Below are 72,089 nucleotides of genomic sequence, written 5' to 3' on the forward strand. Positions count from 1 at the left end.
CTGTAAACAACCTGTCACTGCCAGTCGGTTCTTTAGATAGGCTTATCAATGCCAGAGCTTAAAGCTAAGAGCAATATGAGTAATGTTTATTGCGGTCACGGCCGTAAACAATTCTAGCGGAACACTCCATTACTGTAACTATTCAACCGTCCATTTATACATATCGTTCATTAAAGAACCATGCACATCATATTAAGTTGCTCTTTTCTACTCCCAAATGATTTACTATAGAATTAGAATACGTGGATCGCTGCTTCGGTTTCAACATTCTTGCACGATGGATATGGCGTGCACTTCATGCATACGGTACGGCACGTGAGGTACAAAGAGCTCTAATTGCCGAACAGGCGGACCTGACGTCCTGTCCCATTTCGCCTGAAAGTGCGCGCCGTCATCGAGCGCTTCGCGAGCAATATATTTCGGACGATATGGTTGCCTCATACCGGCCGTCAATGTTTTGTACATTGTGTCCCGCGTGCACGTTGTTTACTTTGCAGTGACAGGGACACAGTGCACACACGGCTGATGTGCCTTTTTGCTTGTATTGTTATTTTCCCCCGCCCTCGAAGCGCGTCTGCGAAATCGCTCTCCTATTGTCGCCGCTTTCTGATAACGCCCTCACCTGAAGGCACGTGCTCAGAAGGGGGGCGTCGATTAAGAAAATTTTGAAAAGGGGCTCACTTGCGCTGTTCACGGCTTTCAATTCCTCAATATGATATTAACCATCATAAAAGTGGAGGTTCATTATGACTTAATTATAGCCTAGTCATCAAGCAGCATCACGCACATGTCTGCCCCACTGTAAAATTCGCTTGCACAGACGGCACGAACAGTTTTCAAAACTTCGTCTGTACATCTGAGAACAAAAAACTGCTCTTAACTCTTAACAAAATCCAAAAACTGTGTGAACATGACTTCCTGCGCGCAGAAGAGAGGCTGTCCGAAATATATGTACAATGCCGGGCGCATAGTATCTGGTTACTAATTGATTGCGGCGCGCTGCACAGTCAAACAACTGCGCAAATGGCTGCCTGCAGTGTTCTGTCACGTGTTGGTGGCATACACACCTGTTACGCACGGCTCCTCTATTTTCGGCGCAAATGCTATTCATATCGCAGCCAGCAAATGAGTCCACGCACTTGCTTGCATGTAACCCGGACGAAAATTCGCTTAGTTCTTGAAGTCATGCTTCGCGCAGTTGTTTCGAGGAGAATAAGGAAAGAGAACATTTGGGACTGGTAGGAGATTATATAGAACCAATTATGAAGCAATGGCATGCTGCGAAGATATATACTCACGGTTAAGATGACGGCGTTCACTGAGTCTGATAATGCCGATGGTATCCCGCCGTTGCTGTAATCCGTACTCCGGCGACATTTCATAGCTCAGCTATTCACTGATATGTAGCCAGCACCAACCGGAGCACATGGACATGTATAGGCGCAAGAGAAAATTATGCACAGCACAATGAAAAAGAAAATTAATGAGGGCAGAATTAAAGAAAGGTTTAAGAAGCTATCACAAGTCTTGTAGCGTCTCCAACAAGCTCTGAAATGAACGCTTCGGGAGGAGGCCGCACAGCAGCGCAGCTGGGGATGCTGTCTGTTGTGTCTTGCACGTAGACGCGTAGGCGAGGGGGAACAACGACCCGCTCAACCAGCGCGTGATTCCCGCCGCGGTGTTGTGTTCGCAAGGGCTGCGCGTGGGAACGAAGGACCAACGACCCTCTCAACATTCCGTTCCTCCTTTACCCAGCCCTCTTCTGCTTGCACCGGCCAGCCGTGACTTCGGACCGTGCCGATGAGCGGCCGCCGCGCGCACCGCTCGAGTCGAGTTCTAATAAATAGTTTTGTTTTGTGTGTTCGCAAACGCATTGTTTCTTCAAGCCAACCACGGACAAACATTTTCTAAAAAAATAGAAAGCCTCCCCATCTACCATTCACATTCTTGCGTAAATCCATACAGCTGGTGCATCGACAAATGCGCGCGTCCCCTCCCTTTCGCCACCTATAATCGAACAAAGGATGGTCGTTCGACCTTTTATATTTACTTCAAAATATTATATACTGTTGCATGATGACTGATTAATAATGTCAAAGAGGCGGAGTTCCGAGCTTCTCTTCTATTCTGGCCAACTTTGGTTATAGATTATACAAATTATGCTCAAGTTAGCTAGCTGAAAATTATCCGACTAAATATATACATGTTTTTATTTGTATTCAGTTAATGTTCGCTTTTCGGGTATGAGTAGATGTTTTTATAAAAATTCTAAACATCGGCCCAGGAAACGAAAATTTTCCTAATTTGCAGGCCTTTATTTCAGAAAAGGTTCATGGTAGAGCAGCAATAATTCCACAATATGTTCTCAGCATAATTATCCGCAAACAGCTAAAGCTGATATTTTTATGACATTTGGATACAGAGATACGACCGCGCTAATTTACAGAAAACAGCGAACATTGAAAATATTTAGGAAAACAAAAACAGTTTTCACATTGTTTAAACTTTTTCCACCTATTCCTCCACCTATTTTCCACTACCTCAGCTTTCAAAACCATTAAAACACCTTGCATAATTTTGTTGCGCAAGTAATTATGGCCACATCGATAAAGCCTTTGTCCAATTATAGCGCACCGCGCTGTTCTGAAAATTCTACGGAATTTGTGAATTGTTCAAGGTTTTTAAATTTTGGCATATAATTTTGTAACAGGGAGAAATATATTTAAAAAAGAGGATTAAAGATATATACATTGAGGAACAGCCAAGGAGCCAGGCTACCAGGGCCGCCCATTCGACGCACTTCTTTTTCTTAATCTTCCACAAACGAGCGCGCCACTTCGTCCTCATCATTCTCCAGCTGTAACAATATTTCTTCGCTCATGTTTTGTCTCGACTTCGCAAATCGACGGTGACAGACACAGCAATGAATGATTCAGAATCAATTTTGTGCGCGTCGAGGTCCTGAAGCGCTGTGGCATCAGGCAATACACAGACGTTTTTCGCAATCACCTTCACCTTAACGCGGATTGCACAAAAAGACGATAACGTTCAGTGAGAAAGCAACGTATTCCAAATCATTTCAGTAGAATGAAAGAATTGGAAAGGGCATGGAAAACTGCCTCATTAAAACAGTGTTTGTAGGCTGCATTCGTTTCTTCGAATGACTCGACAGCGCACATTATTTTCATTCCTGTACAGTTTTTTTTTATTCCTTTGCCACCGCCTAGCGCGGTTTGAATGGTCAAACTCTAAACTAATAGGCGGAAAAAACTATTTTTTTTTTATTGGCGATATATATGTTGTGCGCCATATAAATGTACCGGGGCCTTCATGCTCGCAGTCTGCACGAAAAACTGTCATTTTTTTTACCACCGTGTGAATGCCCAAAACTAAAAGGGTAACCTCGCGAGTCTTCCGGCTTTTCATTTTCCAGTGATTGCGTCTAGAAAGTACACACATCGTATTCGGTCCTTTCTCCAGGTAAACAGACGATGCTGCGCGTAGTTCCTTATGGATAATACAAAAGCACTAGAACAAAAACATCGCTGAGAAAATGGTCATTTGTTCCTTCAACTTGAGGCAACGTTTTCCTTCTCGGCAATGAAAAAGCTACCTTCTAATCACTAATTTAATGTCACATGAACATGCTCGACACGATTTCGTTTTTATGCGCGTTCTCACTGACAAATGGATTTGTACTATAGGTTAAGTATAGATGCAGGAATGTAATCGGCGTCCAATACAGGCATATTGGGTCGTGAGTGCTAGCCGGTCTGGGGTATACATATGTGGTCGCACGGTCGTGCTATCATTAGATATAATTGTGCGACAAACGTATGCGCCTGCGACGAAATCTGCATGCATGCCAATAGGCTAAAACCATAAACACATATAGCTGACCCCCAAAGGTGCGCCGCATATATGAGCGCACCGAAAAGACGAATCCAGACAGTTGCAGCGGTACGTGCTTGAATGCGTTATAGTAATTGTCGTCCCGTACGTGGTACTTGGTGAGGTCCGAACGATCGGCTGAAATGTTGTCGGAATTAAATGCCGCGGTTTGGCGTCCAGCGCACGTGTATTAAACCATAAAAATGGAGAATTTGTTTTGATTGAATGGTCAACGGAAAATATTCACTTCGGCAGCCCATTAAAGCTGCGTTTTTAGGATGGCAATGACATTTGCGAGATCAGGGGAAAAAGTGGTCCATCGTGGGCAGTTTTCATACAGGGATAGCTAATACTGGAAAAACACAAGACAAATTGCAATGGTCCATTACAGCCAGTTTAAAACAACGGAACGGTCAACGTCGGAAGAACACAGGACACCTTGGTGCATTGTAGCCAGTTTTAAAAACTGAACGGGCAACGCCGGAAGAACACTGGACAATATGGTCCATTGTAGCCAGTTTTAAAAAAGGAACGGCCAACGACGGCGGAACACAGGACAACTTGGCCCATTGTACCCATCTTTAAAAAACTGAACATCCAATACTGGAAGAACAGAGGATAACATTGTCCATTTTAGCCATGTTTAAAAACCGGAACATCCAATGCCGGAAGAACACAGGACAACTTGGTCCATTGTAGCCAGTTTTAAAAAACGGAAAACCCAATGACGGAGGAAGGCAGGACAGCTTGGCCCATTATAGCCAGTTTTAAAACCAGTGCGACCATTATTGGAGGAACAACGGCAATCTCGGTCCAACATAAACATTCTGTATGTACGGCAGTGGCAATATCGGGAACTCACTGTACATCTTGGCCCAAGCTAGCCAGTGTTGGCTACTGGCAGCGCCAACACTGGGAGAGCACTGGCTAGACTGGGCCATTGTTGGACATTGTGTTGACTGGCATGTCCTATGTTGGGAGCATGCTGGTTAGGCTGGCCCAATGTAGGGCCACTGCTTGCCGTCGTACTTACAACATTGGCCCAATGCTTTGTGCTGCCTGGGAGCTGTGCAATTGACGTGGCTGCGTTTCTTCTTCACGACGTCATCCTGCTCCATGGTGCTCACTGAACGTGGCCGTTGCTTTCTTGCTTGAGTAGTCGAAGAAATTCTCCGGTACTGCTCCATAAAGCACTATTTCACCACCGCTTACCATCCACGAACGAACGGCCTCACCGAACGCCTCAACCACACGCTCACGGGCATGCTGTCAATGTATGTCTCGGGTGATCACCGTGACTGGGATATTAATTTGCGGTTTGTAACGTTCGCGTACGAGTCTTCTAGTCACGACATAATGGGCTACTCACCGTTTTATCTTCTATACGGCCGCGACCCTCCGCTTCTTTTTTACTGCGTATTGCCTCCCGCCGCTAACGCCAGTTGCTGCGTCGTGACGCCATCTCCCGAGCTGACGCCGCCCGTGTGATTGCTCGCCGCCGACTGGCCTTCTCCCAGAATTATCAAAAACGGCGCCATGATTCTCGCCACCGGGATGTCCACTACTCTCCGGGCTCTCTCGTCTTGCTCTGGACTCCCGCTCGTAAAGTTGGGCTGCGTGAGAAGCTTTTGCCACGCTACGCAGGACCCTACCGTGTTTTACGGCCAGTCACTCCTGTGACATACGAGGTCGCCCCTGTACTTTCGCCGCGACAGTCCTCTATGCCACGCACCGAGATTGTTCATGTCGCCACAATGAAGCCGTACTACCCCACCAGTAGTTCGTCCTAGTGCGCACCGGGACTGTGCTGTTCGGGGGAGGGGGGGGGGGGGATTATGTGACATATATGCCCTGCATCGCTGTACGTTAAAAAAGAGAACGATCAGCAACAGTGACACAGAAGATGACAAAGTGGTAGCAACGTTTAGTGCTAGAAGACGACTGACACTGCTGTGCTTCCGTGCTTTGTGTGCTGTGTCATCCTGGACTAACCTTTGTGCACTAACCTTGTCAAGTATCAATATATATATATATATATATATATATATATATATATATATATATATATATATATATATATATATATATATATATATATAATATATATATATATATATATATATATATATATTGCCACCTGACGGTTTGAGGTAGCGCTTGAAAGACAAAGAAGTTGGAGACTCTCGCGCGCTTCGGCTAGCTAGGACTGTGGACTCTTGAGCTTGTGTCTTTGTGTTACCGTTTCCCGGGAAACTCTGTCTTGACTGTGTGTATCTGCCCCTGTTGCCGATTCCCATAAATTTTTGTGTTAGTGACAGTTTTGGTGGAGCCGCTGGGTAATTGTCCTCTCAATGTTGCACACCCCTCCGCGAACCAACGACACCGAGCTTCTGCCTGTGGACACGCCAGTTCATCGCGTCAGCCGGAGGAACCTGGGCCTTCCTCCCGAACACGGGCCCTTGGAGTCAACTTCAACAACGAGCCTCCGGCCAGCCACGCAAAGCACTACGTCGGTCATACAAGATACTCTTGTTTACTTTCAAAACCCCCGAGTGCCGAAATCGTTCCATGGCACTGCGCATGAAGACGTTCAGGATTGGCTAACTAAGTTCGAACGACTCGCATCCTTTAATCAGTGGGATGACAACTTAAATCTACGGAACGCCATTTTCTGCCTGGAAAACCATGCTTTGACATGGTATGAGAACAAAGAAGGCACATTAACTCCATGGCCTCAGTTCCACCGTCTTATCATAGAGGCGTATATCAGCCTGGATAGGCGCGAACGAGCAGAACGTGCTCTACAATCTCGGAAACAGATGCCAAACGAGTCCGTCATGATGTATGTTGAGGACATGACGAAACTATTTCGACGTGCGGATCCCAACATGTCTGAAGACAGAAAGCTGCGCCACCTGAAGATTTCCCAGTCGAAAAAAACTACAGAACTGTGTCAAAAATACGACAAAATATCCTGTAGTTCTGTCGTAACCATCAGATTTTTCTGTAGTTCTGTAGTTTTTCTGTAGTAAATTTCTGTTGTCTGTAGTTCTGTATTACTTTTCTGTTGTAACAACATAAATTTTTGATGTTTCAACAGAATGTTCTGTTGTCACAACAGGTTTCCTGTCAAAAACCGCACAGAAATTCTGTCGTAACATCAGAAAATTTTCTGTAGTTTTTTCCGACTGGGTGGGGTTAAAGAACTGCTTTTTGCTGGTCTTGTACGTAGCCCAACAACTACAGTTACCTCATTTTTAAAAGCGGCGGTCACCATGGAAAAGATCCTACACCAGCGCCGCTCGGCGGTCTAAGACAGCCCAATCCTCGCTACGACTGCTGCCGAGACTCTTACAGCTGCTGTAAGCAATACTGAACACCTCTGGGATCTTATTTGTGCAATTGTACGCTAGGAACTGCAGAACGTTTGTGGAACGTTCCACCCCAGGGGTGATTCTCTCGCACATATGATCCGCAAATAGATTCAGCAAGTCACGCAGCCATCTCTGCATGTTGCTGAAGCTTAAAGTACTCCTGTTCCTGATTATTCTCGTCCGACTTACGCTGACATTCTCCGACGTCCAGTTCCCGTCCAAGCTCCGTTGTCTACGTTACCACCAACCTAGTGCATGCCCGTCCAGCAGCCAACGCAATACATTCCTGCACAGCAGCCAACGCGGTACGTGTGCCCACCGCGGTCAAACATTCGACGAACGGACGTCTGGCGGGCCCCTCGGAGTCGCCGCCTTTGCTACCACTGTGGGGAACCTGGTCACATTTTCCGGTGGTGCCCTTATCGGAAACTCGTACCGGAGGGTTTTTACACCAACACACCTAGACTCACGTTCGGTCAACTACCACGGGACATTGCAGACAATCTCGCACAAGAGAGTCTCCGGATGGCGCGCCGACAATCTAGGTCTCCATCCACACGTCGGCTATCCCCTTCAACAACTGGTGACTTCCCGTGAGCACCGCCTGGTCGCTCGCCAAGCCCCCACCGGAAAAACTGAGTAGAGCGACCTCCGGGGGCGGGGCCGCTAAATATCAGCACAAAGAAGTTCCCCCAATGAGAACGGATATCGATTTTGGAGCAGAAACGACAGCATTTGGTTCACGAGACCGGCTATCGCTGGACACCCCTGTGTGCATCGATGGTCGTAACGTCAGCGCTTTAGCGGATACCGGAGCAGACTTTTAGATTTTGAGTGGGAAACTGGCAGCACACCTTATGAAGGTTATGACACCATGGTGTAGCACGCAGATACTCACGTCTGGGGGGCATGTAATTACTCCAATTGACAGTGCACGGCTAGAATCCAGATTCGTACGTCAACGTTCGTTGTCAGCTGCGTCGTTCTCCGGGAGTGTTCTCGTCATTTGATTCTCAGTGTGGATTTCGTGCGGGAATGTGGCGCCATCATCGGTCTCCGACAGCGAACGGTCTCGTTCTCAATGGAGAAAGCGGCTACCAGCCCCACCGATGGCCAACGTGCGTGCGCCCTATGTGTTTCAGCCGAGTGTGTTTCAGTGCCTCCCCGCTCCAGTGTGTTTGTGAGTGTTGTGTGCGATGGGCTTCGTGACGGGCCGATTATAGCTGAAGGCAACCGTTCGCTTTTATTTTCTCATGGCATCTACGCAGCTCGAAGCTTAATTATTCTCAGCAATGGTCACTCTGAGCTTCTCGACACGAACTTCACGAATGAATTTCGTCACCTCTATCGCTCTACTGTCATCGCTTTCGGCGAACTGTTAAAGGAAGTTTCTGAATGATTTGCGTCTGGCATTATTGATACTCCTAGTGTTCTAGACCACATCGATGTTAGCAGTGACCTTTCTGTCTGTCAACAACGCGACCTGCGTGCCTTACTGCTGGAGTACGCCCCGTGCTTTGCCTCATCATCGAACGTCCGGCAAACTTCCATCACCAAGCATCGCATCTTAACGTCTGACGATGCCCCACCTATTCGACAGCAGCCGTACCGTATTTCGGCCAAATAACGTGAGGCAATTTGGACACAAGTCCAGGAAATGCTTAATGATGATGTTATTCAGCCGTCTAAAAGACCGTGGTAGCCGCCAGTCATGTTGGTTAAGAAAAAGGATGGCACGCTGCGTTTTTGCGTTGATTACAGGAAACTGAATGACATCACAAAAAAAGATGTATATCCGTTGCCCCGTATCGACGATTCACTTGATCGACTTCGCAACGCCAAGTTCTTTTCCTCCATTGATTTAAAAAGTGGTTATTGGCAGATAGAAGTGGATGAGCGCGATCGGGAAAAGACTGCCTTTGTGACACCCGATGGCTTATATGAATTTGAAGTATTGCCTTCCAGTCTGTGTTCAGCGCCAGCGACGTTCCAGAGAATGATGGACACCGTACTTGCTGGTCCTAAATGGCAAACCTGTTTGGTTTATTTGGACGACGTCATCGTTTTTTCAGAAGCGTTTGACTAACATCTTAAGCGGCTGCGAACGGTATTGGACGCTCTTCGCTCGGCCGATTTAACACTCAAACCGGTAAAATGTCACTTTGGATATCAGCAGCTGAAATTTCTCGGCCATGTGGTTAGCGCCGACGGCGTCCGGCCTGATCCTGGTAAAACAGCCGCTGTAGCCAATTTTCCCATCCCTACCACAACGAAAGCAGTCCGACGTTTCTTGGGCCTGTGCGCGTACTATCGCCGTTTCATTGCCGATTTTGCCAAGATTGCAGAACCTTTGACGCGCCTAACACGTGATGACGTCCCGTATGTCTGATCTTCCGAACAGCAGGAGGCATTCACAGTGCTGCGCCAACGCCTGCACAACCCTCCCGTTCTTGTACACTTCGAGGAGGATGCGGCCACCGAAATTCACACCGACGCCAGCAACGTCGGTCTGGGTGCTGTTCTGGTCCAGCACCAGCAAGGCGAGGAAAAAGTGATCGCTTATGCCAGCCGCACCCTTTCTCGGGCAGAATCAAACTATTCAACTTCTGAAAAGGAGTGTCTCGCCGTCGTTTGGGCCACAATGAAATTCCGACCTTACCTCTACGGCCGTAAATTTAAAGTTGTGGCAGACCATCATCCTTTGTGTTGGATGGCTAGTCTTCGAGATCCATCAGGACGTCTTGCACGGTGGAGCCTTCGTATGCAGGAATTTGATTACTCTATCGTTTATAAATTCGGACGTAAACATGAAGATGCTGACCCACTGTCTCGATCACACGTGGAGTTGGCCCATGACAGTACGCATGAAGACGCCCATTTTCTTGGCATTATCAGTTCATCTGATTTAAAGGCCAGGCAACGGGCTGATCCAGACCTCAAAACTGTGATCGATCATCTGGAGGGTTTCGATTCTACAGTATCTCGACTGTTTGCAAAGAACTTGTCATCCTTCTGTACGCGCGACGGAATCCTCTACAAGAAAAGCGCCAGCAACGGTGACCGAGCCTATCTTCTAGACATCCCTGCAGATCTCCGCGATGAAATCCTTCATGCTTGCCATGATGAACCCACCGCTGGACACTTGAGCTTTGCACGCACTCTTACCAGAGTGCGCCAGGCCTACTACTGGCCCAAACTTAGCGCCACCGTTCATCGATATGTTAGAGGTTGCCGCGAGTTCCAGCGAGGCAAGACACCGCCATTGAAGCCAGCGGGTTTCCTGCAGCCTAATCCCCCACCGCTAATACCATTCGACCAAATTGGTATGGACTTTCTTGGCCCTTTTCCTCTGTTGTCAGCTGGCAATAAGTGGATTATCGTGGCTACAGATCATCTGACACGTTACGCGGAGACTATGGCGACGCTGCGTGCAACATACTCTGAAGTGCCAGAATTTCTCATGACGCAGATTGTCCTCCGCCATGGCGCCCCTTCATACGTCATCACTGATCGTGGCAAGGCATTTACAGCGCGTCTTCTTGAAGAAGTTTTCGAACTAAGCCAGACACATCACCGAAAGACTACTGCTTACCATCCTCAGTCTAGTGACCTTACTGAGCGACTAAACAAAACAATAGCGGACATGCTCGCCATGTATGTGGATGTCCGGCATAAAACAAGGGACGATATATTGCCTTATGTCACGTTTGCATATAACATGGCCATCCAAGAAACAACTCGATTCACTCCGTTTTGCCTAGTATATGGACGCGATGTACAGACCATGCTCGACGCTATGCTGCCATGTGCGGCTGACGACCAGCTGCTTACCGCTGACGCAGAAGAATTCACCAACTACGCTGAGGAAGCTCGCCAACCCGCCCGTAATCACATTACAAAACAGCAAGCAACAGATGCACGCCGATATAACGACCGACTTCGCTATGTAGTGTTCCAGCCTGTTGACAAAGTCTGGGTGTGGACACCCGTCCGGCGCCTAGGCCTGTCAGAAAAACTTCTCAATCGTTACTTCTGACCCTACAGAGTGTTGCGTCGCCTCTCAGAAGTTACGCACGAGGTTATTCCAGAGGGACCTGCACCGAGTTCTAGTCGTCGGTGCTCGTCTGACCTAGTGCATGTGCTTCGCATGAAGCCGTATTTTACCCGCTGAAAGTTGTATTTGTCATCCGGGTAAGTTTTTTCTGTGAGCTTGCGGTTTTTTTTTTTTTTTTCGAGAGGGGTGGAATAATGCCACCTGACGGTTCGAGCTAGCGCTTGAAAGACGAAGAAGTTGGAGACTCTCGCGCGCTTCGGCTAGCTAGCACTGTGGACTCTTGAGCTTGTGTCTTTGTGTTACCGTTTCCCGGGAACCTCTGTCTTGACTGTGTGTATCTGCCCCTGTTGCCGATTCCCATAAATCCCTGTCTTCGTGACAATATATATGTATATATATATATATATATATATATATATATATATATATATACATATATATATATATATATATATATATATATATATATATATATATATATATATATATATATATATATATTGTGAGCGCGGTCCCAGAACATTCACCACTCTCACCTGTACATACGCAGCATCGTCACCATTCAGCGGTGTTCGCAAAATCCCGCGCAGCATTCCAGAGTGTGCCTGGAATAAAGACGTTTATTCGAGCGCTGGCTTAAAAGTGGCCCTTTGTGGCCACCGTTGGCTCCACGGAGAGGAAGACCGATGTACGGAGTTAATACTTTGCGGAGACGATAACACAAGTTGCTATTAATGACGGAATAAGCGGCACCCGTATTAATGAGGGCATCAACGTATACCTTCGATCAGTACTTTCAGCATGTTAGACGGGTGTCCGGGAGGAATTTCAAAGTTCGTTTGTGAAGCAGCTTTCCCTCCAAAAACTGCTTCTGTTAGTTTTCCGCGCATGGAAGGAACTATTGGGAGAGCAGTCGAAGTGGCGACAGGCGGCGAAAAGGCGATGGGGAGCGGAGTCGGGTAGAACGAGAGGGTCGGGAGTTATGCTGGGAATCCTGCGGCGAAGGAGAACGACGGAAGGAATCGGAGTTTGGGATCGTAGAAGCTTCAGGCTGGCGCAGGCGGGCATTCTCGAATTCAGCATAACCACGCTGTTTGCCTTGCTGGCGCCGGCGACCGACGCGGGAGATGCGACCGCGGATTCCGCAGTAATAGCAGGCTGCGCGGGTAGGGCACCAGGATTGTCGATAACGGGGCGGTTGAGAGCATGGAGCTACTGGAGCCACATGACCACATACAGGAGCAGGACAAGGAGAATGGACTGGACAGGTGGTTTCGAAGCCATTTCAGCGAACGTGGGGTCGACGTGGCTGGTGCCACGGCGCAAGTGAAGGCGGCCTGTTTGTCCTTGACGACGCTGCGCAAATATGAAGTGGCTGGGGAGAGGTTTCAGATTCCAGGAACTAAGATTGCTTGATTGGCGAGCTCCTCTAGTATAATGGCACGGATAATGGTGCGTAGGTTGTCGTCAACAAGAACGCCGTCATTGATGTTGTCTTGGTGCAGGCGGCACGACTGAATTTCATCCAGGCGTTGGCAGGTTTTGGTTATGTCCGACACAGTGGAGGGATTCTGAACCAGCAAGGAACGTAAACGTATGTAAAGCGCACCAGAGACACCACAATCAGACAAGAGAGACAGGACAGAGCTCTACTTGCAACTGATTTATTCGGTACAACGAGGACGCCTTAAATACTGAAAGATTGAGACACAATGAAATCAGAAGCACGTGCACGGGCAAGAATTCATATCAAAGAGGCACTGGAATCTCATCTCGCTTTCTTACATATCAAGAAAAACAATATCTTTATTATAAATTGCCACGGATGGCGTACTGACACAATCATTCCCACATCTCATGATTTGATATGCCTCGACCAGCTCCCACGCAAGCGTGTCAGAGCTTCTACGCAAGACACTAGTGCCTTGGAGACTGGCATCGCACTTAAGCAATTTCTTTTTTCCACATTCGGTAATGTGAGCCGGTAGGTGAGAGCCAATACCAGTACGTAATGACAAATTACGCTCTCATAGTCGGTCGTTGATACAACGGCCCGACTGTCCAATGTAAACCTTCCCGAATTTCAAAGGAATACTGTGCACTACCCCTTTTTCGCACTTCACAAACCTGTTACGATGCTTAATAGAGCCGCTCCTCTTGTCTAGTCGCTTGACACCAACCGACATAAAGGCCGGAATACATGGACCGTTTAGCCGCGTCAAACCAGCGTTTTACGCCCGATTGCGCGCACTCGACGCCCTGCGTCAGAAAAAGCGCGCGCCGCCACCGATCTGGCCCTGCCAGATATTTGACTGGCGGGCGGCGCGGCGTCCTCTCGAACCGGAAACTACTGTCGTCGCGAGCCAATAGGAGCGCGGAAAGCTGGCATTTCCGGATTGAGCGGCCGCTGTCAACATGGCCGCCATGGCTGACGAGGTATGGGGCGGTTTGGCCGCAGAAATTTGTTTATCGTAAAAATAAACGCTTAATCAAGCACAGAATGTCGCTTTTTTGTGAGTATACGACCTACTGTCGGATCGTTGTGTTTGTTTGCTCCCTGGAGTGAAATTTATAAAAATAAAAAAAGCCGTGCCGCTGGTATCCGAGCGGGCATTCCGAAGTATCTTCGTTCATTCGACCGAGCCAAATCCTTGCGCACCTATGTACGCTTTCTACATTTAGCACAATAGCACTAGAATGAGCACTTTCGGGATTTCACCACAAGGGACAGCGTCGCTTCTCTCACGTACCTGGCTCTGCGGTTATTTCCACTCGCTTATGCATTTGCTTTCGCATCGAGGGATCCACGGCGGCGCTCGCGCCGCTTCGTTGTTCCATCTCGAGCTGGGCGTCGCGTCGGCGCGGCAGCTTTTGACGCGCGAAAATCGTGGAAAAAAACGCCGCCTGTATTCCGGCCTTAAGGAAGAAAGTTTCCGAGGGGCAGAAAAACCTACAGACACGTTGTACTTTTTTTGCCACGCGCTTAAGTTTGTGCGCCACTATATGCTGATAAGGGATGGCAACAGGTTTTACTTTCTTAGTAGGTTACCAGCATTTCATCGAAAGATTAAGAGTATACCCAGAAGAATGGAATCTGTATCGGATCGTGCGTCGCTCCAGTCTTGTGCAATAATTATCTCGCTGCTGTTGACAGGGCTTTTTCACAAGTGCGTACTGCAAGTGATTCGCTTAGTGCGTTTAGATTTGTGGACGATTTTTTTATTGTTTTGAAAAAACAGTCACCGTCCACCTATCCGCAAATCGTGACGGATATAAATACTAATTTCAGACAACTGGCCAAGGAACTTCATTTTACTTTCGAACTTGCTAAGGACAATAATTTGCAATTTTTAGACCTTGAAAATACTCTTAGGAACGATGGCTTTTGCTGGGAAGATGAAGCTAACCCTTTAAGAAGCTCGCCTTAGTCATAGCGTGTTTCTAGACTTCTTTTGCGATTCCTAACTCCAGAAGACCCATTTCATAGACAGTTTCACTCTGGGAATAAACTGTCCATATTATCGAGGTGTGACCGCATTTTTTAGAACAGGCAACAAAAAATTCGTCATTTTAATTTATGGGACAACGTGATGACATACTCTCTATATAAGGAGTTTTCTCTGCAATAAACTATTTCACGTGCTCTTTTAAAATGTGTCCTGTGTTCAGTTGACTAGTCGCTTCACAACTTTCCAGAAACTTCACATATAGCGATTTAGCGAGCAAAAATTCAACACCAATGATACCGTAAGCGTCTTCACGCTTACTCAAACAAGAGATCAGTTCAGTTCAGTCGTTCAGTCGTGTCCGATTTTTCGTGACCCTATGAACCATATCACGCCACGCTTTCCGGTCTCTCACCATCTTCCTAACATCACATACCTTCATCTGCAGCGCCTCCAGGATGCCATCTAACCATCGCGTTCGCTGCCTACTCCTTCTCCGGTCAAGTACACGCAAACACCTCTGGTCATTCCCAACAGCAGAAAGAACATAGTAAGCCCATTTGAGGTAACGACTGTTTTGTCTCGTGTTTTCTGCACAATTTTCCTTGTGTCATCGTATTATACGTTGCCGATTCCTCACCATATATAGCTGAAAACGCATGACTGCTACTCTCTCTTAATGTCCTAGAACTACTGGTAATACATCCAAAGGGAAGAAAAATTCTATATCAGAATTTCCTCGCCGCGCCTTCGGAGGATGCACGAAATCGTTTTCAGAAAAAAAAAAAGCAATTCCGAAAACCGCTTTTCATCTTCACATTCCCTGTATTCTGTACTCATGCGTTCCTCTAATGGTACTTTTTACTCTAGGAAATCAACCTCGCACTAATTACTTTTGGCACAATATATATGGTCTTGACTTGAGCAAGGACATTCAGTTATAAAGCGTGATCTCCAAAAGCTAATCCGGGATAGTTTACCTCTCGCGCCAGCTTCACCATTCAAACCTGGTGGCGTGGGCATGATGTTTAGGTTACATAAAGTCATGATTTAGGCAGGCAGAGATCGCAAATGGGGGGGGGGGGGGGCTTTAATATTAACAGTTAGGTTAGCTTCGTAATAGTGTACGAATGTTAGAGTTATTGACGATTTTTTCGTTTATTTATTATACCCTCTCGGCCGTTACGCTTATATAGAAGTGAGTGGGTACAAAACATACAAAAATGTTTACCAACTGGATTTATTGAAGCAGAAGAAAAAAGAATGGCTGCTTAGTATATATTGTCACGTAATGGTGACGAGGTCGACGACACAAATGAGGGGTCGATGATTGCACTAAAGAAACTCTTTATTTGGGATGACTTGCGCCCGCAAAAGAACTAAGCAACTCGACGGCGGCGATAGAAACAAGTGTGCTCGTCGATCGTCGAACAAAGAATGCCCTTCACACTTGGCAACGCTCAATTTAAAGGCTGTACAGAACAATCTAGATAACGTCGCAAACAGCTACCAGTACGGGCTGGAACATTGTGGAAAGCCACCCGAGTTGGCGGAACCTTCGAGACAGATGTCGGTGCATCTTGCGCTACAACAAAACTGATAAAAGTGCGACTCGCGACATCGAGCATTAATAAACAAAGATTACGGAACTGATACACGGTAAAGAACCAGAGTGATAAGCCTGTATGCCGGCGGCTGTTAAAAAACAACAAATACTGTTTTGAAGGTTTCGCGGCAATATTGTTAGCTTTTACGGGCAAGAAAGAAAGAACAATATGAAGAATGTCTAACAGTTACACAGGATTAGCTATGACGTTCTTGAACAATTGGTGGTCAGTGAAGATGGCCGTCAATGAAGGAAGGGGATTCCACTCATTCGATGTGCGCGGTACAAACGACCGAAAGAAAGCGTTTGTTCTGCAGAACGGGATGCCAACCTTATGAATATGGTGAAGTCTTAGAGTAACATACGAGGGAGGTGAGGTAAGTTCGGCACTAAACTGTGGGCCAGGAAATAAGTTATGAAAAAAACACAGAGGGAACATTTTGCGACGTGAGGACAAGGATAAGGTAAGGCTAGATATCACAGCAGTGATACTCGCAGTTCTGTTGTAGGCTGAAAGAATAAAACTAGTAGAGTTACTCTGGGCATTTCCAGTGTCTGCGTTAAGTTTAATTGGCCTGGATCCCATATTGGCGCGGCGTATTCGAGATTGGGCCATATTAGAGTTTTATAAAAGACAACTTTTAAGGAAGAAGGTCTTCAGAAAATTTGCGTCGTAAGTTCCCAGCATCCGATTTGCATTGGAGACTATATGCGTGACGTGAACGTTCCCAGTTAAAACAGAGGTAACATGAAGGCCAAGATACCTGTAAGTAGTACCGGATCTAAGGGTACGTTATTGAGAAAGTACAAAGGTTGTTTCTTAGTATTTATTGATGCCAAGATACTTGTAAGTAGTACCGGATCTAAGGGTACGTTATTGAGAAAGTACAAAGGCTGTTTCTTAGTATTTATTGATACACGCATGAATTTACATTTGTTAACATTCAGTTCCATTAACCATAAATTACACCATGTAGAAACAGCGTTAAGATCTGATTGAAGCCTGGTTACATCATCATCACAGCTTATTTCGGTGAAAAGTACACCGTCGTCAGCGAAGACGTTAATGTAGGGCGAAGCACTGGGAGGTAAGCTGTTGATGTAAATTAGAAAAAGAAGAGGTTCGAGCACAGAGCCCTGTGGTACTCCCAAGTGAACTGAACTTTGTTTCGAGGTTACATCGTTAACTGAGACGAACTGTGAACGGTTAGTTAGGAAAACTGCAAGTCAGTACAGAATTTTAGGATCAAGTTTCCGTTGATACAGTTTGTAGATTAATAGGCTATGACATACTTTATCGAATGCTTTTAAAAAATCTAGAAATATTAGGTCAGCAACGGAAGAGTGATTAAGTATTAGGGTCAGTTTATGAATGAACGATACTAATTGCGTTTCACATGAAATGTCTGGCGGAAGCCGTGTTAAAATTGTGAGAAGAACGAGTTAGCTTCCAAGAAATTGGAAAACATTAGAAAAAAGAATATTTTCAAAACGTTTATATGGTATACTGGGTAAAGACACTGGCTGTTAGTTAAGGGGGCAATGTGTTGTATCTGATTTGAAGAGAAGAATCACCTTGCCAACCTTCCATTATGCAGGCAGTGAACCATCGTCAAGCGATTGCTGAAATATCTTTATAAGTATAACAGAAAAATATGAGTTAGTGTTTTTCAGAAACTTTGGAATACTTACGTAAAAGCCAGGAGAAGATAAGCGTTTCAGTGATCTTATTACTTTTACAACGCCGACTGGTTAAATAATAAAGGGTAGATGACGGAAAAGTCATACGATTTTGTAGCTGGACGAGTGGAATGGGTACTTTTGGAAACGTTGCGTGTAAAAACATCATTAAGAATGCCTGCAGAATCTACAGGAGGAATTACGTTTTCAACGTCATCAACAAAGTTTATTACGGCGTCATGCTTCGGGTTCATAATGCCCCAAAACTTTTTCGCGTCAGTAGATAGCTTAGATGGCAAGGTTTTCTGAAAAAAAAAAAATCTATCTTTTGCTTCCTTGGGCGCTGTGGTATAGTCGTTGGATGCAGGTTTGTAGGCTTCCCATGTTGCAGTGTGAGTAGATATTTTAGCTGATCTATACAAACGCGGTGATGCAGGCATTGCGAAATCAGGGGGTAGACGAGCCGTACGTGAAAGTGCTGGAAGATATATATTGTGGCTGCACAGCAACCATAGTTCTGCATAAAGAAAGTAACGAACTTCCCATCAAGAAAGGTGTTAGGCAAGGAGACACAATCTCCCCAGTACTATTCACAGCTTGTTTAAAGGAAGTATTCAGAGACTTGGAATGGGAGCAGTTAGGGATAAGGGTAGATGGAGAATACCTCAGTAATCTGCGATTTGCTGATGACATTGCCTTGCTAAGCAACTCGGGGGATGAACTGCAAATAATGATTGATGACCTAGACAGAAAAAGTAGAAAGGTAGGCTTGAAAATCAATATGCAGAAGACTAAGGTAATGTTCAACAGCCTCGGGAAGGAACAGCAGTCTACATTAGGTAGCGAAATACTGGAAGTAGTAGGCGAATATGTCTACTTAGGACAGGTAGTAACCGCAGATCCGGACCATGAAAAGGAAATAACAAGAAGAATAAGATTGGGATGGAGCGCATTTGGCAAGCACTCGCAGGTTATGACTAGCAGCTTACCGGTATCGCTCAAGAGGAAAGTATACAACCGTTGCATCTTACCTGTACTCACCTATGGGGCTGAAACGTGGAGGCTAACCAAGATAGTTCTACTTAAGTTGAGGACAACCCAGAGGGCTATGGAACGAAAAATGGTAGGGGTAACATTAAGAGATAGAAAGCGTGCAGAGTGGGTGAGAGAAATAACTCAAGTTACCGACATTCTAGTGGAAATTAAGAAGAAGAAATGGACATGGGCAGGACATGTAGTGCGAAGAGAGGATAACCGATGGTCGCTGAGGGTAACAAACTGGATTCCAAGGGAAGGAAAGCGTAGCAGGGGGCGGCAGAAAGTTAGGTGGGCGGATGAGATTAAGAAGTTCGCAGGGGTCAAGTGGATGCAGCTAGCACAGAACCGGGTTAAGTGGAGAAATTATGGGAGCGGCCTTCGCCCTGCAGTGGGTATAATCAGGCTGATGATGATGATACAAACGGTTCTTTTTGTAGCGTAAAGCTGCACTATGCGGGTCAGAGCCGAGTTTTGCGTGAGTGTGCGACGCCCGTTATGCGCATGCGCGAGAGCAATCCTACTTCAGTCAATATCCTTGACCCTTCCGCGAGGGAAGGGAAGAAAACACTTTGTCGTCGTCTTCTCGTAACTATGTTAACGTCCCCAGCATCGGAAATTTCTGCGCGTGGATGTCCTATTTTGTAGCCACAGCTGCTGCGCTCTCCTCTCCGCCGCAGCAGCCGGCGTGCGCTCCTCTCCAACGCGTGACCTTCAGCCGGAGCCGTGGTTACAACAGTTCCGCCGAGGGCTACTGCGCATGCTTTACGCAACGTATATCCGCATAGCAAAGCTAAGCCACTGCCAATTTTTGTTAGACAAGCGCTTCGCGTGGGCGTTGTACCAAGGAGCCTTACCGTCAGAGGAAACAGTGTAAGTGAGAATTAACTATTCTGTTAGTTCGTTAATTTTAGCAGTAAACATGTCACAGTTTTGTTGAACATTGCGGTCATCAAAACCAGGGAGGAAAGAATGAAGGAATGTGCCAAGCTAACTGATAATAGAATCAAAATCTTCATTTTTGTAGTTCGAAATGGTTTTAGTCTTTTTTCCTGATTTGTGGTCGTCAAATGTTTATGCTGATATGAATAAGAGGATAATCGCTCAAAGGAAGTAAATAAGTGATGTTCGAAATAAAATCGGGCCGTAATCTAGCACACTATCAGCTACATTTGGTGTGGCTCTGGTAGACTGTGCTATGAGTTGACTGAAAGAGAACAAGGCGCACAGGTCGAGAAAATCTTTGGCTAACGTGGCGAAAGGAGGTATGATAATGGGATCGTTATTCCAGTGTAGGTTCGAATTATTGAACTCGCCAAGCAAAAACAAGGGCAAGAATGGATGGCGGCTTAGGAAGATGTTGATTGCGTCGTGCAGTTCTTTAACAAAGGAGGTGGAGTGAGTAGTAGCAAGATGAAATGCGCCAATTATAATGTTTGGAAATTTATTTCAATGATTGCCCAGACTATGTTAAAGTTCGTAACGATACAAATGTGCTGAGAATGTACGTTTTTGTTAATAGCCTGAAGAACACCGCCACTTTCTCTTATCGTACAGTCGCAGCGATAAACTGAGTAGCGATGTGCAGTTAAGAAAATTTCATGATCTCGAACATGCGCATGCAAGCAAGTTTGAGTAAGTACTGTGATACCAGGGTGTCATGTGTCTACTCTGAAGGTGAACGGGTCACGTTTGTTTTAATGCTTCGAATGTTAATGAACAGGACAGACATGGGGAATCACGATTTCCTCTGCACGTCGCGGCACGCTATGCATAGGGGATGAAGCACACAGCTGCGAATCAGCAGACAATGGAGGTGACGCACATTCTACTACGCTGTCGTTTTCATGGTCATACATGTACAGCTTCTTGTTTACTGATAATTGTTTGTAGTGCAGATGGAAGAGGAGAACCCCCGGTAAATTCATAGCAAATGCTATTAGTTTATTTCGAGTATGGCGGGTCGCGGATGAGTAGTTATCCCATATCGCAATGTATTTTTCTTTTAGCTTTTTGGGGACGGATAACACTTTTTCTTTTATTTTGTAGTGGCTGGATTTTGCAATAATGGGACGGCATTTACCAGGTGAGTACGAACCGATGCGATGAGCCCATTCCATTGCCAAGTCCGATAAATTGACAAGAACACTTTTTAGTGTGTTGACGATAAGGGCCTCAGATTCTTCCCACGGCTCCCGAGAATCGCGGAAACCATCAAATATTATATTGTTTCTTCGTGATCCGTCTTTAAGGTCGTTAAACCTAGACTGCAAGGAATCAAGCTGTGTGTTACAGATTTTCAAAGATTCCTGGAAACATTTGAAAGGCTCCTCAAACTCATCAAGAGATTGTTTTTTATCAAGAGCTTCCAGTCTTTCTTCAATGCAGCCGATCTTGGTTTTCATATTCCTTGGCTAGCTGTGATTGCTTTAACATCGGCGGCCAATTCTGATTGACACTTTGAAGACTGAACAGATCGTAGTTGAATATCCTTACGGAGCCTAAAGAGTGCCGCCATTTGTTCCGGAGATTGATTAGATAATATCTGCGTTTCGTGAAGTGAATCTGATCGGGTGTTCGGGCCCAGGATTACATGCGATGTCGCCACAGCAACGTAATAGCACATACATATGAAAATACTCGCTATTAATTTCAAAAAGCACTTTTGGGCACGGGAGCCGCAACAAGCAGATACCATCGCTCTTCTTAGCATAAAAGAAAGAACGCTCAAATACCTGCGAAGAGCAGAAAGGCGGAATGCAGGCCATGCTGCTGTTGCTACTCCTGTGCCCACTGGAGACAGTTTCGCACTGCCAGGAGTTCAAATAGGTGCTGGGGGCTGACGTCACCGTAGATTACGTATATGCGCCGTCGGGTCAGCTCAACTGGCTGGGTGGATGAATAAGGGCGTAGTTATCAGGAAAGGCGTTGACGATCAAATACATTCTGGAATGGCTGCTGAGGAATCGGAACCATAGCAAAAGAGTGGACAGGAACGCCTGTGAGGAGCAGAAAGGCGGAATGCAGGCCATGTTGCTGTTGCTACACCTTTACCCACTGCAGATGGTGTCGCACTGCCAGGAATTCAAATAGGTGCTGACGTCACCGTATATGGCGTATATGGGCCGTAGGTCCGGCTCATCTGGCTGGGTGAATGAAGCAGGACGTAGTTATTAGGAAAGGCGCTGACGATTCGTAGTGAAATACAATCTGCACAGGCCGCTGAGGAATCGGTTGCAAGTGCTGATCGTAGCAAAAGAAACGCCAGGAACGTCGGCGAAGAGCATAAGGCGGAATGGAGGCCATGGTGCTGTTGTACACCGGTGCCCACTGAAGACAGTGTCAAAAGTGACCATAGCAATAAAAACGCCAGGAACGCCTGTGAAGAGCGGAAATGCGGAATGTAGGCGATGTTGCTGTTGCTATTCCATTGCGCACTGAAGACGATGTTGCACTGCCAGGAGTTCAAATAAGTGCTGGGGGCTGACGTCACCGTAGATGACGTGTAGGGGTAGTTGGGTCGACGCACCTGGCAGCTTCGATGAAGCAGGACGTAGTTATCAAGAAAGGCGTTGACTATTGGTAGTTAAATACAATCTGCACAGGCCGCTGAGGATTCTGTTGCAAGCGCTGACATCAGCAAAAGAAACGCCAGGAACGCCTGCGAAAAGCAGAAAGGCGGAATGTAGGCCACGTTGATGCTGGTACCGTGGTGCCCACTCACCTTATGATGCAGTTTACAACACACACATTAAAATAAAAATTTCATTCAATTATTTCTCGAGTCTAGTAATGATCGCTTATTTCTAATTGCTTTGTCTCCCTTTCACACTTGGCACTTTCTCGCACCGAAACTCGTATCAGGTCCAAAAAGAAAGTATATTCTAAAAACATGCACAGTGCTAGCAGCGAAGAGACTATCTGTCCATACACACATAACATCTTCATGGCTATGTACTCCTAGGTGTGTTCGTTCCTCCTTGATCTTGCTCTCAAAGAGTTGATGCAGCCTGTAACAAAAATCTATCAAAATTGCAGCAAACATTTTTTCCAGTCTCTTCTCTCAAACTTCGTGTCTTCAACACGATATTATGATGTGGGCCAATTGTAGCAGCCGGAGCTGGTGTCATGGGCCTATGAAGTGATAACCGCTCGATCGCGGATAAATAATAAAGGTGTCTCTCCGGCCTCAGGAAGCACTATGAATGGGAGTGTAGTAAAAGCAGAGTGCAGTTCTCTAAGCTAGCGTAAACTCACACGAAGAGCCATTTCCGGTTTCGTCCAACTGTAGGTGCAAGGACAAGTAGTGTGGGGATGTTCGACGCAGCAGCTGCCGCCTGCGCAATCGCCTCTTTTTTGTACGTGTTTCTTTGGTGGCTTGGAGGAATTCGGAAGCTTAAGAACCATGAACAGGATGGGCCTCAGCTTCCTCCGGGACCGGCCGGTGTACCCTTCCTGGGATGCTTGGATATATTGCTGAAAGGCCCGAATGCCAAGAAGGCCTTCGCTTTGTCCTCCACCTACGGATCCGTTGTCAGGTAGGTAAGACCTTAGATTATCGCTTAGTCATCTCGATCCATTTTGGCTTGTTGCGGTAAGACGTTCGCTGCTTTCTAGAAACAGGTGAGTTTGCAGCTTTCAGATAATTTCAAAAGCACGATTCGCCTGGGACTGCAGCGCAGCCATCAAGACAAGAAAGTATGTTTTACTACATCGCTTGTCTCACAGGAAGTTCTCCGCGCACGTACTGCACCGTAGCTGCTTTCAAGCAGCCGCGAAATAGCAGTGTGGAAAGCAATTCGCGAAAAAACAAGCCCTTTACATCTTTGAGACGGGGCAGAAGACAAGATCATTCACTGGTTGGTGCTTACAACTGTCGCCGCTAATCGTGATAAGCACCTCGCGCCGCCAGCCATCATCCAGCAACACTCGTCATTCACAGCCCATTTTATTCTCTTTTCGCAGAATCAAAGCTGGTCTATCCCAAACGATCATCTTGAACGATTTGAACTCAATCAGGACGTACTTGAGTCACAAGCACTTGCTTGATCGTTCACCAGACTGGGTGCAGGGTGCAAGCATAGACGTTGGTAAGTTGATCTATCATGAGAGAGGTTCTCTCATTGTTTCCGACTACAACTGTCACCTACTGATTCTAAGCTCATTCTCCCAATAATAACAGTCAAAATAAGCAAAACGAAAAGTATCACATATAAAACTAAAATATTGTCACGTAGTGGTGACGGAGTCGACGACACAAATGAAGGGGTCGATGATTGCACTGAAGAAACTCTTTATTTGGGCTGACTTGCGCCCGCAAAAGAACTAAGCAATTCATCGGCGGCGATAGCAAGAAACGTGCTCGTCGATCGTCGAACAAAGAATGCTCGTCACACTCGGCAACGCTCAATTTAAAGTCTGCACAGAACAATCTAGATAACGTCGCAAACAGCTACCAGGACGGGCTGGAACATTGTGGAAAGACACCCGAGTGGCCGGAACCTTCGAGACAGATCTCGGTGCATCTTCCGCTACAACAAAACTGATAAAGGTGTGACTCGCGACATCGAGCATTAACAATTACAAAGATTACGGAACTGATACGCGGTCCGGAATCAGAGTGATGAGCCTGTATGACGGCGGCTGTTAAAAAAACAACAAATGCTGTTTTGAAGGTTTCACGCCAATATCTTGGCGCGAGTTTTGTGATAAGTAATGCGTTGTTTGCAAGCGAAAATGAGGTGGTCTCCACGCAACAATTCCGCACACAGCAACGCCCGAAAGTTAGTATACAGGATGTAGGCAGAAGATGGTGACATTCGTATTTTCAGAAGGATGCACTGCCCACATACCAGCAACCTACCTAAGAATTCCGGCACGTCCGCAATGGACGTCCGCATGCATGTGCGCTGCCAACGCCGCCAGACCTGTAGAGCTTCCGTCTGCCTGATCCTACTCCATATACATTTACCTTCGGATGAAAAATATTTAACGATAGCAACAACAATAATACAGGCACAAATCTCTGAACGCATGTAGCTCATTCCAGGCTGGCACCATAATTAAAATTACGACCTGCGCGAACTCGCGCATGGAAAGTGCAGCGCAGTTCATTTAGAAAGAAGTCCTAATCAGCGAAAACTTTGGCAAATTTGGTTCAGTGCAAAAAAAGGACGTTAACGTAGCCGCTACAGCCACTTGCATTTTTGAGTTGATCATAAAAATTTCTGTCCACACAAGACTTTCAGTGTTAAACATGAAGAAAAAACGCAGCCTTCTTTCTTTAGCTAGCTTACTTAGCAGTCATCGGTTGAACGGTACTACTGTTTCCTGCTTATATTTACACCAACGTTACAAACTGAAATGAGCGGAACGTGCAAGATCAAGCCAGCTTTACACCGATGTCTTCTTTGAATACAGTCTAACACGAAACCTCCTGGGAAACGTTGTAGAGGACTGCTGACAACACAAAGCGTGGTCAATATTTTTTATAACGTTTTTTATTGTCTCGGTTCAAAAAAGGACTTGTAAATAAAAGAACGACGGTAATGGGCCTGACTTAGGAGCGGCATTTGCATTGCAGCGCGAAGCTATCAAATGTGTGCCTGATTTGCAGTCTTGGGTACCTGGCCGAATTTCATTGCCACCCGATTCCAATTTACTGATCCTAAAAAGCTATGGATGTCGTATATCATCTCTCGAAACATTAGGTTGCCAATGAAGGACGCCATATTTTGAGATGTTGTCAATTATTGTTCGCAATCTTGCAAAAATTTAAAAGCTTGCATTACAATTATGTTTATGTTTTGAAAGGCAATGATTGACATTCATAAAGAGCATACAGCATTAGGAGTATATTTTGCATCTAACTTGAGTTGGAAAACGCACATCAATTATCTTTGCAAAAACTTTCTTCAGTTGTAGGTGTACTGTCACAATGTCGCAGCACTGCCTTTAAAATGTAAAGTTAAGATTTATTATGCATTCTTCCATTCCCATTTAACTCACTGCAATTCAGTATGGGCTAGACGACAAAGACTAATATGGATAAATTAATCTTGCTACAAAAAAGAATTGTTTGTCTGATTGCTAACCTTGAACAATCTTGTCCCACAACATATATTTTCGAATTATAACATTATTCGCATCGACAATCTGTGTGAATTCCGTCTTCTGCAAACAATGTATTTTTCTTCCACCAATGCCATACCATATTAAACAACATTGGCAGCTTTATAATTGCGCCATACTTCGGTGGACGCAAGGAAACGTGATATATGGACAATACGGAGAAATAAAGAGCATTAGGCAACAGGTGAAAAACACAGAAGGTAAAAATCGGATAAATTCCATGGAAAAGAAACAGTGTGTGGAATTATACCGAAAGTGGAAAATGCAGATCAGGAAGGAAGATTTCTTTGATAACTCAAGAGGCAGTGCCCTACTTTTTGAAGCTAGATCAGGGTGCCTTAGAACACGCAGCTACAAAAAGAAATTTAACAATGGAGATGACGCATGTGCTGTATGTGGAAACTCCAGTGAAACAACTGACCATATTATACTCGAATGTAATGGTATCCATCCGGAAGTTGGTGCAGGCGCAATCACTGTTCCTGAAGCTGTGGGGTTTAGAGATACCAGTGGCCGGGTGAATAAACCGGCGGTGGAAACTAGCAAAAAACGACTGGAAGATTGGTGGCTTAAAAGCACAGAAGTGACATAATGTTAGTAATGTAGGAACAAAATTTAATAAATATAATGATGGTTTAGTTAACCATTCTAAATCAATAATTAAGATATAGGGAGAAAAATGAGCATCATAGCTACTGCTACAACCCGGTTTCAAAGGGGACGCTCCTATATTCCATCCATCCATCTACCATTTTTCGCAACAACTACAAATTGCAGTCTTTAGCTCATAGCCTCCTTCGCACTTTGAATGGAAAACACTGCTGGCTTTATCAGAAAAGAACTACTGAGCTATTTTGTAAAATTATAAATGAATATATTGTGACATATATGCCCTGCATCGCTGGAAGTTGAAGATGACAACGATGTTGGTTTGTATTGTTTATCTGTGCGTTATTTGCATGATTTGCATTAATGTATCAATCTTATATTTTTTCTATTTACCTTGCAGCTATGTTACTTCTGTACGGAAAATGAATTTTTTATGCTTGTGTCTTCCTGGTGTTTCTTCTCTGCTATATATTGCAAGTTTTCATTGTTTGTATATATTCACGGTTGCATTTTGCTGTCACGCTTGCTGTGCACGCCATGCCTTGCAACGGTTTCCTGGACTTAGCTGCTCGAGCAGCTTTTATCGAGGAAACCTTAAGCAAAACTGGAACATAAAGTGAATTGATTTGAATCTAGGATGCTTTAACATGCTACGACTTCGCTTTAAAAACGAGCGTAATTCCCATCCTGAATTGCAACCCATGAGGTGCGCGTGTCGCACTTATCTTACTGCATTCTACTTCACAGCTACAGTACACATCTAAAGGAGCATGAAGGCTTTTATCTTATAAAATTAAAATGTGTTTCCGATGAAAATGAGCATGCATAGAACAAATTGCCATGTGTTTTGTTATGCATGTAAGTTTTTTCAAGGAAGCTTAATCTGTTATCTTTATAATAGCTGGGTGTTTCTGATGACTCCTGTGCCTGCGCCTAAGATAATGGTGTTTTATTAAAACATTACTTATATTTCAGCAGCAACTTACATCTCTAGCGAGTTGAGTGGAAGCAAAAATATAATAGCTGGTGATAACGCTCTGTAGTGCCGGAGTTCTTAGCCTACTTGCAACAAGCATCCAGTCACCGAGAATCACCTAAAAAGCTGCTCTTTTTCCTGATCAAATAATATTTCAGGTGTGCAGTAGCTGCTTCTTATAGAGGGCCCAATCAAAAGGACTCTGCCTACTAACAGATATCAGTACTCATTTTTAAAGCGGCATGTAGTAGACACGCCTTCGCAATAAGGAAAGAGGAGCTATAAGTATACCATTTCGAGCTTTGCGTTTGAAACAATATAGCAATATTCATTTGTGCAATCTAAAGCACTTAGTATCCGTGTACTACCATCCAGGGAGGCTTTTAGGTAGTTTAACTGATCATGCATATAAATATTAAGCTACTTTCGAGCGACTAATTCTCACCATATGAAAGCAAATAATCGAACTTTTCCAACACATATGATGATGAAGCTGAATAAAAGTAGCTTTTTCATCTACATTTTCATTGCAAGATCAAAACTCATTCTCTGCATGATTGTTGCCCAGAAATTTACGAATTATATTAGCTCTTTCTGACTCTTGCTGTACAATTGCTAATAGATTCACGCATACGTCACTGCTACCTCAGACCCCGTATGGTCTTCCCACACTTACTTAACTGCTACCTCAGAGCCCGTATGATCTCCCCACACTTACTTAACTCCATGATTGCAATCGTGGCACTGCCTCCAAGCCATGTCTCTATGTGCCATGATAGCACCAGCCTTACGTTGATTGCATTTTTCAGTAAAATATTTGATGGCTCACTGAGGAAACCTATGCATAGAGCGCCAAGCCTCGTTTCAATGAGTATATTGTTACGTGGTGGCATGAGCAGCAATGGAACACGGCAACACAATAAAAACAGAACGACCTGATGGCATGACGATGAAATATGCTTTAACGCCAAGCGGGCCTAGCGCGAGCGCTCCGCTCCACGCCGCTGTCCGCTTCGTCGTCTTCGTAACATGACCCGGGGCCACCGAGAGTGACCGTCCCGATCGACTGCTTGTAATCCAATGCATGATGTGACAAATGAACACAGTCGGAGGACTCGGAGATGAAATGCTTGCCACCGCAATGAATGCGAAGATGGGATTAATGCTTGCCCCGGAGCATCAAGTTCAATGTTCCCCGTTTGCCGAAAGCCAAGGCCCATGGACGCGCCGGACGGCTTAGGCGGAGGTGCAGTCGTCGCTCGAGTGGTCGTGAGGTCGCTTCGTCGTGGGGTCGGTCGGGATCGGCTTTGGGCTCATCCTGGTCGTCGTGTGTTGTGGTCAGGGCTGGAGATGCGGCTGAGGAGAGTAGCTGGTCGGGTCTGTGCAGAAAGGGCTGGGGCGGAGCTGGGCGGCGATCTTCAGGGGCTTTCGGCCGATGGACCCGGCGTACGGCTGTTGTCGACGGTGCAAGGCGAGGATAGGGATGAACCGCACCTCCAATCAAATGTTACGTGGTGGCTTGAGAAGCCATGGAACACGGCGACACAATAAAAACAGAACGACGTGATGACATGACGATGAAATATGCTTTAATGGCAAGCGGGCCTCGCGCGAGCGCTCCGCCCCGCGCCACTGTCCGATTCGTCGTCTTCGTAGCAATATAATATTTTCGTTGCCTCTTTTGTGCTCCAAGAGCAACTGTATTGATAATGTCATGCTAATTTTGTCCCTTTATCCCGGAGTCACAGTCTTAAAAATCAAAGTCAACGTACAGCGCAGCCATTCGGCTCAATGTCGTGGCGTGTGTTACGAGACAAACACGCAGCCTGCCCGGTAACGTGCGAGTAGACCTACTTGACTCTTAAAAACACAACTTTTCTCTCGTAACAACTGGATAATGATAGGGCTGATTGTGTGTCATTGTAAAACAAAATCAAGCTCAACCGCGCGATGATTCTCACCTCAAAACTGCAAGCAAGCTTCGTTGTATGCTGTGGCCAAGAAGATAATAAGGAAAGGCAGTTACCTCTGTAAACAATGTAGTTGAAATCGCTTACCACTTACAGCGAACAAACACTACCACTGCGCAAAACATGCGACAGATAATGCAGCTGGTGATACTCGTTTTATGTCATCAGCAGCTACGAGAATTGCTTAGACATGACGCTGTTCACAAAGAAGTTTTAAAATCGTTTGAAAGGTATCTGCTCTGGTGACGGCGCTGTTCACATACGCTGCTCCAGCTTGGCACATGAAAATAAGGTGCAATCTATAGCTTATATTCTAAAATTAGATTTCACGGTTTCTGCAGTGGTAGTGGCGTGAAAATAACATTTGTCAATCCAGATCTTTCACGTACTGCAGTCAGTGGCTATACCTCAGAATGAGGGAGTGTAATGGCCAAAATGTAACACAAGATACATTTATAAACAAGACGTTGTTGTATGTCTTAGGTTTTTCCGCATATAGAGGCAAGAAGTGGGAAGTGAACAGACGCTTCTCCCTCAAGCTTCTACGTGAAATGGGATACGGCAAGCCAGGCATGCGAGCTATAATTGTTGTGAGTATTAACGGGTTCCTTCCTTCATTATCCGCGCATTTTCTTCAGCATCCGTTGGCGTCCATTTTTTGGAAAACATGTGAAGCACTCCACGACTTTTCTAATGCGAAAGCGCTAAAACACAATTTCGTGATGCTCAGTGAATTGGCCTGTTCGCATCATGGAGCAACAGTTGGTGCCTACGTTCTAACAAGTAAAACTTACTCTAATTATGTATTGGCGAAAGAACAAAACTAACTCGCAGTGGGGCGAGCAAATCAGAAGTAACAGCCACTGCTTTAAACTTCTCCTCCAGAAACACAGCGTTTCACCAGACAATCTCTCGTTCTACCCTTTAGGTATCGTCTTTTCCAAATTTCAGTCATGCTCAGATCAGCCCAGATATACGAGCCGTAGGCCTCACGGATATGAGAGACGTACTTCGCTGTGTCGCCCTTTTAATCGACGGCTTCCATATACATAAGAACCATGGTAGAATGACAGGATGAAAACAAGAACAAAGGCAAAATCTCCAAAAGAGTGCCATCAGATGAGCACGGAGCAAGCGCGAGAAAATGGCGCGAGATTTGAGCCACCTCTACAGTATAACAAACAACGTACGTGTGAAATGAAAAAAAAAAAAACGCAGAAAAACACAATGCTCTGAAGCAATGAGAGACCTAATGCGAACGCACTAAACTCTGCGTGCGGTTGTTTATCGCCTGTGATTTTTTTAGCATCGTTTATGTCCGAGTTAGAAGCACACAGAAAGTTCTTAACCCCACTCCGCGGTGGTTTAGTTGTTACCGGGCTCGAGTACTGTGCCCAAGAATGCAGAACCGAATTAAGGCTACTAACAGAAGCTTCGAAAAAAAAATAATGAAGCTAAAAGTAAGGCAATTAAGCAGAACGTTTTGCTGGGCTAGTTGGTTCATTGTGACTTGAGTGAAACAGCGCGTCCTGTCCTTTCTTCGCTTCGCCTTCGGGCCTCTTTCGCGCTGTTTCACTCAAGTCATAAAAGTCAGGCGGCCGTGCATGGTGCAATGCCAGTGCACGTTAAAGAACCCTCGGGGGTCTAAATTATTGTAGTCCTTCATTACGGTGTCTCTCAGCGCCTGAGTCGCTTTGCGCAGCTAAATCCCATAACCTAAAGAAAACCAAAATTACCTAACCCTTTATGGGGGGAGGGAGGGGGGGCGGATCGAAACGGCGGTAGACAGTTGAAACGGACTGTAATGGAACGACGATAGCCTGGCACATCTCTTTATTATTTTATGGAATTACTACACTTGTGGTAAAGCAGGCTATAAAAAAACGCTATTGGCTTAGTGAAAAAATAAATACGGTAGTCACGTCCTATCGGATTCCCTGAAAATTATAGGATTAGTACACGAAGTGGACAGTAGCGTGCTATAGTCCGGTCGTAATATTTCCACCGTACATTGAATAAGATCATAACGATATCTCAGGCTGCCCCGTCATCCATGCAACTTCCTGTCATTACGATCAACCTATGCTGAAGGTATCCAGGATGATTCTTTCTCAGTCAAGTACTTGTGCCTGTTCTCAAGCTCGAAAAAGCGATAAAACAAACAGCGAAACAGTACTAGACGTTATGATCAATTTTTGTTTGAAACAGGTTGTTCGTGAATTCACCCGTTTAACTTCCACAGATAGTAATACTCTCGCCCTGATCTTTTAAAGTGATGCTACTCCTGACAGTGTCAATTTCTGCAAAGTAACATCTTGTATTTCTGGTCACCAGGCCAAAAAATGTTCCATTTAACAATTCGTACCTCGAGTACGAGTTAACACTGCTTATAACGAAATCGTCCAATGATATGAAAGAAATTCGGCAAGAAGAACTTATGAATCTTTTCTAGGATTCTTCACGTAAAGGGCCGAAATGCTAGTTGAAGGTAAATTGAAAACAAGTACGAATCGGCTGGTACTATCAATCTCACTCTGGAGCTGACGCATGCACTAAAGAGCGGAATACAGACATTTGAAGCCTATTAACTAATGAACTTCTTCACGCCCGATATCCGGGAGCGTCACCAACTGAGGATGTGTTATCAATAGCAGTAGCCGACATAGGCATTAGCGAATGACTCGTAGGAGGGTAGAATAATCGCCCACTATGTTTCCTTTGCTCAGACTTGTCGCTTCAAAGTGGATAACGGGGACTTGAACTAGACGGTCTTATATCCAGGTATCGCGTCGGAGGTTTTATCAAAATGCGCAGACAACAAACAAAGGGATTGACGACGCCCACAAATAATCTCCTCTGGGCTTATTTTTGCCCGCAAGTAAATCAATTTCACGCAGTTGAGGATAACACAAATCCTGCTCTGCGGTCACCGAACTACAAAACGGCTGCTGGTGCTAGTAGCGCGCAATTTAAAGTCGACAGGAAAACACCAAGAGATAAAGAACAAGTATAACTAGAATTATCTAGAGCACCCTTCGGTAGGTGATTGGCGAGAGCGCTCGACCTGGCAACCCGGGTTTGAATCCCGCCAATTTTTATATACTTTCTGATATTAGTGTACGTTAAAGAAATCTAGGCAGTCAAAAGTACCCTGATTCCTGCACTGCCCCTGATAACCTAAGTCTGTTTTGGCATTTAACTTTCTAAATCGTAAACAATCACAACCATCTTGAATAATGTGGAGGTAGCCGTGCGTAGCTGCGATCCTTCCTAATAAATCTTGGTGCAGCTATCGCTCCAAATAAAGTGATAAATCCACGTCCAGACGACTGTGAATAGGAAAAGCAGAAAACTTCGCACCGCTAAGTAGATTGTTCCTAGCGTTACTAGAATTCATAACGTGCCTTTTTGCAGCATCAAATATTAACTACAATTGCGCGTGCCTATTTCTATGTAGCATGCTCATGTCATGGTATATTACCGCTGTATGCTTAAAATATATATGAATTAATAGAGGAGCACTATAAAAGCCTAGGCAAATAGCAAAGTGTATGTACCTAGAAGAATAGCATCGAGGGCCGCCGCAAAATGGGAACCAATAATGCTGCACCATCGATGTCATTAAAAGGAAACGGGGAGAGTAGCTGAGAAGACGAATTACCGTCAGGTGCGTCGAAAACCTGCGCCCCCCCCCCCCCCCCCATATTGGGCTACAAAAACAAAACCATGTATACGCAAAACTCCGATTACGCCGACGGTATCCAAATCTTGGAAAGACACTCGATAAATGTATCGCAATCCATATAAACAGGCAGCTAATGACTTGAAATCCCTTATGAACAAGATATTTCCTAAGGTATTTATACTAAAATCAGGGGAACCTTCAATTTAGCGAAAAACCAACCACGTTTACAGAAAGGGTTATCTACCGTGATATTCATACTATCAACTAGATAGAAAAATTCCCGGGATATAACCAACCGGTACACAAAGCATTCATTTATCCAGAAAGCATTTGAATTAGTCGAAATCTCTACAGTTATACAGGCATTGCGAAAACCAGATGTAGATGAATCATATGGGAAAATACTGCAGGATATCTATAGTGGCTACAAAGCAACGATAGTCTTCCATAAAAAAAAACAAGTGAAATCTTATAAATGAGTTTAGGAGGGAGACACGATCTACTCACAACTATTCGCAGCTTGCTTATGAAACTGCCAGAATCTTGGATTAATGGGAGTAATTGATAAAGCTTGATGGAAAATACGCCAGTTGTCTGCGATTTGCTGATCACATTGCTTTCATATGTAACTCACGACGGGACAAATTGCAAATCTGGATTGATGACCTAGATAGAAAAAAAAATGGAAGTAGTTTAGCTCTCGTTAAACCTGGTAAGTTGTGCAAGCAATACTGCAATGGTTGCACATAAGGTTCGGCATGTAGTGGAGCTGCTGGTGGAGCTTGACGTGCGCATGCAACGTTGGACCTTGCTTGCATCGCATGCGGTGAGAGAGTGTGATCCGGGGAACGCCAGGAGCTGTCTTACGCTCTTCACACCGTTTTTTCTGTCTGGCAGCATCGCGAACTCTTTCTTTCTCAAGCCTTTTCTGTCGTTCTTCAGCAGCGTCCTGAGCCCATCGTTGTCCCCTGGTTGCATTCCACCGTTCTTGGTTACTCTGATTCTTCTCGTCCTGCTGTTGATGACGAATCATCACTGTCCAAGCCATTCTGAAGACTCCATGCAGGATCACCAGACGTACAAGTGTATCGAGGTACACGACGCGCTCTTCTAGCAGCGGCTCGCGCTCGCTGCTTCGCTAGCCGTTGTTCACGTTCTTCAGCAGTCTCTGGAACCCGTTGCAGTTTTCTGGCTTCGGCGCATTGCCGATGCTTCTCCTCGTAAGTGCATCGCAACTGATTTACTCAGACACCAACTCCTATTTCTCTGTTTCCACTTTCACTCCTGTTAGCGATCGTCTTTTTATTAAGGCGCAATTCCTTACCCTGGGCAGCGGCAGTCCGTCCCTTCGACCCTGAGTGGTGCGTGCCGACCACCGCTTTGGTGCAGGTGCCTGGATTTCGACGCGCGCATGCAACATCGGACCTTGCTCGCATCGCATGCGGTGAGAGAGTGCGATCCGGGGAACGCCAGAAGTGCGAAGTCCGTGATGACGTGGGTGAGCAGTACGTCAACACGGAGAGCGGACGCTTGAAAACTATGTGTGAACGTGCGTGAGCACTCCCCCTTTCCTTACGGCGCAGTTGGAGTGACGACGCAGCTCAAGGTCAAGCACGGCGTCCGCCGGGGACACGCGACGGCATGACACCTGGCGCAGTATTGCTTACGCAATAAATGCATAAAGGTAGACCTTAACCTTAACATGCTATAAACTAAGTTAATGTTCAACAGCGTCGGAAATGAGCAGCAGTTTACAATAGATAGGCGAATATGTCTACTTAAGACACGTAGTAACCGCAGATATTGACCACGAAAGGTAAATAACTAGAAGTATAAGATTGGGATGCAGCGCATTTGGCAAGCACTCGAAGATTATGACTAGCACTTACCGACACTGCTCAAGAAAGAAGCATATAAAATTAGCATCCTATAACGGCACTCATCTATGGGGCTGAAACGTGGGAGCTAGCAAAAAGGGTACTACTTAGGTTCATAACAATGCAGAGTGCTAAGGAATGAAAAATGCCAGGAGATAAGGAGCCTGCCGAGTAGTCAGGGAAATAACTCGAGTTATTTCTGTTCTACTAAAAATCAGGAAGAAAGGGCCATGATCAGCACTTGAAGTGCGTAGAATTGGTAGCTAAGGGTAATAAATTTGATTTTAGGTGATGGAAAGTTTAGCAAGGGGCGGCAAAAGTTATATGGACGGATAAGGTAAAGACGTTTGCAGAGGCCAGCTAGATGGAGCTTTTACAGAACAGGGTTCATTGGAGGGGTATGGGAGGGGTCTGCGTCCAAGAGTGGGTATAGCTCGCTGCTTCTGCAGATGATAATACACGCTTTAGTGTTGTGCCCTTAAGTGTAGAGCACAAATACCCCCGATATTTTGACTAGAATGAAATCATGCGAAGTAAATCAAGAAAGTTTATTCACAGTAATTTTCAGACACAACTTAGATTGCTTGAAAAAAAGAGCTTCAACATGCGATAATTAAACTCATATTGAGGGACATGATGCATAACCTATCTGTAAAAGGTTGGGGAAAATATTTTTGCACAGCATTTCATCTAATAGGCGAACAACTCTCTAATATATTTTTAGTATTTAGAGGAATGGGGATGATGGACACAATGTCCTTGAAGGATGTTCACAAAGGCCCAGAACTATTGGGCGAATGCAAATCATGTTTTCTTTTTGTACATTGACTGTTAACACATTTACATGCCTCTCCGGTTGCAAACCTTCTTCAAACAATCTATTTTCATTGCCACCTTCAACATGTTGTTATCATGCTTGAAACGGTATCTCCGAAAATGTAACTTTTAAAATGATTTCATAAAACGATATTGACAATTGTGAGATTTAGACAGTGCAAGAAAGTCATGCCTATCAACCAATGCATCAGGACAGCTATGTCTGATTTTTTGCACGTTGCTTTGCCGCTTCTATTTTATATTGCCTAGCCTAACTTCAATATGCTTGTTTGTCGTTGCCTTTAAACACTATTTTCAGTATCAGTACATTAGGACGAGGAGAAGCGGTACTTTGAGAGCTTTGACAGATATACATAGATCGCCTTTAAATATAATTGTATTCATGTTCAGATTTTATCTACCACAGAAGCCATGGTTTCATCTACGGTTCAAGTACACAAGCCTGCGCAAACACCTTCTGAAATATCCTGCCTCGAAGTTCTGGAATTTTTGGTTAGTTATGCAAAAGCAGCCGCGTGTGAAATCGTCACTACTTTTGACGATAGAGGCGAAGAGATTATTTAGAACATTTGTGGCCCTGAGCAGTTATTTCCACGTTGTTAGAGAATGTTGTATGTTTTGAGCGCCTCATCTCAAATGTCGCTCGCCTGTTTAAATACTGTCGGCGCAAGCTGCAGAGATTTTGTTGAGATAACCGCCAAGCAAATTGATACGAACGCCACCGCCGAGCAGTTCATTCTATTTGGAGGCAACTCAGCCCAATAAAGGACTCGTTTTAGTGACATCTCTTACTGCCGTTTTGTTGTGCAAAGCGTTTTCACACTCCGTCGCAAAATAATTCTACATCAATACCTTTCACACATGTAGCGAACAAGGACACTACTATATTGAGGATATTGTAAGGGCTCGTTGGCAGGATTAGGCACCCAATTTTCTGTCTCGTGTACTAGATAGCTTAATAACGAAACAATGAGACTAGAACAGCAACCTGCGAACAATACGACCTCCACTTGTTTCGACTCAGACCCACATTCGCTTGCAGGAGGGGTGCGAGCAGCTCGTTACTCGCATTGCCGAGGCTCAAGGGCAGCCGCTGGATCTTCTTCAACTTGTTCTTGCCAGCGCATGCAACAACATTGGCGCTCTGATATTTGGCTGCCGCTATTCTTTTGACGATTCCAAGCACCGGGAACTGGTGAACTCCGTACGAGACGAGTTCATGCTGAGTCGGAAGAAGAGCATGCTGTCCTTTTTGCCATCTACGCTCATGAATTTCGCAAAGCACCTGCCCTTCACGACAGCAGCCGCCGTGCACGGGACTATGGAGTCTATCGAAGCTTTTGTGGGGTGAGCTGCACTCTTGTTTCTGGTGCGCACAAAAGTCGGACTATAGAAATAATGAAAAATATCACGCCCTCCATTTTTCAATGTGCACGGCAGGTGGACGAACTTGTTTGACGGCCACAATTCAAGCATGCTCTAAAAACGAATCATGACCTGTCTGCATTTGAAAAGACTATTTACATTTCATCACGGACATCAAATTTGCGAACATTGCATAGAGCGCTGGTAGCTCGCGCTCCCTGTACAAGTCTGGGAATCATTGGAAAGGAAGCGACCGCCTCAAGGAGTGGTCGCAGAAGGATGCGAAGTTTTAAATGCAATATTTTCATTCTCTCGTAAAAGAAAATAAGCCTGGTTACAACTGTGCAAGGCAAATAAAGGCTGGATAGGATTTTGCATCTCGTTTTGCCTTAGCTTGGTCACACCCGACCGAATCTTGCCGTTGACAGAGTTTCACCTCCATTTACTGCCCGATGTGCGTAATCGGATACAGGTGCTAAAAGTTAGTACAAAGAGTGCCGTTCTCTAGAAAAATTGCTGTTTTCGACTTCGGTCTTGTGGCCAAAAAATTACGAGCATGATTCTATCAAGTGTTAGATTGCTGGTGACATGGGCTGGCTCTGATCGACCACAAGGTTATTTGACGTCATGAAGCCAGATTACAGCGAATTAATGGAGCGCGCAGCCTGCATAAAGATTAAAGGGACTTTATGTCTGGAGGCCTACCACATAATGCGCTAGCTTAAGACTGCATTCTAATGTGTATGAATGATTTAATATAGGTACAAATTAAGGCCTTAGGTTTGAAGTGAGTGACGAACTTTATTCAACTAACGGGCATTACAAAAGTAGCCGGCAGATGGCGCCACTATGACTGTTGCTTTATACCCCTAAAAGAGGAGCTTATGTGTAACTCTTGCCTTTATTCTCAGCCCTTTGTTTCTTTAGGAGAAACAAGAGTTCGTGCGCAATTTTCCCAAACAATGCAAGTGCTTCTACTGTTGTACAACACTCTGTGGACATGTTCACTGACTCATATTTCAAATCATAATGGGAATACACGTTAGCTAAGGGACCGGAAACGCAGACGCCATAATGTCCTCGCAGGGACGAGGAGAGAATGTGAAATACGTACATACGTACGCACAAATGTTAGCTGCAAACATAAGAACCTACCAAGAAATAAGATAAAGTCTTAAAGAGCGGGATGGCAGAAATGTAATGAGTGGTTGCGTTAACCTTCAGACCTCTAGATGGCACAGTACTGAAATGGTGCGCTGTTTTCACGTTTGCTTTCCATGCCGATAGTGCCCTAAATTTAATTGCACACAATGCATAACACAAGCGAAACTGTCGCTACATAATTAATAAACTGTTAAAGCGTCGAATAAAAACGACATTGATTCATTTCCGGCAAAGAATTCGAACAAAAAGTTTTCTTTGCAATATTCCTATTCTCAGCATTACGACAAATGAGAGACTGCAGAAAGAGTTTTGCAAACACAGCCGCCAGACATGTTCTCACTCCTCATTGATTTCTTGCTAGTTATACACCTTTACAAAATCAGTGGGTCTTCTGCGTCACGTGCAATTTCTGTGCATCTGCAATGCGTTATACTTCGTTTCTCAACATGCCGCGGTCGTTCGCTTGCTGCCGAAGACAGGATCCCTTAGACTGCCTGCGAACGCCTTTGCGGCTTTTTGCATACGAGAAACATTGTAATTTGTCCAAAATGGAAGTTCACTTGAAAAAACAGTAACGATAGAACGCGGTGATGGGCAATAACGGAGACAAGTGGTCGGCGTGCTGACTTGCAGGCTGACTCCCCCTCGATTCTTCGTTTGTGTATTTTCTTTTTACGTCATTGTAAGTGGAAAGAAAACAATAATATGGTCTCTGCACATGCACTTATATGAGTGTACTTCGCTTAAAATCAGTCTCACATTAGTCCGTTTTCTCGCCAGGGTGGCGAAGTGGTTAGGGCGCCCGACAACTGTGCTAAAGGATGTGGGAACAAATCCAGGCCTAGGCTGCCGCTTTTCGATGGCGGCGAAAAGAAAGGCGCTCGTAAACTGTGCGCTGTCAGTGCACGTTAAGAAAACATAGGTGGCCGAAATTTCCGAAGACCTTCACTACGGAGTTTCTCATAGCTTCAGTTGCTTTAGAAAGTTAAGCCCCACAAAACAAACCAAATTTAAACCATTGATCGTTTTTATCACTAGTGGCGAATTACAAATATCCAATGACCGCAATCTTGCAATGCTCTTAAAGCGCGAAACGAGACATTACATTAACACCGACAGACAAATGACTAACAAAATTATTTTGGAGCCCGCACCAGCATTTTTTGTGGAATGATACCTGAGAAGACTTCATTTTTGATGCTTTGAGCATCTTAGAGCTAAAATAATGTGAATCATTTTCTAAACCTTGACAAGAGATGCAAGCCATTGAGGTTGCTTAAATTTTCGAGCAGCGGAGGTTGTCTTCTCATCTTTTCCCATTAAACAGGATTCGTATGCAAAACTGCGAAGTTTTATCTTATTGTGCTTCGTCGAAAGCGTAATATTTGCCAGAGAAAACTTAGAGTTCCTTTTACAGAGTTTCTTCTTTTAGTTCTCACTGTCTAGAAGGATATATATTTCATTCATGTTAAGAATTATGGTGAATTAAATGGGGCGAGGTATTATACTCGCTATATGCTGCTGTGTTTCTGAACAATCCGCACAAAGTGTTGGTATGTCGGCAGCTCCAAATCTGAGACATACAGAGTGGAGGGTCAGTACAGATTGGAAAAGCGCAATCGTAAAACTATAGTCACGCGACCTCCCGAGAAGCCAACAATTGAGTCGCATTTTCTCTACCCGGGGCGAAGCCATTAAAATGTGTTGGACTCCGAGAGGTGTGATTTTATGATACCGACGACTAGCTACAAACAGAGCCTTATAGTCTCCGTAAACCACTTGAACAACGTGTTAAAAGCATATGTTTGCTTTCAACTTTCTTACAGAGAGCATATCCACTGTGAGACGGGAAAAGTTGAACCTGGCAATGGTTCTTTCCTCGCGAAATACGCATTTTATGCCAATGAATCGAGACACAAAGACACCTACATTCATAACAGTGAGTATTATGAATTGTTAGAGTTATCCGCGGTCCAGAAAAAATTCTACATAGGTTTAGTGTACCGTAGCAAACGTTGGAAAGCTGAGTTGTATACTGTTTTCTACAATGCACTGTTCTAACCGGTATTTCTATCAGTTAGATTGCATGAATATTTATTCGTACACGAATAATCCTATTTATTTGCTACAAGGCGTTATTAAAGCTATAATGACATGAAATACACACTCAGGGTACCGACAGAAGCTACGTCGTAGTGTATATAATATAGCTGCCCTTTGAATGCAGCGTCAGTACAGCACTATTGTTTGAAATATGGTGCAGGCAGGAAAAAGTTCTTTTCTACGTTTTACAATACACTTCAGACCTATAGCTGTTCCGGAAACCAGAAAAGAACCAAATGTAACCCTGATCAGTTTGAAGCAGTTTATTGCTTTTTCAGTACAAATTCAGGAACATAAAGCATCCATACAGGAGGGAAAAGAGAAAAGGAAGACAAAAACTGAATTCATTTTCGATTTTCCGGTAAAGCTTCCCGATAGAAACAATTGCAAGCGACAAAACCCTAAGCGAGAAGCTCACCACCGCAATTCGCCGCCCCGACATTAGAAGTGACAAGAATATTTTTTGGCGCAGACTCCTCCCTCAAAGGGAACGCCGTCGGTTTCCTAATCCCGGCAACCGTCACAGTGTCGGCGATGTTGATGCGGATTCTGCTTCTGGTAACCGCCAATGATGAAGTGCAAGATCGCATTCAGAGAGAAATAGAGGCTGTCGTGGGCAGTGAGCGGCAGCCCACGTGGGAGGACCGCTACGTCATGTCCTACACCATGGCGGTCATGTGGGAGGCGCAGCGGTGGCACACATTGCTTCCCTTGGGACTTCCGAGGTGGTAAGCACTTGGGGCACAGTTTCTCTCTTTATGCTTCCAGCACATTGGCCTTAATATTCTTATAGTGTTGTTTTCGGTTAGGTTTCTTCCACGCTAGCATATACGAGAATATGTATTGTATACGGATATAAGGTTAAAGTGTTCAACGTACTTGTAATAGATTCTGTAATAAACATCTTTTTTTGGGCAGTTATTTTTTCAGCCTAAATAAAATATGAGAACACAACTGGTCAGATTCATTGCTTCGCTTTCAACATTTCTGCAAATTTTATAAGGATATGTTATAAATCTAGAAATTCATAATTTGTGTCGGGATATTTGTTCCGAAATTTCACTGCTTTTCGTGTGTTTTTTTTTATGTCTTCGTTTGTGCCTTCATCTCTGTCTTGTACCCGTGCTTTATTGTCGGTTAGGCATATTATTATTGTTACGACGATATCATAATATGTGGTCGTGCAATTTATTTTCCTTTAATTTCTACAGTGAAGTTTTTATACTTTGTCGAGGTTTTACGTTACTGTATTTGACGTATGTTTTTAGTAGAAGCCAGAAACCGATACTAAATCACTTTATGCTACAGAACAAGGCAACGTAATGCATCTTTCCTTAAACAAAACAATTTTAACGATAGGGTTCTCGTAACGAAAAGGAAAGCTGCACGATTACAAATCTTTTTCAAAATAGAACATGAACCAGACCTTACTTATGTACGGATCAAAATTAACTGAATCTGTTGCAGAGACTTGTTTTTATATGAGGCGCATATTTATGACAGTTGAAAATTGTTCACGTTGATTCCTTCTCCAACCATTCTATATTATTGACTACATAGGCTATGAACAAATGTGCGCAGGGTCTAAATGAAGAAGACGGGCATCAAAGAGATCATGAGCCGCGTCATCGAGGAAGCTATGATGCATGCATCTAACTGAATTTAAAGCGTTCCGAGCTTACAGTCGGTAGCGGCTTTCTAAAAAAAAAGTATTACTACTATGTGCTCAGGCAGAGATGACATGATACAGTTGGCTGCTTTTTTGTAATAGTTTTCTTTCTCTCCTTCTGCCCTTTCGATATATGCCGGTACTGTGTTTATGATTACATAGCGCAGGCTAAAACTCCTATAAATCCTCTACAGTCTAGCTTATAAACTTTTCCGCTGCGAAAGTGGGAACATTGCAAGAGAAGGCTCTAACGTTAGCGGCTGCTAGGCAATATTGCTTTTGATGCTTTTGGTACACTGAATATTTACATGTTTTATTCATTTTTCTGGTCTGGAAGCCTAATTGATATGAAGAATTACTTCTTTTACACTGCATGGAAAAGTATGTAGGTTACATTTATTCGATCAGTCAACGTTTATTTTTAAACCGAAATAAATGTATTGGGAGCAAAGCTCGCTTAGACCAGCAGCTTCACGTGCTATAGTGCTTACAAACTACTTACGTATATAAATTTGAGCAGGTGGTAATGTACAGTTGTTTGACCTGACATGCAAAACATATCATCTAAAAGTGTTCAAAGCACCCAGGCTTAGCGTTGTTAAGAAGCGCTCGGATTTTCAATATTCTTTTCATGGCAATTACAAACTTTCTGAAAACTAAAAATTATCTCAAGCTCATTGGTTCCATAACGTCGATTTACCTAATAGAGACCGGTAACAGCCGCTGTTCTCGGCCTAGTCATGGAAAAAGATGTGCCTTGGAAAATAGTGCGTGAAGCTCCACTTGTCGAAATATGCCAGCTACATATGTACACGTACGTGTAAGTTGAGGGCGAAATTCGTAGGAATTTTATACTTGTTTTTCGTTTTCATACTCTGCGCATAAAGCCGCACAGAGCGTGGAACATCGCCGGGTGTTTGTGCTTTCCCGTACTGCGACAGTTATTCTTCCAGGGCCGGCCAAGACGTCGTGATAGGCAAGTATTTGGTGCCGCGAGGGTCAACTATCATCCCCAATATCTGGGCGGTTCACAATGATCCCAAACACTGGATTGAGCCGGATAAGTTTGACCCCTCGCGGTTTTTGAATGAAGACGGATCCTTCGCATTGGAGAGGCTCAAGAACATACTGCCATTTTCATTTGGTAAGAAAAGTTCAGACCTGTCGCTATGTTTGTTGTGCATGAGCCGTGTTACATCAACGTGATATTCTCCTCAGTGTCTGTTGAACAGCTTAAGCATGCTCTCAAATTTGCCTTGAATTCACCACTTAGGATTTATCATAATTTCTTTGGCAACCGAGGGATTCCGTAATTTTCCACAAATCAACAAACATATGCGCAACTAACTCCCAGAGATTCTCATTCTTCGGGAAAGCATTCTCTTGCCCCGCTCCCCCAGTTTACATCACACATTTTGTCGCCAATACATCTATACTGCACAGTAATTAGTAGATGTATAGATGTTTCAATCGCGAAGATTGCCACATGCAGGTGTAAACCTTGGAGCTTCAAGTTCTTAGAACACAAGTGCGCCGAGGAAATAAAAACTGTTGTTTGTAAGTGTTCACACTCCTTCAATCCTCCCTGCGCAATACCCTATCCGCTATAGCGTCCATAACTTCTGCGTGCTTTTTAAAAAGAAAAATGTATACGCTAGCTGTCTCGGCATCTTTCCCTTACTGTGCCGCGGTCATACAGTCCGCATCAGATGGTGCGTCTTCCTAAAGCGCACCATGTCCTCTCCTCTCCCCAGTATTTACGTTAACACCCTACTCAGGCTCTACTGTCTCTCGACTATTTTGACGCGGCAATCGCAGTGGTTTCAGCACCAATTTGTGATGATTTGTGCTTTTTATTCTCGACTTCGCTTCCCTGAGTTTATTTCGCGCCACCAATGAAGCGCATTCAAAACTATTGCGAACACCACCTTCGGTGTGCACTTCAGAAATAAAGGCTTTATGTAAGAGACTGGGACCTGTTTCCTTTCTTCTTTGGACCAATAAGCGTGCATCACATGTCACTTATTTCGCTTAAGGAACATCAGTGCCTTCTCAATTAAACCCCTTGCAGTTATCGGAAAGTGCCTAAAAGATAATTGATCATGAGCTCTTTTTCCAGATAACTTTTGAGGCTCACAATTTTTTTTGCAAATAACAGTGTGCTTATATTTCTTGTCATTGTAATGGGAATTACAGTTCCATAATACAAACATTGCTCTGTCAGGTTTTATAGCGATCTTCATCTACACTTTGAAGCTGTCGTTTAGCAGGATGTTAACAAAGCCTTAAAATAAAGCACCCTATAGAGCGTCAATTGCGATGAGGGCGTTTCTTTCCTAAATTCGGCTCAAATGATCCTCGTATTAGTGTACCAAAGAGTATCGCCATTAAAGCAAGAGAAAGCATTAGTTAGCCACCAAGGCGCCTGTAGCATCCACAATGGAGGTGCATATGCTTTACCATTAGGAATAGGTTTGTTCATTTATATTCTGTATATTCTAGGCATCTTAACTGTAGCCCAAACACCATCGCTGCTTAAAAGGCAATCACGGTTGACAGTGTAAACCACAGGGCATACTAAATTGCTCTTCTGCTTATCGCGCCGTGTCGTAACTAAGCCTCGAATGCAATTACGACGTCTCGAGTTTTCATACAACGCGGCATATTTGCATTTCCAGCATGTCGGCAGAATTTGAGCCAATAGAGCGCAGCTCTATCATCTATCTCTTTGCATTTTCCAGTAGTTTTTTAGCTATGAATCAAGATATTTACCGAAGGAAAGCCCCAACGCAAATAACGTTGTTCCGTACAGACTTGTAACCGTTACAGAAAATGAGTAACCGATTGCAACTACAATTACTTAATGCGAAATGTAATCGATTACATTCGTCAGTTACAGCCCCTCAAAAGGAATTGAACAATTACAGAAAAGTAATAGATTACATTTAAATTACTTTTCCTACGACCGTTTAGTCAAATAACAGAAGTGTACAGAGACGACAGAGAAACAGCGGATAGCGTGATATACCGTTAAACACTGTTACTTTTCGAGAGCAGCTGTTTTTCCATGTTATCGTCCCTATTCTTCCCGCCATTCCTCATAAAGTTGTCCACCCCTACGCTTAACACTCTCTCAATATATGCACTGAAAGGAAGGGCAGTATTATAACGAGTGTAAACCTCGCGCTCCAGCGCGTGCTTGCGCAAGGCTTCGAGGCTGGTGGCTAAAGGAGCTCACCACAATCAACGCAAACTTTTGAGGAAATGTAAAGGAAACAAGGGATCCGAAGACCCTTCTCTTTCTGCGAACGGGAAAATAGTCCCGACTTGCAGAAATTAGTTTTCCTATTAAACGTATTATATAGCCGACATTGCTTTTTAGGGTATATTTCTAACCTAACTGCAACTTTCAACGTTAGGAAGTAAAAAAAAAAGTGGTTTTCTTGAATGAAACAAATTTATATTGCATGTATTGCTACAAAAAACGGCAATGGCTTAGCTCTGTTATGCCAGAATATACGTAGCGAGAGGTACGTTTCTCCGGCTGAGCTTGTTGTGGTCATGTATGTTTAGCTATGAGAGACATTTACCTTACATATCTTTTATTTATTTGCTTGATAGAGATGAGAGACTGATCGATGATCTGTGAAGTAGCTTACAGGTGGAAAGACCATGACTCAATTTTCTCTATTCGGTATTTTGATTTGGTAGAGTCTCGAAGAGAGTCTGTCATGAAAAACAAGGAGAGCGGTGCCGACACTGCGCGGCGTAGAAGACGGGAGAAACTCATGTCGTCGGACCCCGAGGTAGTTGCCTGACATTTAGCCGTTGAGGCAAGTAAGATCGAGAGGCGCAAGGCCAAGAGAGATGCGAAGACGCCGCAGCTAAGAGAAGAGCGCATCACCAAGCGCAGACGCCAGGACGCGGAGAACAGCGGCGTGCCTTGCCCTACTGGAAGACCAACGCGAAAAGGTGGAGACGTCCGTAGATGAGGACGTGAATGGCCGTCTCATGACCTATCACGTGATCACGCTGTGCCCCGCGCACATTTGAAGCGGACTTCACGAACAAACCATTTGAAATTGCTTGTGACGTGTGTGAAAGACTATGGCATAAGGAGGAGTTGATGCCAATGGGTAGTGGCATGCGTGAAACGCTTGTTTGGTCCTACCCGAGTGGCGTGAGAACGGAACTGTGTCGAGTGTTTCTGCAACGTGTAGAAACTTCCTGCAAACCAGAAAATACACTATGTTCTACCTGGACTTGGACAGTAATCCCAGAACACAGATCATGCAATGGAGCTCAACCATCGATTTGGTATACCAAAGACTAACCGGCAAGTCTACATGTTCTCAGTATCATTCTTGCCTGTGGAAAGACCCTTCCCTTGAGAAATTGCACCTTTCTGTTTTCGAAGGGCAATCTCCACCTCTTTAGTCGTGTGAGCTAAGCTCGTCCCAACCTAGCCGCTTATTTTTAGACTTTGTTAATCTGACACTACCGCAACCATAACATGCATGTCATCAAACTCGGCGGAGTTGACATATACCACGTCCTGTCTTCCTTGATATATCTTCTGCAGCGTTTCCGCCCTTTTCTTCCTTCTTTATTGGTGATGCTCTGGATGCATATTTCGTGGCAGCGGGGGGATTTTTAGTCGCTTCCTGACTTCCATCGGGACATCCATCATAGGTCGACTTGGCTTTCGTATCGAATGCCTAGTTTCAGCAGTATGCTTCTTCTTCCCGCCCGGGTCTTTGACAGTCTTTCGTAATGGGAGCTTTGGTTGGCCTCTATCGCATCTTCCAGCATATTGTGCACCCCTATAGCTTCATGAGCCGGTTCGTAGACGTACTTATGGGGAAACCAAGGGCTGTTTTTATTCTCTTCCGGATGATTGCTTCAGTCTTAGCTTTCTCGCGGGTAGGTGATCGTGCTTTAGACAAACGCATGCACAAGTCTTAGAAGGTTTGCTTCTCTCATGCCCCATTTGCGATTTCCGATGCGTCTAATTAAACGTATCGTTTGTTGAGCGCAGCCTTCGAGTTTCTTTGTAGCTTCTCCGTCATGACCGTTTTCCTGCAGCCACATACCTAGGATCCTAATCGTGTCCACTCTGGGTATAGGAACTTCGTCTGCCTCTAGTTCGATTCTCGGTTGTTCTTTGTCGAGTCTGCTGCGTGGTGGCTGGTACATGAGCATCTAGAACATTTCGGGAGAGCATTTCAGGCCTCTAGGGGTTACGTATTCTTCAACAGTTTTCACAGCTGCCTGAAGGATGTCTCCAATTTGTCCACCACTACCTCCAGTGGTCCAGACTGTGAGGTCCTCTGTGTAGAGGCTGTGGTTTAGCCCCTCAATTCCTTCTAGCTTTGATGGAAGAGCTTTTTTTCAGTATGATCATTGTAGCGCTGCAGCCCTCTAGCTTGTACAAGAGAGCAACCTACCCAAAAGCAGCTGCGCTATTGTGCCGGCCTCACTCCCTTCTAGGTGTTTTTAAGTCTAAAAAGAAACTGATCACTAGTAATCAATTACGTAGAAAGTAATTGAGTTATCCAAAACGTTACCCAAGAGTTACCTAAAAAATAATCGATTAATTACAAAATGACAAAAAATGTAATTATTTACAAGTAATCATTACTTGTAATGCGGACGTACAAGTCTGGTTCCATTCATCAGTGTTCTTGCGGAGGTATCACTTCAGGCTCTATGACGAAGCAGAGGTCCTGCAAGATGCTGCTGTCTCAAATTAGAGAACGTATCTGCCATCTGCGACCCCACTCAACGTAAATAAATCTATTGAACTCTCTCAAATCTGCGCCGTTCGATTCATCTACTCATATTACTGGTACTCCACCTGTGTTACTTAGACAAAATACATGCCTAGCTAACTTCCAGCAACGCCGTATTGCTGCAAACTATGTTTGTACCACAAGATGTATCACAACTTTTTTTATAACTGCCCTATCCTGCCTGCTTATCGTTCTTCAGTCCGAAAAAGCCACCACGAGGCCGTTTATCCACCTCCTGCTTGCATCATCACCCACCTTCACTCGTTTATCCAAACAGTTCGTAACTGGAACAAGCTTCCCACAAATGCCATTCTTCATGCAAAGCCGGACCATTTTAATAAAGCCATAGAGACATTGTTTTATTAACACAAGGTTGCTCTTTACTAGGCGGTCAAGGCTAACCATGGCTGGGAAAGAGAGCCATGGTTAGCCTTGACCGCCCAGTAAAGAGCAGAGACAATAGTCTGTCAACCAAGATCCGTATGACTCGTGCCATGGTCTTTCCAATTGTGATGTATGGATGCGAGAGTTGGACTGTGATGAAGGCTGACCGCCGAAAAATTGACGCGTTCGAATTGTGGTGCTAGCGGAGATTCTTGAGAGTTCATTGGACTGCCAGAAGATCAAATCAGTCGATATTGTCGACCATAAACCCTGACTGCTCATTGGAGGGTCAAATTCTATAGTTAAAGCTCAGATACTTTGGTCATCTGATGAGAAGAGAGGAGTCGCTGGAGAAAGATTTGATGTTGGGAGAGGTTAGGCAGCGAACGCGATGGTTCGATGGCATCCTCGAGGCGCTGCAGATGAAGTTATGGGATGTTAGGAGGATAGTGAGAGACCGGAAGGCGTTGCGTGACATGGTCTATAGGGTCACGAAGAGTCGGACACGACTGAACGACTGAACTGACTGACTGACTGACTGTTTGCTCACCCCTCATGCAAACCCCTCACCCAAGGGCCCTTGAGGTATTTGAAATAAATAAAAAAACAAATAATACTTTAGGCGCCCGTCCACAAATAATGCCAGCGCTCATTCGTATGTTCTTATGTGACGGTATTTCGAATGCCATTGCTTTAGTGATAATTTCTGAATGTTGGTTTTTGAAGTGGCTGCTATTTTAACAAGTGGCACGTCATTTGTGAAGCAAAGAGGCTGTAAATAAGCCTGCTTGTAAGGCGCTAACGTTCAAGCTATTAAGTGTCAATAGCCTAAATTAAATGCAGGCTCCCGTTAATTAATGGTTTCGCGCTGGAGTTAGCACACATTAGAGCTAGAGCTCCAATCTATAACAGTTTGCCTCGCCGCTATGTCCCGGCAGGCAAACGGATATGGCAACGCGGTAATACTGCGTCCTTGTCCTATTAAGAACTTTTGACCCTGGGGTCTGGCAGCCGGTGTTCTATCTTTGGAGAGGAGGACCCCAGACATAGATATGATACCCCGCTTAACCGAACCGTACTAACCTGCCTGCGCGTGTACTATTGCATACGAAATAGGAATGCAAGCGGTCTAAAAGGCCAAATTCCCCTCACCCTCTCATCTTAAATCACAAGTATCAGCTGCCAGGTCATGCCGACAGGCTATGCCGCGTGGTTCAGTGAGGTAGCACAAGCCCCACGACAAGTCAGTGTCAGTTCGCAGTTACCACCTGCTAGAGTTAGTATCATGATTTTTCTATCTCAACGCCTAATCTATAATTATAATGATGATAATATTATTCTGACGCCGCACTTGCAGTTTCGTGCATTAAATGGTACACCAGTGCAAGCGAACCAACCTCTCCTGCCACTTTCATCAATTACATTGATACCAAGCTTCCGTGAGTACGCTAAAAAAATGGTAAATTGTCGCCTATGCTTTAAATAGTTCCGTAGACGTTGCCGCCTTCGCCTGCTATCCCTATCCTTTGCCTGACTACACACAGCCTTCTCGGAGGTAATAAATTATGCGAAGACGTTCTCTTCATTAATGTCGATCGTATTTTATTTACTTTTTCTTCAGGAAAGAGGAGTTGCCCTGGACAGACGTTAGCCTCGCTGGAGATCTTTGTGTACGTGACACGAATGCTTCAGAAGTTCCGCATCGTTCCGCAAGTGGGAAGCGTACTTGACGCAAGAATCGGCGACGACGTCATCATGGAGCCAGGCCGTCACATGTTGCGTTGCATACCACGAACCCCCTCATCCCACTTTCCCTAAAGCTGATACTCGACAATACGATCAGAGTAAACAATCTTGTTTTGCTTTTTGAATAAATCCACTGCAGTTGCCATGGCATAACGTAAATACGTCCATCATTACAGGTGCGTCGTTATGGAACTCTGCTGCGCTTGTAAATCTATGCAAAGGACGTGTTACCGCCAAACTAAGGCGGTAAGGAGACAAGGAACATAAATTGAGTAACAGCATTTCTGGCACAAGTGTAGTCCTTAACATATCCGAAAGCCACTATCGACATTTTTCTGTTTTTACTTTAGATATTGTACTTTAGCTGGTGCTGCTGGTTATATGGCTGGCGTTGGTCTTTTATAAAGCTAACTCAGCGGATAGAAGGGGCCTAACCTTTGTTAGTAAGCACTGAACTCACTCCGAAAATCTAGAACGCTCTTTAGGAAATATTTATGTAAATATTCGCAAAATGTCTGAGTAAAACTAAGCTTCTTTTTTTATTCGTTTTTTTTATGTACAGGTTGATTTAGCGGTGGACGCGTAGCGCACAGCAATACTTTATGATGACACAAGCAGATACACAATAACTTCTTTTCTGAATAAAATTCCACAGGGACAGAGAGAGACGTCACTCAATAAGTACGAATCTTTCACGCTCTGCTGATATCTTCCTAAAAGCCTGGAATATCTGCTGCGGTTGTCACGATATCAAGAAAATCCGGACATCAGCATGCTACAAGCTTTTTCTCGTTCTCGTCCCACATCTGTCGAAGCGAACGGCGGCGCTTAGGAAGGGTTTAGGCGCAGTCGACCGCGCTACATATATATGCTACGCCTCTGTTACTTTTAAGGCGAAAGCCTTAAATGGCTCATGCCTCGCCAGAGTGTCCGTCCGTGTGTACGCGAGCAGTGTCCCACTTCTTCTCGAGATTCCACGCGATACCACGGGATTCAACTTGTTAAGCTTCCTAACGTCATCAGAAAAATAAAATTACTGTCTCCACCGGGAATCGAAACTTTATCCCTCTGATCCCCAGTCTAGCACTTTTACCAACTGTTCTGCGCCCAGGGCCATGAAACGCACATCATAATTCTCCTTGTCTACCATGATGATGATAGTAGCGGGATGTCACGAGTGACAGATGATACGCCTTTCATTTCCTGTAAACTAGTTATAGAATACTGGTGAACTTTGATGGCTTCAACGGAACGCTGGTTGCGATCGACAAGGGGCGCGCAATGTACCGAGTGCAACAGCAAAGCTCAGGCTTTCGCATTTCTCCAGTGCAGATCTTGCAGTGCCCTCGAATTTTTTCTTGTCCTGCTTCACGAGCTAGCCCGCAGCAATAACCTCGCTCCTCGTGCATACCCGTGAGCGGATGACCCATCTATCCGCTCCTCTCACCTCTTCAATGTCGCCTAAGATGATGACCAGAACTAGGCACTGGAGCACACTGGAGACCGCGCATGTATTCCAATGTGTTAGAGAAAAATCTTTTCAATTAAAATCCCGTCTTCGCAAAAATCCCTCCGCTGACGTCTGCTTTGTCAGCAGTCGGTGGAACCCACAAAGATGACCTCGCAACAGCCGTTATCAAACCACTTACACGCTAATTGGGACGGCGGAATACACAATACAATTATGGCAACGCTCCTTGCTCATTTTAACTTTGGCTCGTCGTATTCTGCTAGGCCATCACTTACGGACCTTTATGTGAACTGTAAGAAATTTTGATTAAAAAAAAGAAATTTTCTGGCAGCTGCCCTGTGAGCATTTTCGTAATCATCACAGGACTGCTACCATGATAATATGACCATGTTTCTTTTCAGACGTCATCATCACCATTCTCAGCCTGAATATAAACCGATTCAAAACGGGGAGCGCTATCTTCCAGTCAAAAGCCTCAAACCAGGCGGCAAGATGTCAAGAGTAACTTGCTGGCGGCGAGAGTAACGCGCCGCTCAATGTTGCCCATTCCGTCTGGACTGCATGCGAAGCACATGTCGCAACTGGCCACGGCTACGGTTGCACTCATTGTCATGTGCGTATGATTTTTTCCGCTGTGATTGCTTCTAGTTCCGATGTCGGACAGCTACCAAGCTTCTTCTGGGCAACACTGCACTGTTTACGGCTGCACAAACAGCCAAAAAAAAAATGCGGCGAGGAAAGAGCTTTGCGCAGCTCATCGCGTTGTTCAAGAAGACTGTGGGTGAAACATGTTTCAGCTACACAGATTTCCGTCGTACCCCGGCTTAAGGCAGCGCTGGATTGCCCAAGTCATTCGGAAGGATTTTGTCCCTTCATAATTCTCCCGCGTATGTTCCCGTCATTTTGTTGACGGGAAACGTACGGAGGACAATCCAGTACCCATGCTTAGGCTCGGGCATGAAAGGTAAGACGTATGCAAGGAATGCAGAATGAGGAAGTGCCTCACTAAGCGCCGTAAATATGTTACAGGTTGTCAAAGGAAGGCGGCGCTTAATAAAGCACGGTCCTGTTGCGCCGAGAAAGGTTTGTAAAGACGAAGCGTGCTAAGCGATGTATACGTAACAGGATGTTTGTTTTCAGCGATCAAGGAAAAGTCTTCCTGTTGTACCGACTTTCCCGAGAGGCGTGCCGGATGCAGCAAATAGTTTGCCCACAAAACATTCGCCACTTCGAGCTGAGGTAAGGCTACTCTATGGCTTCAGTTCTCAGTCGTTTTTTTTTTTTTTTTGTGTCCAAAAGGGAGCTGTGATCCATTTTCCTGAGAGGCCTTTGTCGCGCGTTTACAGCTTGTTACAGACTCCAGTAATGCGTTGCAAGTGCTCTGCGATGCTGCTATGGTAATGGTAAGATTTCTTTTTTCCTTGTTGAAGTTTTGTTCACCATTCTGCCTGAAACCGCCGACAACTTTTGCAAGGCTTTAGGCGCCGATTCAGATTCAGAGGCTTACAGCTTTGTACCGAATGGTTCGTCGAGATGCGATGGCCACTGGTCTAGTGCGGCGATGAAAAAGCTGCAAAACAGATCGATCTTTTAGAATTGTTTAACGAAATGGATATCCTGCTTTTGTACTCAAAGGTACGCAGCCTTGTCTATGGCGCCCGAGCGATTTCTGTGGTCACGAATAATTTGAGATATTTTCTTTCAAACACTGCAGTTTTCCTTCACCACTGCTGTAATTATGCAGCAGCACTTGAGCTTTAGGACTGCTCGCAAAAATCGCTGCATTCGTTAAACTTGTGCATCTTGCCTGTCGGTCTTGGCTCTAGCACCTTTGACCAGGATGTTTGTTTGTACTAATTTCTCGCTTCAGGAGAAGCAAAGGAATTAGTGAAGAGATTTCTTTTCCGACTATCAGTGCTACATTTTTAAGAGATGAAATCCAAAAATATTTTATGACACCAAAACATTTTCTGGTATTCTTGGGGAAATATACTGCTCCAAGAATTGAATTTGGCCCTAATGAATCCTTGCAGGCCTTCCAAGACAATTCACAGCCGAGTCTCAAGAAGCTCGAGAACTAATAAACTGTGATGTGGTGAATGAACGCTTTCCTCTACTTCTGAACAGGCTCTCTTTTATTGAGCCCATTAAATCCTTGCAGGCATCGCAAAAAGAAATAACTCAATCTCAGAAAACTCAAGAACTGAACTCTGATGTGGTGAGTGAGGAGCTGCAGTGGCTTCATTGGCACACTTTCCTCGAGAGCATGCTATGTTTTGAACAGTTGTTTCAGGTCAGCAAAATTTACAATGCATCTGTGCAATGTGCAGATATCAACGCATGTTACAGACCCTCGGGTGATCCAAATTAAACATAGCCATCCGCACTGACTTCCCGCAGAGCTCATGTGTCACTTTCGAACATTAAGCCACATTATTTTGATCAAGTGAAAAAACAATAATTTATTTCAGGAAACAGACAGGAATGAAGGATACCACCAGCACTAGTCCCAATGAGTCTTTTCAGGCAGCTAACCCAAGAAGTGGAATGTGATGTGGTACACAGGCAGCACACCAGCATCGCACCAACCCAGGCCCAACTTCGACAAACATTGGTACCAACATTGGCGTAACACTGGTTTTTGAGAAATTACTACATTTTTATATATTGGTCCGGCTTATATGCCAACACTGCACCTGCCTTGGCACTGCCAACATAGGCTATCAGCTGGCCGGGCCCCTACTGTCACGTATTGGCATGCCACTAGCATTCATTGGCACATGTGACATTGCGAATAAACCGGCCGTGCCGCTAGTATCACATATTGGTATTTATTGGCATGCAACAAGTATTCATCGGCACACGTGGCATTGGCACTGCCACTGTTAAGCCACCTTTAGCCATGCAGTTGTTTCACCCTTGCCCTTACTGCTGCCATTTGCTTAACTGTCAGTCTGACAATTGTGGTTTTCTTATGCAGTCATCTCCCTAAGGAGCCATAAAAACCATGCAATTAAATGAGGCAAGCAAAATATTTTCCCACAACATTTTATTGAGAGCTCATATACATGTACATGCCACAAGGACATCAGAGGGCCAAAATGCAGTGCAGGAGGCATTGGGTACAGGGTTAATATGGGAGAGGCTAGTAGGTGCAATTGGAAACAGGGCACTAAGCAGCACATGACCAGGTAGTGCAGGGAGAGGTGACGGGGGGCAGTGTGCATTGGTCATGATGGAAGGGGCTGGACATGTTGAGCAGGGTTGATGCACTATAGCCTTGTAGTGCGAGAGGTGTTGCAGGAATAGGAGGCTGAGCATGGGTGCATTCCAGGGCAGTGGCCATCATAAATGGAAAATGGCAGTGGACTGCGTTGAGCATGGTAGTTGGCAGTGAAGGGTCATTGGATCAAGTGATGAGGTTGAGGGGTCGGGGGAAGCGCATGGCCCAGGTAGTAAGCTGAACACCCCGCAGGAAACAACCATTCAGGAACAGTTTGTTGAGGAGACTGGCGTGTGGGTCTTACAAATGACATCTGCACATAAAACAAGCATATATGACCATAAGATCCAAACTCCCCTTCACAACACTTATCCAAACATATTTTAAGTATGGGTGCTCTATACAATTCAGTACAAAATACAGAACCGCGCTATAGTAAACTGATATAGTAAACATTCTGATATGGTAAAGTGAAACAGAAGTCCCAGTTCATCTTCCATAGGCAACTGTACATTTCCCCCTTTACAGTAAAGATGTTTTGGTAAACATCGGGGAAAGAGCTTCTGGTCATGGCGACGACCCCTGCGCACTACCTAGAATCGCGAGGCCAAGACTTTTTGTATTTGAAAAATTACCAATCACCCCGAATGTTCGTTTAGGTGGCTTCGCTACTAGGCTTAGCAGCCATCAGGAGAAGCCTACTTTACAAAAACCTTGGAGCCGTGAGGGAAAGCGCGCAGCGCGAAGAAAAAAAGTAAAGCTGTCTACAAACATAGCAAGGAGGCGGCGTGTTCCATTCAGAAAGTAAAGGAGTAAAAGCGCAGCAAGAAATAGGGAAGGGAAAGAAATGGGTCAACATTCACTGCAATGTGCAGCACAAATTACGAGGCAGTGGTGGCAGAAAGTGGAGGTGCAGCGAGTACGGTCTTACAGCACTTGAGTGCCATGCGTATTTATCATTTATTGCCTTTTAAAAGACAGAAAGTGCAAAAAGGGACACCATGTTCATGCAATGCTTTACTTTTTACATCAGATCGAACTTGGTTGCATTCGTAATCACGTCTTCATGCTTCAGAGGTACTTCCACAAGGTGTAGAGAAATTGTATAATGAAAAAATCACATGAAGATGATGAAAGCGAGATGGAAGGTATTTAAGCTTTTTTTTCATTAGGCAACAAGACGTGTTCAGTAAGTGCCTATTTAACTACTAGACAGCACTTTCAGGACCATGTCATCACAGACCACTGATGCAGTAAAGATCATGATATACCTAGTAAATATTTTCGCTGGCCCCAATGGCTTTACTATAGAGGGGTTCAACTGTATATATTGAAGGCCTATTGCCACACATTCTTTTAGAGCATTTTGCGACAGGGTTCTGGGCCTGCAAGGACGTGCAGCATCGTATGACGTAGGAATGATAAACATACATGCAAAATAATATCCATTCCAAATTCAAAAGAAAGATATTTGGAAGGAAAAACCTGCTTCCGGCAAACCGATACCTTCAGGTGGATGCTTAGTGTTGATATAGAATTACAGTTCCTGAAAATATGACGGTTCAGGCTCCAGAACTTTTCACTTTTCAAAAAATCTTTAAAAATGCCTCCAATAGACAATATGGATTACTATTACTAAGCATGCAAAACTGGATGACAATAAAGAACACATTAAAGAATAATTTTCTGCAGCACACCAGGTATAGGCACACATACATTACTGCGGTCAGAATAAAGAAATCATTGCCCTGACAGAATCAATCAAGCTATCTTCAATCAGCTAACCGAGGGAGATGTGTATATCGCAGATATTCTCAAGGCAGTGTATGCATATAATATTCTCAAGATCAGTGAAGAATGAGACCCACCTGTGTGGTTTAATAACCGTACTATTTAAATTCCAACTTTTTAGTTTTCACAGCTTTTATTGCTTGCTGCATTCTACTATAAACAATTGCCTTACTTGTAATGTAACAAGAAATAGGTTTCATACAGCGCTCATTATAAATTAAAGGCACCAGAACAACATGCTCACACACAAGAGAAGAAGAACGGGACAGAGCGCCATTCACAACTGATTTATTGTGCAGAATAATGTACATATTGCCGCAAAACCTTCAAAACTGTATTTGCTGTTTTTTAACAGCCGCCGCCGTACGGCCTTATCGCTCTGATTCTGGATCGCGTATCAGTTCTGTATTCTTTGTTTGTTAATGCTCGATGTCGCGAGTCACACCTTTATCAGTTTCGTTGTAGCGCAAGATGCACCGAGATCTGTCCCGAAGATTCCAGCTACTCGTGTGTCTTTCTACAATGTTCCAGCTTGTGCTGGTAGCTGTTTGCGACGTTATCTACATTGTTCTGAGCAGCCTTTAAATTGAGCGTTGACGAGTGTGACGGGCATTCTTTGTTCGACGACCGGCGAGCACGTTTGTTGCTATCGCCGCCGCCGAGTTGCTTAGTTCTTTTACTGGCGCAAGTCAGCCCCAATAGAGAGTTATTTCAGTACCATCACGCCTGTGTCTTCTTTTGGCCTGTACGGCCTTGTCTACACTACGTGACATCTGGTGGAGGTGCTGCCTTTGATCCTTCAAGCGAACACCCAAGCCGTGTTCCTGTCACCCTGGAAGACCAGCCTACAGGTCACCGAGCCAGCCGCCGAGGTCAAGATCTACAACCCGAACACGGTCTGCTGCCTGACCCCATTCGATCTCGGAAGGCATCGACGCTGACAATGGCACAGCCTACAGCACCGGTTGTTTTCGTCTATCCCCGTGAGCCCCCCTGCTTCCATGGACAACCCGATGAAGATGCTGGAGACTGGATGGACCTTTTCGACAATGTGGCAGAATTCAACGCCTGGAACGACGCTGCAAAACTCAGGCAGGTCTACTTTGTTCTTTAAGAACATGCCCGAGTTTGGTTCGAAAATCATGAGGCAGCTATGAAGGATTGGGACATTTTCAAGGAAGCGTTTTTGACTGCCTTTTCAAGCGCCGTCCGAAAGGAAAGTGCCCAGGCCCTCCTTCATTCAAGACTTCAACTTACTAACGAGCCTGTTCTGGCGTACATTGAGGAGATGAAGCGCCTCTTTCGTCGCGCCAACCCTAACATGACCGAAGGTGAGAGAGTCAAATTTCTAATGCGAGGCGTTAAAGAATCGCTTTTTGAGAGTCTTGTCCGAAATCCGCCGAAACCCGTGGGGGAATTTGAAACGGAGGCGTCTACTATCGAGAAAACGTTGGCCACCTGGATGCGCCACTTCGAGCGACCACTTCTGCCGGACTGCTCAACCCACTACCCCAGCGCTTCTGCAAGCGGAGAGAACCTTCGGGACCTCATCAGGGAGATCGTGCGAGAGGAGCTCCGCCGATTGATGCCATCATCACAACAACCCCAGGTGGCGACGCTCGCGGACGTCGTCCGTGAAGAAGTCCAGCAGGCGCTGGGCGTTCCCAAAGGGATGGCTGCGACAGCTCCAGCACAAGAGGCAACAGCGATGAACTACGCTGCTGCATTGCGTCGCACTGCGCCCCGACGTGATGACTTTCCAAGCCCTCGCCGCTACCGTCCTGTTCCGGAAAGCCGCCCCTTGGCCCCCGCCTGCCAAGCCTACCAACGACTCCCAAGCTCGAGAAGTGCGACGCCTGGAGGACAGCGAATAACCAGCCATTATGCTTCCACTGCGGTGAGGCCGGTCACATTCTGCGGCACTGCCCATACCGACGAATCGGTCTCCGCGGATTTGCAGTCGACGCTCCACGACCACGCCCAGGTGAACGACCGCAAGAAATCGACAACTATCTGCGTAGCGGTGAGATTGCGCCACCAAGCCGTCGGTTCAGATCTCCATCGCCGTACAGGGCCCGCTTTGCGTCACCAGGCTGTAACTATGATGAGAGTATGCGCGGAAGTTTCCCAAGCCCGCGCAGTGGAAACTAAAGGAAGCAACCTTTGGAGGTGAGGTTGCTCAACGGCGAAAAGACGAAGATCCTTCACTGCCGACGACCACTAACGACGACGCAGCTATTTCATTGCCGCTCCACACGACGACATCGGCAACAACACGACGAGAGTGCAAGCCGACACCGTCTCCCAGCGGAGTAGCAACGGTATGCCCCGGCCATGATCTGAAGAAATGACGGAGCCGAGATCGGACACTAAGGCCCACGTGCAATGCGAGGACGCGAATAAGTGACCTTGAAGTTGATCTTGACGGCCGCAGAGTCACTGCCCTAGTAGACACCGGAGCTGACTATTCAGTCATCAGTGGGCCGTTAGCCTCTCAGCTCAGAAAAGTTACCACCGCTTGGGATGACCCGCTGATTCGCACCGCAGGTGGCAACCTGATTACTCCATCGGGACGATGCACTGCAAGCATAACCGTAAATGGGCGTACTTACCCCACCAGCTTTGTGGCCTTGCAGCAGTGCTCCCGCGACGTGATTTTTGGCATGGATTTCCTAAATGAACATAAGGCTATCATACAGCTGCGATCCAAGCTCATCAAGCTCTCTGCAGACAAAACCATTCCTGCTACGACGACTTCGACGCAGCACATCGCTCTAAACGTCCTCGATGGAGAATTGACCGTGCCGCCCCGATCAAGCGTCGCCGTCTGCGTAGGTAGCGCAAATATCGAAACCGCTGAAGGCATCTTCGAAGGAAATATCCAATTGCTCTTAGAACGAGGTGTCGGCATCGCAAGAGGCATCGCAAAATTCTGGAGAGGTCAAGCTCGGGTGCTGGTAACAAACTTCACCGAAGAATACCGGCGTCTCAACAAGGGCACGACGATCGCTTTTCTCGACGAATTAGCGGACCTCAAAGATGTATTCACCCTCCACGACCAAACGCTGGAAGGCGCACCGGACCAATTCCGCCCGCCCACATTTGACATCAACCCGGCATTGACCAACAGCAGGAAAGACCAGATTCTCAGTCTTCTTCAAAGCTACGGGGAATGCTTCTCGTCATCATCGAAGGTACGATAAACACCACTGGCCAAGCACCGCATTATAACGGACGAACACGACCGACCTCTGCGCCAAAACCCCTGTCGTGTATCGCCGCGAGAACGCCAGGCCATACGCGATCAAGTTGAGGAAATGGAGCGTGATGACGTAATCCAGCCATCGAAGAGCCCCTAGGCGGCACCAGTCGTTTTGGTGAAGAAGAAAGACGGCACTTCTGCGTTGATTACCGCCACTTGAATAGCATTACTAAGAAGATTGTCTACCCGCTTCCCCGCATCGACGACACTATCGACCGGCTCTGCAGTGCAAGGTACTTCTCGTCGATGGACCTGAAGAGCGGAGATTGGCAAATTGAGGTCGACGAAAGAGATCGCGAGAAGACAGCATTCATCACACCGGACGGTCTTTTTGAGTTCAAAGTAATGCCATTTGGCCTCTGCTCCGCACCAGCCACATTTCAACGAGTAATGGACACAGTCCTGGCAGGCTTTAAGTGGCAAATTTGTTTTGTATATTTGGACGACGTTGTTGTCTTCTCGTCAAACTTTGAAGATCACCTAAAACGACTGCAGACAGTGCTGAAGACCATCAAGTCATCGGGACTAACGCTAAAAGCAGAGAAGTGTCACTTCGCCTACGAAGAACTGCGTTTCCTAGGTCACATCATTAGTAAGGATGGTATTCGCCCAGACCCGGAAGAAACAGCTGCAATAGCACGATCCCCACCGCCTGCCGACAAGAAAGCTGTGCGCTGATTCCTTGGGTTGTGCGCTTATTATCGACGATTTGTCAGAAACCTTTCGCGCATCGCCGCACCGCTGACGCAGCTTACAAGGCTGACGTACCTTTTAAATGGGAAGCGCCGCAAGGAGAAGCCTTCGACGAACTTAAGCGCTGCCTGCAATGCCCTCCTGTACTTCGCCACTTTGATGAAAACGCCGAGACTGAAATTCACACCGACGCGAGCAGTTTGGGCCTAGGAGCCGTTCTCGCCCAGAAGAGTGCCGGACAGGAGAATGTAATCGCCTACGCGAGCAGGTCCCTCACAAAAGCCGACGACCGAGGAGTGCCTCGCGATCATCTGGCCACTTCTAAGTTTCGTCCATACCTATACGGCCGACCATTCAAGGTGGTATGCGACTATCACGCGCTCTCCCTGCTGGATAATTTGAAAGATCCCTCCGGCCGCCTTGCGAGATGGAGCCTACGACTTCAAGAATTCGACTTGACTGTAGTCTATAGGTCGGGCCGGAAGCATTCCGACGCAGACTGCTTATCACGCGCTTCCGTCGACGCCCCCCCCCCCCCCGAAGGACGATGACGACGATGCCTTTTTGGGGCCGGTAAGCGCCAGCAGTTTCGCAGAACAACAGCGATCAGACCCTGAGCTGAAAGCGCTGGCTGATTACTTAGAAGGAAAGACCGCTTCCCCTCCTTGTCTGTTCAGACGACATTTATCTTCGTTCGCGTTAAGCAATGGCCTCCTCGTGAAGAACTTCGCACCCGCCAGGACTGCGCAACTTCTTGTAGCGCCTAAAAACCTCCGGCAGGAAATTATGCAGGCGTTGCATGACGAGCCCACAGCAGGCCATCTCGGATTTGCACGCACGTTGCGCCGAATCCAGAAGAAGTACTACTGGCCGCGAATGCCTGCCGAAGTTGCCCACTACGTGAAGACATGTCGTGAGTGCCAACGACGCACAACGCCGCCTATAAGGCCAACAGGACTCCTAAACCCGATTCCGCCCCCAGACCTGCCCTTTCAACAAATTAGGATGGATCTCCTCAGCCCCTTTCCAGCTTCGTCTATGAATAACAAGTGGATCATCGTGGCCATTTACTACCTTACCCGTTACGCCGAAGCAAAAGCACTACCAAATGGTACCGCGGCAGAAGTCGCCAAATGTTTTGTCGAACAAATTCTTTTGCGACACGGCGCCCCAGAAGTGCTCATCACGGACAGGGGAACGGCGTTTACGGCAGAGTTGACGCAAGCTATCCTGGAATAGTCATACAAGCCATCGACGAACAACTGCGTACCATCCCCAGACCAATGGCCTTACGGAGCGCCTAAACAAAACGATCGCGGACATGATCGCCATGTACGTCGACGCTGAACACAAGACCTGGGACACCATCTTGCCGTACGTGATCTTCGCGTAAAACACGGCAGTCCAGGAGACGACCAGAGCGACCCCGTTCAAGCTTGTGTACGGCAGGGAGCCCACGACGACGCTGAACGCAATGCTGCTGCACATAACCAACGAGGACAACCTTGATGTCGCCGCCTACCTGCAGCGTACAGAGGAAGCCCGACAACTCGCACGTCTGAGTATTAAAGACCAACAGCACACCGACTGCCGACGATACAACTTACGACGACGCCACGCAGAGTACAACCCAGGAGACTAAGTGTGGATTTGGACACCGATTCGCTGTCGCGGACCAAGTGAAAAGTTGCTGCGTCGATACTTTGGGCCATACAAAATCATTCGCTGCGTCGGACCACTGGACTATGAAGTCATTCCCGGCGGAACGTCAGCATCACAACGGCGACGCGCACACCCAGAAATTGTACATGTTGTACGAATGCAGCCATATTACGCGCGTTGAAGAATCTGTGGTGTTTAAACTTGGCAGTGTTTAAACTTGGCAGTGTTTATGTTTAAGTTTCTTTGTTTTGGAACATTGAGGCGATGTTTTTTTAAGGGGGGAGTAATGCCGCGAAACTTTCAAAACAGTATTTGTTGTTTTGAAGGTTTGTGGTGTTTTGAAGGTCAACGGCGCAATGTTGACCGCGCCCTTGAGCAGAGCTTTAATGGGAAAGGTGTGCTAAAGGTATCTCGGTACGTGGATGATTTTCTGAATGTTCTTAACAAGCTACCAAACTCGACGTACACTGACGCGGTGGGTGGGATTTTGGACAACTTTCGGCAGAATGGGAGAGGTCTGGTTTTCACTCATGAACTTCCTTCACAGGGTTCATTGCAGTTTTTAGATATTACCATTACTTTAGGGAATGGTCATGTTTGTTGGTTGTACGCTCCGCGGGCACAGAAACAACTTTTGCCCTACTCTTCGGCACATTCTAAACCTGTTAAAAGAGCTATCGCTAGCCAATGCTTAGGGTCTGCCCTCACGAAGTCGTGCCCGCATGCTGTGCAGTCGAGTTTTAATAGGCAAAAACAGCGGTTGCTGTCTGCTGGTTACCCCTGCGCGGTCATTATGTCGGTGACGGAAGCCCTGCTCCGGAAAACCAAGCGAGCCATGTTTGGGAAGAAAACTGCTGCGGTGAGAAATACGGCGAAACCTGTTGTGGTTTCATATGCATAAGGTTGCGCACCACGTGAAGAAAGTGGCGAACAGACATGGCGTGCCGGTGATGTTCTCCGCTCCGAAGAAGATGGCGGAGCTTTGCTCACGCATTTCGCGTGTTGGAAAACCGAGCGGTTGTGAGAAAAAACATGCTAAGCGGTTTGCCGACTGCTGCATGGGGGTCGTATATGAGATCCCGCTGACCTGTGGGAAGGCCTACATTGGTCAGACCGGGCGCTGTATTAATGATCGAGCAGGGGATCATTTGCGAGCTTTAAGGAGTGGAGGGACAAATTTGGCAGCGCATTGCGCGAACTGCACTGCGTGCGAGCCGCGACTGGCTGACATTAAGATTCTGGGCAGAGGCCGTGATAAGACAGCGCGTGAGCTTTTGGAGGCATTCCATATCGGAAAAAGGGGAGATAGGTGTGTCAGCGATACGTCGGTGCGGCTCTGGAAGGCAGGGATCAGTTTTCTTGATCGGGTTTTGTGATTTTCCTTGATCATGTTTTGTAATATTCCTTATATTTTTTCTCTGTCTTTATGTGATTGTTATGTACTGCGCATGACCCCTTTTCAGCATATATATTATCTGTTATTGCTGCAAATAAACCAGATGTGAGTTAGCGCGTGTCCTGTGTCTTCTTCTCTTGTGTGTGTCTTCCCGTGCGCTTTATCTTCAGGCATGTTGCTATTTTGTGAATTTATTTTAAAATCAAAATTTCTTTACAGCCTCACATTTTATTTTTTTTTAAATGGACAATATTTTCTACTCAAATTAAAAATAAGATTGCGTCTGGAGAAATAGTATTGTTTGCAGAACCAAACAGCACATGTGCAAAAAAGCACCAATATCGCTCAAATTTAATGTGCAATACGCGAACTGAGAGTTCCCCTAAAATGACAAGTACAATAGCCCTGTATACATGGACTCGACAGCACCGGGTTGAATCAGCGTTGAGTAAGCAAGATTATCATTACTCGACCCGGTTAGTGTCTACATGAACTCGCTTTCTAGTCAGTAAGTATCGTAGCAGAGCGTATCGGCGTTCGAAGTTTTTGTGCACGTTCTTACTCGTACTATCGAGAGCTTCGATTATTTTTTATCGTTGATGAGCGCTAAAAAGCATTCAGTTTGAGTGACGCTCGTCGCCGCTCCAGAGGCGTTTTCATATCCCAGAGTTCCCCACAACTAGACTCCCTGACGGGGCAGCGTCTACATGCCTTTAGTTAAGCGGGTCAAGCGAATTAACCTACCCCCTGCAAGCGAGTTAACGCGACCCGCTCCGCCGCCTATTTTACTCGACCCGACTGTGTATACATGAACCCCACAACTGATTTTTTACTCAACAGACTTACTCGACCCAATTCTGCCAAGTTCATGTATACAAGGGTGGAACGCACGTGTAACAAGTAACAATGCTGCTAAGAATCCAATCTATTTTCTTCTGGCCAGTTTTCTAAAAAAATATCTTGTCTGACAAAGGAGGATATTTGAAGTTGAGCAGTTAAGCAACACAAGATCCATATGCTTTCTCTAACGCATGACTCCTCAATGCACTTACAGTTGCAATTTGCTTGGTCATGTGGCACTTCACTAAACCGTCTGACTAGACATGACAATAAAAAAAAATCGCGGGATTATTTCTACTTCTATTAAGACATGCCAAAGCTTTTTTGTTGTTGGCATAGCATTCAGAAACTGCGGGAGTTTGGCAGTTTTATACGTCTTATTTCGTTTGGAAGTTGCAAGGGGATGTAGAAAAGGAAATATGAGTAGGGAATACAAGGGGTGACAACATCCCGAAATGAAACTAATGGACCAATGATGCACACTGCGTATCTTAAATGGCGTCACTGGTAACATCAAACACAGAAAATCGTCCTTGAGTATGACAAATTTGAAGCCCAGGAGGTGAGTTGGTTGTAGGCAGGTAGTTGGAAAAGGGCAGTCCCCCTGAGAGGTAGGCAGCAAGATCACTGCCACCTATTATGGGGAAAGCCTTGCAAGCATGCAGGCAAAGGTGCACATATATAAGAGCAATAAATGCGCAAGCAATGCACCCCTGAATGAGCAGCTGCACTAATAATTTTCTTTTGTCTTGCAGCCCACCACTCCTGCACTGTAAGTAAGTCTGCTCTGTTTTCCGAACTCAGAACCAACAGAATGTTCTCTAAAATTTACAAATTTTGAACGAGTATTTCATGATGACCTCCTTTCTGTAAATTCTTGCTCTAGGGTTACAGAATAAATTAATTGAAGCAGCGAATAAAGCGAGTTGGGAGCTAATGGGGAATCTCAATGGCTTGGGGAGAGATTTATTTATAATTGTCACTTTGACCAAAGTAAATAGCCTGGTTTAGGTCAAAGTAATATTACATCTACATGGCTGAAGCCAGTGTAGGCAACCAGAAATGTGCAACAGTCAGTAACTGCATGTCTGTATGAACAAATGCATACAGTGCAGGCAGCAGTAATGGAGGGAGGGTGGAAGGCAAATAACCTGAGCAATACTGAATGGCTTTCTTCTCTGCGACCTCAATACAGGCTTCCTGCGAATTCTTGTAATGCAAACATAATCATAGTGTGCTAAATATTCCATCCCTTAAAGCACCTGCACTTCAGTGTTACGCAAATGACAACTATTTTGTCATTTCAACAAGCTATGTCTGTTATTGTGCTATTACACCACAGGTTCATTCAATCATGCCTCAACTTGAAATAGTCACATACTGTTGAAATAAAGCAGCGAAATATAGCACCAGGTATTAAAGCACTGCCAGGGACATGAAACACATTTTTTGCATACTGTGGGCAAGACTTCTGAACAAGTAAGTCTTGGGATAAAAAGCCAGAAAAAGTCATATAGCATGCAATCATATAGCAAAAAGCCAGCAGAGCATTTAAAGCCTTTATATAATGCAAAACAAAGGCAATGTGTCATACCTCCCGAGGCAATGTTTCCTTACACACGGCATGTTTCATGGCAAGGCTACCCACAGATGTTGACAGATTATGCAGCACCAAAATGTTGATGATGTTGTCTGCCTCACATTCAGGCAGCACCCCTTTGATGGCAGATGATTGCTTGTGCAAAAGCAGTGCGATGATGCAAGTGGAGCAGCTGGACTGCGGGCGTTATAGAGCAAAGAGCCCTAAATGCAAGGAAAGAAAGTCTCCATTAAATCGATGACTCTAAAACATGATAACAGCATACCGCGGCTCTTCTTTGTTTAATTAATCTATAATTTTCATTGAAAGCTGTCTCAAAAAATTGGCTAATTGCAACTCTATGTTACACATGGTATAACATAGCCGTGCCAGGGCGGTGGGGCGATCAGTTAGCATAACGACCGGAAAATGCATACTGATGTTTCATGCAGTCTTGATGCTGGAGCAAAGTGTCAAGGTGCGATGAAAAAAATTAAAAGCAGGCACGGGCGCCAAACGTGTGTTACACAACCGACGCGACTAGAGGTGTGCACGGGTATTTATGCCCGGGTTTGTAGCATGAGCCCGACCCTGGCCTCATGCTACAAACCCGACCCCGGCCTGGGACTGAAATTGCCTGAGCCCACCCAGCGCTCACACTTAAGGCTCCGGCCCTGCTGGACATGCTATAACAGACCAGTTGCAAAACCTTCAAGTCGGCTTCTCTGTGAGGCAGAAATTCGTGCACAGTGGCGACAGAATCTGATTCAGGGATAATATTTAGGTGCAGTACATGCATCTACTACAATCCACGCTGCTTCGGATTCCCCACGCACAGGCCATTGTCGGAAAGGTTTCCGGGCATTCTTAACGCTGAAATAATGGGGGGATCACTGTCACCCTAGGGGCGAAAAAAGAAAATTTAGAAAAGGGACCCTAACCGGAGATAGTAATAGTGGGGCGACAATGCGCACGAGAATAATACTGGACGAATGAGCAAGAGGTGCGGGAATTACCCTACCCGTCAGGCGATGTGCTAGCACTGTACCCAACTATTAAGGTCTATGCCGCCGTTGTGCAGGAATGTCTGCCGCACAGGGAAGCTGACTTGTAGGTTTTGCAACTGATCTATTGCAGCTGAAGCAACGATACAGAAAGAAAAAAATAGGCGACAATCCCTGGCGATGCATCGCGCGACGACGACGCCAACGCCTGTCGCTGCCGCTGGTGCACATCGCACAGAGCGGAGGACCTCAGCGACAGAGACGCGTTTTCAGCCTTGCTTTGTTAGCGCCGCCTCTACGTTTGGTAAAGGAGTACATTTACGCTATATCCAGTTTCTTGCACTAAACAGCAACACTGATAAAATTTCTTGGAAAGCATCGAGCCACCCCCCCCCCCCCAAAAAAAAAAAAACGGTCCCAGCGCAACGGCGTGCTACTATACTGCGATGCAGACATGATTGAAAGCAGTGACGTTTTTCTGCAACTTTCGAAAATTGGCAATATCTAGTCATACTAGCCTTTTTTTTTGCATTACTACCCTACCAAGTTTTTACTAAACCGTCTCGATGCGCTCATATATGCACGGATCAGACGAAATGAGCGTCTGTAGGATTTTCGCTCATACCGGACTACGGAAACGAACTTTGCATGCAAAAAAAAAAACAAAAAAAAGAAGGTGAGAACCCTAAAGCATTTTGCGATTGGCTGCCTCGCGAGCTGGTTCCAGCCACATGAGCGATTTTCTAAAAACCCAGAACCTGGGCGACAGCGCCGAGCAGAATTGCTTTAGCGGTCCTCAGCCCACCGCGCATCGTGCTGCCGCGCGACACATGCGGTTAGCGCTTTATCGCACCAGACACGAGAAAATATGCTTTTGCCCTTACTCCGCTGACTCCGCCCGAGGTCACCCGAGGGTACCCGAGCGGCCGAGCCACGCGACGGCTCTACGCCGTGAATATCCGAAGTTGGCTTTTAGGGCTACGATGCCACGCAGTTGTTTACTTTAGGCAATTAGTACACTGCAAAACTGTAACGGTTTAACTTGAAATAAGCTGCAAAATGATCTGGAACATGTCGCGCACACTTGAGAACAACTTTCAAAAAGTTAATAACGTATAAAAGATGCTAAAAGAAGACAAATCTCCCAAGCACATGGCTTACGCAGCCTGCAGCAACAATGAAATATAAGACAACGCTTGTAATTTAAAAAATGCTCAATGGCTAATATTTTGCTCCAATATACACAAAGGCTTTAAGAAATCTGAATGGAAAAATTTGAAAACTTACATGGAATATTTCTTGAAGAGAGAAGCATTTTCCGTGCGTTTGTGCCACCGAACGTCGAGCCGAGCGCACGAGTGGCCGTTGGATAGACGAAAGAACGGAGAGCCCTCTTTGAAACAAAATACAACTGTCGCCATCATGCCGGCTAAGCAATTGTCGCGTCATCCTTTGGGCTTTCTAGTAATAGCTTTTCCAGAGCTCGATGGCCTCGGTTTTGTACCCTCCGTTTAGCAAGCGTTTCCTACTTAGCAGGACTTGAACCAGCCTTGAACGATGCGCTGATGCTGCTGCTCATCAATGTTGGGCTCTGTGCCAGCAGCGAAGCGCTTCGTCGCCCTGGAGAGACGCCTAGCTGTTTTGTTTACAACACTCAAACCTGTTCAAGTTGTATTTTGTGAATGCTGTGTTCTGCTACGAATAGTTTGCTCACTTTTAGCAAACCAACGAAAATGTTTTCATACAATAGTGCTCAATCGAGTGGAATATTTCAATCACCCTGAAATGAGGATTTGAAGCAAGTTTGTTGAAAATTATTGAGCTAAGCATCTCAGTACTACGACATGCCACCTCCTTATAAACTAGTTGCATACGATGCTTACATTTTTTCTCATATATCCGCACCGTCAGCATCATTCTATCTCATAGATCAGTCGTTTGTTGGCCCGATTCATTAGGCGCTTGTTTCTTTCTCACAGTTTAGTTTCTTGAGTATATTTTATTGGCCAAGAAAATGCGGTAAAAGCACATTTCTCTATGTAACATGTTATCAGAGCCCGGAAATGTTTGAAAGAAGTCTCCAGTCTGTTAGCGTTTGTCTTTTTATTACTGCGCAATTCCTTCCCCTGGGCGGCGGCCTTCCGCCCCATGGACCCTGAGTGGTGCGTCGACCCGTCCACCGCTTTGGCGCACCTGCTTGGATTTCGACGCGCGCATGCAACCTCGAACCTTGCTCGCATCGCATGCGGAGAGAGAGTGCGATCCGGGGAACGACAAGAGTGCGAAGTGCGCGAGGACGGGATTGAGCGGTGCGTCAGCACGGAGAGCAGGCGCTGGAAAACTGTGCTAACGAGCGTGTGCGAAACAAAGATGTTTCATTGTAATCCAGCTGTTAATTGTTAATATACACGTACTTTTTCGTATTTTATTTGTGTTTCCAGTCTTTTCTTTCACATTTTTTTTTCGTTGTAATGCTAAGAGATCAAGTTACATGAGGGTGTCTTCTCTCCATACACAATATTTGTAATAAAGAAAAAAAGCTACCTTCCCCGTGCACGCCTGTAACTGTTCCACAACAGAGGTAGTTAGAGAATAAAGAAGCTTTTATACCGATTTAAGCTTAATTGTAAAACAACGACTGCTTTATTTAGTTTTTGAACTCTACAGTTATTCCTTCTTGCCATATGTAGCGCAAGCATTATATTGCAGTGAACGACGACGGAATTGCGAAATTGGGGGTGTGAATAAAAGCGGAGAAACGTTGCAGACTTCTTTTTTTCGCACTTCTGCGAAAAAAGAATAAATAATCCAGAAATTCTAAAATTATGCTGTCCATGCACATGGCATGCCATCGAATCAATTGTTGTTCTGCTGAGCTGCTGTTCTTCTATACTGGTTGCTGCATGAAGCTATTTTGTGTTCCTATGAAATTCAGTGTGACAAAGCCCCACGCGGATATATTTAGCGCTTCAAGCTCTTGTGAAATGTGAAAGCCGGCCCGCCATCGTGCCGCGGGCGATTGCCACTGCAGCGATTTGAATATTCGCGGCTTGTTTAGCAAATAGCTGGGGTACTCGTTTGCCGAATGAGTGTTTCAAGGTAATCATAGAGCTTTTACCAGTACTGTATGTGTGCGATATTTCATTAATTTGCCATGGTCATTGCATGCAGTCGTACTTTTGATTATACACGTATGCGATGGTCTACTCGTTTGCAAAGCCTACAACGTAAGTTACACGAGCGCTACTTATGTCAAAAAGGTATATAAAAGAAATGGCGCCCTAAAGTATAGCGGCTGACGCACTGCGTCGGAAATTCCCGCCGGGGCGGCGGCCGCGTGCACCTTGAACCAGACGTGGAGCGTCAGGGCCTGCGTCTTGGATTGCATCGCACATGTAAACCGACAACCCCACCTGCAGAGCGCATCCATTCGGTCAAGTCGGCGCCGCTGTTGCTGGCGCCGTGCCTTCATGTTTGTGTTCCTTTGTTTGTACTTTTTCAATTGACCTAGTAAGCAGTGAAGAGAGCGTCCCTATTTTGGCGCGAGTGATTGCGATCACTGGACTGCAACAGAAGTGCTCGGTATGTCGTTAACAAGAGCGGACGCTTCAGAAAAAAATGTGCGAACGAGTGCGATGAAGAAAAGTGAAACTGTAACCCAGTTAATTTTTTTCAGCATAACCTTAATATTCATACTGAGATTGTATGTGCAGTGTTTTCTCTCCATTTTTTTTTTCTAATACATCTTAGAGCGACAAAGGAGCAGGAAGCGTCGATACGATTTGCCATATGTGGGACCATCCATGCATGTGCGGACCGACGTTTAATTTACCGCTCAATAACCCAGCTTTAATTTAGATCACCAATGATAAATCGTGTAAGCGAAAGTATGTGCTGCGATACTTCGTATTCGCATAGCTTAAACGGCCTAGTGTATTTTTAGAGTGTATTTCGATGGAAGCGCGCTCGCCATAGTCGATCTGAGTCACGTACGAGCCTCAATAGGCCGACGCTTATCGCTCATTTTTTACATCGCACTGCATGCGTGTTCTGCGGTAATCGTCTGTTTGAAGCCACTGCTGTTAAAACTAATACACTCGAAGGCAAAGCAATTTGCTAAAACTTTTGGAATTCTCTTCACCCACAGCAGCAGGAATCGCCACGGGAGCAGCCACAGAGGAACCTAGACCATTGCCGAATAGAATACGAAAAATAGCAACCATTGCCTATGCACGATATATGACATGTCTTTTTGATTATTTATAATCTTCTGGTCGGCGTAGAGCTATTGATCGACGCCACCGCCCTGACAGACCTTCACACGGTGGTGAGCTTATTGATATTTGACGCCGTTGACCGATCGTCGGTGCCCTAGGTGCCCACGGCACCTAGGTGCCACTAGGTGCCCACGGCAAAACTACAAATGAGGCGGTACAGGGAGATATGGGCTGGGCATCTTTCGAAGTGCGGGAAGCTCAGAGTAAAATATTATATGAGGAACGCCTGAGGAAATTGGACAGTAACAGATGGGCAGCTAAAGTATTTAAATACCTCTACCTAAAAAGCGTTGACTCACAATGGAGGAAAAGAACTAGGAAACTAACTAGCAAGTATGCTAGTAACAAGGACGGAGAAATAAAGAGCATTAAGCAACAGGTGAAAAACACAGAAGGTAAAAATTGAATAAATTCGATGGAAAAGAAACAGAGTGTGGAATTATACCGAAAGTGGAAAATGCAGATCAGGAAGGAAGATTTCTTTGATAACTCAAGAG

General features: G+C 45.4%; 1 protein-coding gene across 3 annotated transcripts; it reads left to right on the forward strand.

Moving 5' to 3' along the window:
- Positions 1 to 19,769: 19,769 nt before the first annotated feature.
- Positions 19,770 to 50,545, forward strand: LOC146177596 (cytochrome P450 2B9-like). 3 transcript variants are annotated; one of them, XM_084580512.1, is made up of 10 exons: positions 19,770 to 19,959; positions 21,136 to 21,172; positions 23,378 to 23,624; positions 24,052 to 24,176; positions 30,256 to 30,362; positions 37,214 to 37,518; positions 40,527 to 40,639; positions 41,276 to 41,531; positions 43,414 to 43,616; positions 50,270 to 50,545. In XM_084580512.1, exons 2-10 carry the CDS (start codon positions 21,154 to 21,156, stop codon positions 50,464 to 50,466), a joined length of 1,572 nt encoding a protein of 523 aa, XP_084436638.1. In that variant the 5' UTR covers positions 19,770 to 19,959; positions 21,136 to 21,153; the 3' UTR covers positions 50,467 to 50,545. The 3 variants fall into 3 exon arrangements, with proteins under 3 accessions (XP_084436638.1, XP_084436639.1, XP_084436640.1); XM_084580513.1 differs by having other exon boundaries at positions 43,426 to 43,616; XM_084580514.1 differs by lacking the exon at positions 21,136 to 21,172.
- The last annotated feature ends 21,544 nt before the right edge of the window (positions 50,546 to 72,089 follow it).

This window comes from Amblyomma maculatum, chromosome 10, assembly GCF_055883805.1.
Source record: "Amblyomma maculatum isolate TAMU_Amacu chromosome 10, ASM5588380v1, whole genome shotgun sequence".
Taxonomy (NCBI): Eukaryota; Metazoa; Arthropoda; class Arachnida; order Ixodida; family Ixodidae; genus Amblyomma; species Amblyomma maculatum.

Excerpts from the sequence above, each read along its gene's own strand:
- LOC146177596 (XM_084580512.1), top strand. Across the intron at positions 24,177-30,255 it reads GGGTGCAAGCATAGACGTTG|GTTTTTCCGCATATAGAGGC; the intron begins GTAAGTTGATCT and ends TGTATGTCTTAG. Across the intron at positions 40,640-41,275 it reads AGACACCTACATTCATAACA|ACTCCTCCCTCAAAGGGAAC; the intron begins GTGAGTATTATG and ends TTTTTGGCGCAG.